This window comes from Eptesicus fuscus, chromosome 11 (genome assembly GCF_027574615.1).
Source record: "Eptesicus fuscus isolate TK198812 chromosome 11, DD_ASM_mEF_20220401, whole genome shotgun sequence".
Classification (NCBI taxonomy): Eukaryota; Metazoa; Chordata; class Mammalia; order Chiroptera; family Vespertilionidae; genus Eptesicus; species Eptesicus fuscus.
In genome coordinates this window covers 72,987,963-73,048,910 of record NC_072483.1, presented here as the reverse complement: position 1 = coordinate 73,048,910, position 60,948 = coordinate 72,987,963, and the positions used below count along the sequence as shown (strand labels likewise).

The 60,948-nt window shown below is 46.3% G+C and overlaps 2 protein-coding genes and 1 pseudogene across 5 annotated transcripts; all 3 read left to right on the top strand.

Annotated features, from left to right (window-relative positions):
* The first annotated feature begins 1,248 nt into the window (after nucleotides 1-1,248).
* RUFY4 (RUN and FYVE domain containing 4) lies at nucleotides 1,249-29,261 on the top strand. The gene is made up of 10 exons (XM_054722852.1): nucleotides 1,249-1,278; nucleotides 1,333-1,458; nucleotides 1,809-1,915; nucleotides 2,231-2,374; nucleotides 2,813-2,879; nucleotides 4,030-4,677; nucleotides 5,402-5,508; nucleotides 21,526-21,672; nucleotides 27,058-27,168; nucleotides 27,712-29,261. Exons 1-10 carry the CDS (start codon nucleotides 1,249-1,251, stop codon nucleotides 27,812-27,814), a joined length of 1,590 nt encoding a protein of 529 aa, XP_054578827.1. The 3' UTR covers nucleotides 27,815-29,261.
* Nucleotides 16,338-19,086, top strand: LOC114232823 (pleckstrin homology domain-containing family G member 1-like; annotated as a pseudogene).
* A 395-nt stretch (nucleotides 29,262-29,656) lies between the features above and the next one.
* LOC103289325 (C-X-C chemokine receptor type 2) lies at nucleotides 29,657-46,770 on the top strand. Of its 4 annotated transcripts, none has more exons than XM_054723448.1 (3): nucleotides 29,657-29,682; nucleotides 34,545-34,628; nucleotides 43,446-46,770. In XM_054723448.1, the coding sequence occupies exon 3, from the start codon at nucleotides 43,455-43,457 to the stop codon at nucleotides 44,526-44,528; it is 1,074 nt and encodes a 357-aa protein (XP_054579423.1). In that variant the 5' UTR covers nucleotides 29,657-29,682; nucleotides 34,545-34,628; nucleotides 43,446-43,454; the 3' UTR covers nucleotides 44,529-46,770. The 4 variants fall into 4 exon arrangements, with proteins under 4 accessions (XP_054579423.1, XP_054579425.1, XP_028006818.2 ...); XM_054723450.1 differs by lacking the exon at nucleotides 29,657-29,682 and adding an exon at nucleotides 34,321-34,347; XM_028151017.2 differs by lacking the exons at nucleotides 29,657-29,682; nucleotides 34,545-34,628 and adding an exon at nucleotides 37,214-37,285.
* Nucleotides 46,771-60,948: the final 14,178 nt, after the last annotated feature.

Below are 60,948 nucleotides of genomic sequence, written 5' to 3'. Positions count from 1 at the left end.
GACGCCAGCGCTGAGCTGCATGGACTCTGTGGCTGCCTGGAGCGGCTGCTGCAGGTGGGGCCCTGCCCTTTCCTCCCCTGTCCTCCCCTCGGGTCCCCTCCCTTCCTCTCTCTCCAGGCTCAGATAACCATGAGGGCTTTCCCAGATCCCGAGTGAAGAGCCACCCTTCCTTGCTGCCATGCACCACCTTGTGCCCCTCAGTCAGCAAGACCTTCCTAACATCTAACCTCACTCATGTAGCCTGGGAGGGGTGGGGAGGCAGGGCTGGGGCAGGGAGGGGCTGGGGGCAACCACCCTGCTGAGGACTACAGTTTCAGAGGCACAGATGTCCTAGAGCTGGCCCTTCTTGCTGCTGGTTAGAGCCCCAGTCATCACTATCACTAGCTTTTACTGAGCACGTACTATGTGCCAGGCTAAGCCTTTACATGCCCACCTTATGCAATTCTCACTCTAACCCCATGAAGTGATTCATGACCTGCCCATCCCCCACATTACAAGTACACCCTTCCTACTTACCTGATTGTGTGTGTGTGTGTGTGTGTGTGTGTGTGTGTGTGTGTGGTATGGGGGCGGGTGTGGGTGTGAGTGTATGAAGTTTGTGTATATGTGGTATGGATATGTGTGAGTCTCCTGCCAGTCTGCCCTCCATCTGCTGCCCTCTAGTCACACTGGCCTCCTGGATCTTCTAAAGCACACCAGGAATGCACCCACCACAGGGCCTTTGCACGTACTATTTCACCTGCCTGGAATGCTATTCCCCCACAAATTTAGATGGTACACTTTTTTATTTCCTTCTGATTTCAACTTGAATAGTATCTACTCAGTAAGGCTTTCTCTAACCACCTCATCTAAATTTTTAACACATACATATCACACACACAACACATACATACCATCACATACACACATGCGTGCACATACCACCCAATTCCTATTCCCTTTTTCTGCTTTATTTTTTCTCCTTAGCAGTCGGTACTAACAGTATATATCTTTACTTTTTCAGTTTGTTCATTTTCTGTCTCCCCTTCCAAGATATAAGCCCATGAGGTCAGTTTGTTCATTGCCGTCTCCCCTGGACTTAGAACAGGTCTGGCACATAGTGAGTGCTCAGTAAGTATTGATGGAATGAATGAATGGGAACACTGAAGTCTCAGAGAGGTCAAGCAGCTTGCTCCTGGCCACACAGCCAGTAAGGGCAGAGCCAGGACCTGAGCCAGGTCTGTCTGCACTAGCCCTTGCCCCTCTGCCATGTGTCTGCTCAGCATGCTGGGACACAGGGTGGGTTCTAGGAGGAAGCATTTCTATGATTCCTTTCCATCCTCTTGCTCCCAGTTTGACCAGAAACAGCAGAAGAGCTTCCTGAGACCTCAGAAGGATTACTGGGATTTTCTCTGCACTGCCCTCAGGCAGCAGCGGGGGAACACAGAGCCAGCCCTCTTTGTTCACTCACAGGACAAGGTACCCAGGGCCAAGTGGCAGGCAGCCTGGCCCCAGGATGATGGGGTCCTGCCACCAGGCCCTTGATGGGGATCACTTGGGGGCTAGGGGGCCCAGGCCTGCCCGAGGCCCTTTTCTTATCCATCCCAGCTCCATTGACCATAGATACCCCCCCTCCCTGGCCCCTGCCCCCTCCCACGCCGGTCCTCAACTCTCATTAGTGCTGCCCTCAGCACCACTCCAGCCACCCTTTCCTCCCATAGCCTCAAGTCCCATGACACCCTTTCTCGTGGACCACCCATGCCCTCTCTGTGCTGGCTGAGTTCCCCTGGCCTAATACCACCCCACTTTGTCCCCTGTGTGCTCTGCAGTTGAAGACCCCTCTGGGAAAAGGCCGTGCCTTCATCCGCTTCTGCCTCGCCCACGGACAGCTGGCCGAGTACCTGCAGCTCTGCCTCCTGAACCCAGAGCTCACCAGGTGGGGCATGCTCCTGCTCGTACCTGAGCCCACTGTCCCTCCTTCAAGAAACTTGCCCCTTCATCCCCACAAGGATGGTTTAGTATCAAATGAGAGAGATGAGGGGAAAGTCAAGGAAGAAAGAGCGGATGGGAGGTTAGAAGCCCAGTCATGAATGACACTTCATCATGATCTTAGGCCCTTCGCCCCCAAGGGCCACAGCCCTGCCTGGGGAATTGTCCCATTACGGTATGCAGCAGAGGTGGATTCTCTGAGGTTGGGGGTGGCAACAGCACCAGGGCCAAAGGCCACGGATGCTGATCACTATGAACATAGGGAATGGTATGGCCCCCGGAGCCCTCTGGTGTGCCCTGAACTCCAGGAGGACATCCTGGACTCGCTATATGCTCTCAACGGGGTGGCCTTCGACTTGGATCTGCAGCGGCCGGACCTGGATGGGGCCTGGCCCATGTTCTCAGAGTGAGTGGGTACACTTGGAGGGAAGCTTCTTTTCATGCCTGCTGCCACCGCTACCACCCATCCCAAGCAAGCCCCAAGCCCTCAGCCTCTAGCACCATCCATTTCTCCCTCCCTTCCTGCTTTCTGAGCCCCTGAATCTCGACCTCCCTAGCTTTCAGTATAATCTAATGATGCCCTGTGATGCTGCATAGAATATACTCTATAAAGAGTTGTTGGGTGGCTGGGATAGAGTGTTAGAAGGATGAATGGATGGTGGGATGGTGGATAAAAGGAGGGTGGGGATGCAGGGTGGATGAAGAGGGGGATGCGTGCACGAGGATGGGGGGGTGAAAGGGTGGGGGATGAATGGGTGGTTGGAAAGATAGGATATCCTGCATCCAAGAGCCAAGACCACTTCTGGAGAGAGGTCCAGGATTCCCCTGCCCCTTTTACTTTCAGGTCCCGCTGCTCTAATTCCAGCCGGACCCAGGGAAGACCCAGAAAAACCAAAGACTCCCCAAAGGAGGTGCTTCTGCCTGACCTTCCCTCTGAGTTGCCTCTTCTCCATCTCTGCTGGGACCCCCCGGGTTGAGCAATAACTAAGCCCTGCACCAACTGGACAGACAGACAGAAAGGCCAATGTGTGGACCTGGGGACCCATAGAAGTGAAGGCTCGTATTCCTAAGTGGTGGGGATATCAGGGAGAGAAAGGGTTGGCTGACATAATTGGCAGAAACCAGTGGGGCCCAGGGGAGGAGGAGGTGCTAGAGAGGGTGACCAGAAGCTTATAGGAAACAGTCCAGGGAAACAACCTCTTCTGGATAATTTGCAAATGTCTCAATTCAGTTCAGAGAGCGGTTGAAGAAGAACCAGATCAACTGGTTCAAATCCCAGCTCCAGCCCTTACCACAGCCCTCCAGCAAATTATTTGCCATGCTCGCAGGGCGATTGTGAGGATGCCTTGAGACAGACCATGTGTAGCACAGAGCAAGGCTCCTGCCACGTGCTCAGTAAGTGGTAGTTTGCAGTTATCATCATTCCACGTGCTTGCCTTGCACCCCCACCAGCTTCCAGGCACCAGGTCCAGAAACTCAGTCTCTGACCTGAAGGACTTCCAGGTCTGTTCAGGGAGGCAGACCCTAAAGGAACACGCTACAACATGACATGTGAAGCATAGGGATGCAGACGTGCACAGGGGAATGTGGGGTCTTGGCACAGCTGACTCTTAGCAGACTGTTGGTCAATCTAAGTTTTCATCACAACCCTACAAGGCAGGTATGATTATTTCCATTTTGCAGACAAGAAAATACAAAGAAGTCAAGTTCGGAGGGAAAGATCAGAGGAGATGGGTGGGAAGAACTTAGGGGAAACCAGATTCAGGCAGAAGGTAGAAATGAAGGAGGGAGAAGGGTGTGAGCTAGCGGTGAGGGAGGAAAGGAAATTGAGAAGAGAAGCACTGCTGCTCCCAGGTCAAAGCTATAATCAGGTCTGGGATCAGATCTCCTGGTGTTGACATTCAGATTCCTGACCCTCCCTCAGATCTGCTGATCAGTGGGAGGGCCTGGGAATCCATATATTTAGCAAGCTTGTTGCATTAGGGCTGTGGATTTTCCCATGCACCATCTTGGTGAATTGGCGCTGAGAAGGATGGTGATGGGTTTGGGGCTTCTCTGCAGATCTCAGCTGTAAATGGAGGCCTCAAAGGAGTCCAGCCAGAGGAGGCACACACCAGCCAAGCCAGCTGTCTGCGAGATGCACCAGGGGAAGACCAGTTGGCTGGACTCCCCATGTCCCAGCAACACAGACATCTTCCTCCCTTTTTGGAAAAGAAAAAAGAAGATCCCAGGAGCCTCGGGGGCCCCCACAGCATGTGGGAACCAGAGAGGGAGAAGCCACAGCAAGACCAGGAGATGGGAGCCCCACAGACAGGGATCTGCCTGGAACACTCAACACCCAGCATCCCGGGGCTAAGGGAGAGGGCCAACTGGGCTCTGAAGGAGGTGGTAGGGACAGAGGGTGAGGGCCAAGGGGTTATGCTGAGTACAGAGGGTCAAAGAACAACAGAGGGGAGTCATGAAAGGGAAGCAGAGTGGGGTCACGACCAGGGGCTGCTGGTCTCCAGCCCCAGAGGGACGAATGAGGGCTCCATGTCACGGAACAGGCAGGAGAACAAGGAGCCTAGCATTCTGGGGGAGCCCAGCGTCCTTCAGGGCCTGGGAACAAAGGAAGGTTCCGCCACAGAGAAGCCACAAGAGCAAACAGGAGTGACCAGTGTGACCAGGAAGGAAGAGCAAGCAGAGGTGGCCTTGCAGGATGTGGTCAAGGTGAGAACAGTTGAGCTCTGTACCTGTCTGTTCTCCCCAATATAAAGTGGCCCATAGTCAGAGGTCTTCAATGGTAGCCTGGGGATCATTCCAGCCCACAGATCAATATTTATTAGCCCATACAGGATTAGGATTATTATTTGAGGATGTCTTTTGAAAGATGCATTCTTTAATTCACCATAGTCCCCACCTCTGCCCATTGCCTCATACCAGGCTCGCATCAATACTGCTACTTTGCCCCTAAAGACATTTGCATTTGCGATACCTGGTCTCCAGCCCCAGAGGGACGAATTTTTCCAACAGTTCTCCAGGGCAGTTGTTTTACTCGGGTTTCATAGCTCTCATTCTCAGCAGGTTTCCTGCCAATATGTAAATCCTACTGTTGCAGACCACAACTAGTTGCTCTTGTTGTAGATGGTCTTCTGGAGGTCACCCAAAACTGTTTCTAAGCCTTCCTACAGCCTCCTCCTTAGCCAGAGTCTTCTGGGTCCTTGAGCTTTGTAACTTCCACCCCTCAATGAAGGAAGACATGGTGGCTCCACGTCACCCAGGGGCAGAGCCAGGCATCACAGGTCCGAGTGTTATCCCCAATCCTGCCTTCCACCAAGGGTGGTCTCACATGGTCTGAAGTCTCATGGGGTCCTTTGTCAAGTCATTTTTGGGCTGGGGTCTCTGACCCTCTTTTTCAGCTCCCTTTCCCTTTCTTCTTCCTCCCCTCCCCCAGACCCTCAGACATAGGCTGCAGAAGACCAAGGAGCAAGCCGGGCACCAGGAGCAGCTGCTGAAGGAGCAGGAGAGGGAGCTGAAGGCAATGCAGGAGCAGCTCAGCAGGTAACCTTGGCAACCACTAGCACACATGGGAGTGAGAGCCAGGAGGCTGGGGGGACAGGCAGTGCTTCATGGCTCCTACTGGCATTCACGGTCAGTAAGCATCTTCTGAGTTCCTCCTGTGCACCAAGCCCTGCGGGGGCACAACTTTAGATGCATTGTTCCTGCTCTTAAGTGTGGGGGCCTGATGCGGCGGGGGCCAAACATGGCGGGGATCTCCCTTTTCCGCATCCTGCGGGAAAGAGAGATGAACGAGCCTGTTCTAAGTGGAGGCGGCCAGGGATTGAGAAATATTAGAAATAAAGAGAGGAGAGATAGATTTGAAAGCTGGGGCTGGGTGGATCTTTCTGTGCCTGGCTGAGGCCACAGAACAGATCCAGACTGCAAAGCTGAGGCTTTATTTATAATCAGGGACAAACAAGGCAATTAACAATGTTCTTGTAAGTTTCACTTGTTTTGGCAGCACTTGCTGCCCCTCCCACAGCCCACTAGCTACCCAGGAAAAATCTAGGGATCAGTTACAGGATCGGGCTTAATTATGCTGGGAGAGGTCTGCCCTCTAAACGAACTTGTTTGTGATCCTGCCACAGGTCAGTCCGAGGCTTAACCCTATAACCGCTTCCTACACTTAAGGACTCCCACTTTCCCCTCCTATCCCTTCCCCTTGCCTGCCTCCTCCTTCACTGGCCTCCCAGTGTAGCCCCCAGGACAGATCTACACCTCCCTCCCTTCCCTTCCATCCTTCCATACTCATCGTGGCCTCTTTCTGCTGCCTCTTCGGGGCCACTCCTCTCTCTTTGCAATCGACTCTGCCTCCCTGCCCCCACACACTCCTTGTGTTCCTCTGTCTCTCATTTTCCTATTCCTCATTGCACAACCTCTCTTTCACACGTTGGGTAGTCAGAATCATAACTACCCGGCACTATGTCCTTGGCACTGTTCTAGCTGCTTCCTCATAACAGCCTTATGAGATAGGTTCTCTAAAAAACCCCATTTATACATGAGGAAACTAAGACCCAAAAATACTATACAATTCACCCTCCTGCTATGTTAGCAGCTGCTCCTGGTGCTAAAGATTCCCATGATTCAGGCCCAAAGTGAATGCAGGGCTTTGCCCACCCAAGGGTTTTCTCTGGGGATTAAGCTTGGAGGCTCCAGCCCCAGGCTGCTCCATGCAGATTGCTGTCCTGCCACCCGTCATCCCATCCATCATTGTCATTCCACAAACACTTGAAGTGCTTGGGTCAGGCCTGTTCTATGTGCCAGAAGTCCTCTTGGGGCAAAACAGACAAAATTTCCACCTTCACGGAGCTTACATTCTAGTGGGCAAGGCAGTCAGTAATACCATAAGCAAGTAAAATACATGGAATGTCAGATTACAATAAGTTCTAAAGGGGGAAGGAATAAGTCAGGGGAGGGGAATAGGAAGTATCAGGATGATATTAAATAAGGTAGCATGGTCAGAGAAGGCCTCCCTGGAAAGGTGAGGTTTGGGTAAAGGCCTGAAGGAAGTGAAGCATGAGCCATTTGGATGTGTGGTCAAAGAACATTCCAGGCAGAGGAAACAGCAAGAACAAAGGCCCTGAGGTAGGAATGAGCATAGCAGGTTCTAGGAACATCAGGGGACCATCGTGGCCCCAGTGGAATGAAGAAAGAAGGGGATGTAGTGAAAGGTCAGGCAGGTAATAAGGACCAACCAAGTTAGGGAGACCCTAGTAAGCATAAAAAAGGCCTTGGCTTTAATTCAGAGTGAAATGAGAGTCACTGAGAGTTCTGAGCAGGGAAGGGACAAGACATGACTGTTTTAATGTTAAAAAAAATATGTTTATTTGCTTTTTTAAACAACTCAATGGTTTTAATGTATTGAAAGTTCTGCATGGATCACTACAATCAATTTTAGAGCCTTTTATCCCCCAAGGAAAACCCTGTACCTGTTAGCAGTCACTCTCGCTTCCGCCTAACCACTCGGCTCTAGGCAACACTATTCTGCCTTCCATCTATAGATGTGCCTATTCTGGACTGACCTGTGTTTCAAGGGCTCTGTGAAGCTAGTCTGTGGGGAAGCAAGGGTGAAAGCAGGGAGACCAATGAGGAAGCTGCCCCGCCGTACAGGGGAGGGCAATGGTGCTGGGACTGCTCTGGTCCCAGTTCGGGTGTGGAAAATCTCCTGGATTCTGCGCCAAGTGCAAGGTCAGGCTTCCTGAGAGATTGCATGTGAGGTCTGAGAGGAAGACAGAAGTCAGGAATTACTCCAAGTTTTCTGGCCAGGAAAGCTAGAGTCACCATTGACCATCTGCTGTGCAGAATAAGTTTGTGGGGAACATTCAAAAGTTGAATCTGGAACATGTTAAGTTTGAGACACCTGTAAGACACCCAAGCGGAGCTTTTGGGGAGGCCATTAAGTGTGCCATTCAGGAGAGAGGCATAGGCTCGGCGTCTATTGGAAGTCATTGAAATGGGGTGGTGAGTAGCAGAAGCTCCTAAGGCATCAAACTGGTAACAGGTTATCTCAGCACCAAGGAACGCAAGTGATATGGAGTCCATTTGGTCAGCCAACAATATTTATTGTGCCTCTACTACGCCATGAGCGAGGGTGGGGAGATAGCAGTGAACAGAACAGGCAACGTCTGCTCTCACAGACCTGGGGAGACAGACAGTAGGTCAACAAGTAGAAATACAGTGACAGGTAGTCATAGGCACTGTGGAGAAAAATCAATCCGGGAAAGGGGAGAGAGAGGCAGGACAGCCTTCTAGATTTAGGATCAAAAGAACCTTTTCTGAGGAGATGAAACCTTAAACCTTTTCTTTAAGGAGAAACCCCAACCATGGGAAAACTGGACCAGGCAGATATCCGGGGAGGAATGCTCCAGGCTGGAGACCAGCAAAAGCAAACGCCCAGGAGAAGTGTGCTTGGGAACAAGCTGGCTGTGTGGCTGGAGCAGAGGGCGTGCCCAAGCTGTAGGACGCTAGAGGAGTCTTTAGCAGGGGCCCTCATGGGCTGACTTAGGTTTTTAAAGGATGGCTCTAGCTATACTGGGAAGAATAGATTGAGAGTAGGTGGGGGTACAGAGCCCAGGCTAGACGTATAGGGAGGACAGCAGACCATCCCAGCAGGAGGCCCCAGAGAAGACCATCCTGTAGTTCCTATGAAAACACACTTGGGCCCTGGATGATATGGCTCTGTGGTTAGAGTGTCAGCCTGAGCACCAAAGGGTCACAGGTTTGATTCCCAGTCAAGAGCAGGTTTAATTCCTGTTCCTGGTCCGGGCTCATGCAGAAAGCAACTAATCAATGTGTCTCTCTCACATCAATGTCTGTCTGTCTCTCTCACATCAATGTCTGTCTGTCTCTCTCTCATCCCCTCCCTCCGCTCTCCTTTCTGCCCTCCCTCCATTTCACTCTCTTTAGAAAACAATGGAAAAAAATATCCTTGGGTGAGGATTAACAAAAAAGAAAGAAAGAAAATATATTTGGAACTGAGATATGGGACTGCCCTGGGGTCACTGGGCAAGTAAACTATCTCAGAAAAATGAAATCAGCAGCTAAGAAAAGAGGAAGCTGAAGACTAGAATATTCATGAAAAGTAAAACATGGCCCTGATCCAATGCCCAAACACAAAAACACTCTTTCTTAAGGCTGCAGGGACAGGCTTTTTGGAGTTCCAGTGGCTCTCTGTTGTCGGCTTGATGTCATGGCCCACCCAGTTTTCTTCCCTGGAGCAGGCTACATGACAGCATTTTAAAAATTAACAATTCAATTCATTGTCAAGCCTCTCCCAAGCTGCTTCTTCCCCCAAACACACTCAGGCCCAGGGTTGTAGGCACATACATCAGTGGTAATGGGACATGCACCGCCAGAGTGATGGAGTGAGGGGTGGGACCTTTGTATTTCTAGTTCAGTAGATTTCTTGGAACCTTCCAGGAAGCCACTAAAGACAAAACAAAGAAGCAAGAATAAAGCTAAGGAGGTTCCAAGCCCAAAGCGGAAACATAAATTTAAGAAAGACATATGCTTAATATTACATTTTATAATTTAAAAGACAATGTAACATAATTTTTCAAAATATTTTAAATTCAAAAAAATCACCCCATATTCTATACCACTTTCCTGCCTTCTCCAAGGACCAAAATTATTTTCAGCTGGACACAACCTGCCCAGCCTGGGTTCCCAGATGTTCGCCTCCTCAAGAGAGCTACCATGATTGTGGATGTTTTAAAATAGAAATATTTCTATTAAAAATAGTGCTGGAGTAAGTGAAAGCTACACTGACACTCCAAGGATGAACTGGAAATACAACTCAAATACAGAAAAAACACCGTGAAAAATCAACTAAAGACTTGCTGGAGAGAACACTGATAACCAAGGACAGAAAGTAGAGACTGGTAGGAAGGGCAAAGATGTGAAAGGGGTGGCTGGGCTCCCACAGACAGCAGTAGAAGGTCCGGTAGGGATATCTCAGCTGTGGGGGGTTCCCACTGAGAACTCTGGGATCTATACCCAGAACTGGGCTCCACAGCCCAGAGCACCAGAACTGAGAAAGCTGTGAAAAGCAGCAGGGTTGCTCTCTGCCAGCCAGAGACAGCTGGAAATGCAGGCACACTCTTAAAAGAGCCAACACACAAAATTTTGTGTGTAGCCACTCACCTTGGGCTCTGTTAGAGGGAAGGCAGAGTGGACTGGAGCTGTGTGAGAAGAGTCCAGGGTTGGGGGCTTTGGGGTTGGTGCTTGGAGGGCAGCCACCCTAGTTTCCTGTGCTGAGTCATTCCCTCATGCTGCTGAGGACATATTTTTCCTACAGACCTTTGCTATCCAGGTGGTTTTGGCCTGGGGAGAAGACAGTTGCAACACCCTGTTGGGAAAACTCTGGCCCTACCCTGTGGTACATAGCCCAAGGCCAATCAAGGCTGAAAACAATCAGACTGCAGATCTCTGGAGGCTTTGAGTCTTTGCCTGACTCCTCCTAGGCCTGAGGCTAGGAAAAGCAGACCCTGGTGCACATCTTGGAAGGACCAAGCAGAGGGAGCTACAAGCTGTGGATTGCTGGGAACCCCAAATAGGGCAATCAGGGCCAATCAGAAATAGCATCTGACATTGTCCTGCGTTAGAGATTAGGAGTCCTAGCAGATCTACCTAATACATAGACACAAACCCAAACAGGTAGCCAAAATGAAGAGACAAAAAAACAACCCCTAATAGAAAAAAACAAGATAATTCTCCAGAAGAAGAGATAAATGAAATGGAGATAAGAAATTTATCTGATATAGAGTTCAGAATAATGATAGTAAAGATGTTCAACAGCATAATAACTATGAAAAAAGAACAGTCAGAAATAAAGAATGACATAGTACTAATAAAGAACACATTGGAGTGAATACATAGCAGATTAGGGAAAGCTGAGGATCAAATCAGTGAATTAGAAGTCAGGGTAGGAAAAAAAATTACTTAATCAAAAAATTAAAAAATAGGAAAATAGCTTAAGGGAGATGTGGGGCAACATGAAACATAATAATATTCACATACTAGGTGTGCCAGAAGGGGAAGAAAGGGAGCAAGGATCGAGAACATGTTTGAAGAAATAATGGCCAAAAAATTCCCTAACCTGGTGAAGGAAAAAGTCATACAAGTTCAGGAGGCACAGAGAGTCCCAAAGCAAGAACTCAAACAGGCCCATGCTCAGACACATCATATAAAATGCAAAAAATTAAAGACAAAGAGAGAATCTTAAAGGCAGCAAGAGAAAAGCAATTTGTTACCTACAAAGGAACTCATCTAAGGCTGTCAGCTGATTTCTCATCAGAAACTCTACAGACCAGAAGGGAATGGCATGAAGTACTCAAGGTAATGAAAAGCAAAGATCTGAAACCGAGATTACTATATGCAGCAAGGCTATCATTCAAAATAGACAGTGAAATAAAGAGCTTCCTAAACCAAAAAAAAAAGGCTAAAGGATTTTATCACCACTAAACCAGCACTGCAAATGTTAAAGAGACTGCTGTAATGAGAAGAAATAGAGAAACATAGGCATACAGAATTAAAATGGTAATAAATAAGTACCTATCAATAATAACCTTAAACATAAATAGATTAAATGCTCCAATCAAAAGATATAAGGTGGCTGAATCAATACAAAAACATGACCCAATTATATGCTGTCTATAAGAGACCCACCTCAGAACAAAAGACTCACACAGTATGAAAGTGAAGGAATGGGGGGAAATTTTTTCTGGACAAATGGAAATGAAAATATAGCTAGGGTAACAATACTCATATCTGACAAAATAGACTTCAAAATGAAGGCAACACATGCCCTGACTGGTTTGGCTCAGTGGATAGAGCGTCGGTCTACGGACTGAAGGGTCCCAGGTTCGATTCCAGTCAAGGGCATGTACCTTGGTTGCGGGCACATCCCCAGTAGGGGGTGTGCAGGAGGCAGCTGATTGATGTTTCTCTCTCATCGATGTTTCTAACTCTCTATCCCACTCCCTTCCTCTCTGTAAAAATCAATAAAATTATTTTTAAAAAAAATGAAGGCAACACAAGAGACAACAAAGGTCATTACATAATACTAAAGGGATTAATCCAACAAGATGATATAACCCTGATAAACACATATACACCCAAATATATTTATATATTTAGGAGCACCTAAATATATTTTAAAGACTTCTAGAGACGTTAAGGGAGAGATCAACAGCAATACAGTCATAGTGGGGGACTTTAACACCCTGCTGACTTCACTGGATAGATCTTCCAGATCAATGAAACCAAGAGCTGGTTCTTTGAAAAGGTAACTAAGACTGATGAACCATTAGCCAGATTCATCAATAAACAAAGAGAGGGGACCCAAGTAAACAAAATCAGAAATGAAAGAGGAGAAATAACAACTGAGACCTAGCCAGTTTGGCTCAGTGGGTAGAGTGTTGGCCTGTGGATGAAAGGGTCCCAGGTTTGATTCTGTCAAGGGCTCTTACCTTAGTTGAAGGCTCCTCCCCAGCCCAGGCCCTGGTAGGCGCTCATGCAGGAGGCAACCAATCAATTTGTTTCTCTCACATCGATGTTTCTCTGTTTTTCCCTCTCTCTTTCATTCTCCCTAAAAAAAAAAAAAAAAATCAAAGGAAAAATATCCTCGGGTGAGGATTAACAGAAAAACAAAAAAGAAATAACAACAGACACCACAGAAATACAAAGGACTGGCCGAAACCGGTTTGGCTCAGTGGATAGAGTGTCGGCCTGTGGACTCAAGGGTCCCAGGTTCGATTCCGGTCAAGGGCATGTACCTTGGTTGCGGGCACATCCCCAGTAGGGGGTGTGCAAGAGGCAGCTGATCGATGTTTCTAACTCTCTATCCCTCTCTCTTCCTCTCTGTAAAAAATCAATAAAATGTATTTAAAAAAAAAAAAACAAATAAAATCATAATTCTACTCCAAGTACCTGGCACAAGAGCTGTTGAAAGGATGAATAAATAAAACCTTTAAAAAAAAAAAGAAAGAAAGAAATACAAAGGATTGTAAGAAAATATTATGAACAACTATATGCCAACAAGCTGGACAATGTGGAAGAAATGAACATATTCCTAGAAAAATACAATCTCCCAAAACTGAATCAGGAAGAATCAGAAAACCTGAATAGGCCAATAACAACTGATGAAATAGAAGCAGTAATTAAAAACTCCCAGCAAACAAAAGCCCTGGTTCAAATTTCACAGGGGAGTTTTTACCAAACATTCAAAGAACTAACACCTATACTCCTCAAACTATTCCAAAAAAAATCCAAGAAGAAGGAACACTTCCAAGCTCTTTTTATGAGGCCAGCATTATCTTAATTCCAAAACCAGACAAAGACACTACAAAGAAAGAGAATTATAGGACAATATCCTGATAAACATAGATGCTAAAATCCTCAACAAAATATTAGCAAATCAGATCCAGTAATATGTTAAAAAGATCATACATGAAGTAGGATTTATTCCAGGGATGCAAGGCTGGTATTGATATTCACAAATCAATAAAAGTGATACATCACATAAACAAGTTGAAAGCCAAAATCACATGATCATATCAATAGACATAGAAAAAGCATCTGACAAAATCCAACACCCTTTTTAAAAAAAAAACACACATTTTTATTTATTTCAGAGAGGAAGGGAGAGGAAGAGATAGAAATATCAGTGATGAGAGAGAATCATTGATCGGCTGCCTCCCGCATATCCCTCACTAGGGATCAAGCCTGCAACCCGGGCACATTCCCTGACTAGGAATCGAACCTGGGACTCTATTCTGCAGGCCGACGCTCTATCCACTGAGCCAAATTGGCCAGGGAAACACGCATTTTTTATAAAACTCTCAACAAAGTGGGAATAAAGGGATAATATCTAAACATAATAAAGGCCATATATGACAAATTTACAGCAAACATCATAATAGGCAAAAACTAAAACTATTTCCTCTAAGAATAGGAACAAAACAGGGATGCTTTCTGCTTTCACCACTCTTATTCAACATAGTACTGGAAATCCTAGCCACAGAAATCAGTCAAGAAGAAGAAATAAAAGGCATTCAAATTGGAAAGGAGAAAGTAAAACTGTCATTATTTGCAGATGACATGATATTGTACATAGAAAACCCTAAAGACTACACCAAAAAATTACTAGATTTACTATATGAATTTGGCAATGTAGCAGGATACAAACTTAACACACAGAAATTGATGGCATTTTTATATACCAATAATGAATTCTCAGAAGGAGAAACTAAACAAATAATCCCATTTACCATTGCAATGAAAGAATTCAGATACTTAGGAATAAACTTAACCTAGGAGGTAACAGACTTGTACTCAGAAAACTATATGATGTTGAAGAAAGAGATAGAGCAAGATATAAACAAATGGAAGAATATACCGTGTTCATGGATTGGTAAAATCAACATTTTTTAAATGTCCATACTACCCAAAGCAATCTACAGATTCAATGCAATCACTATTAAAATACCAACAGCATATTTCACAGATCTAGAATAAATACTCCAAAAATTTATATGGAACCAAAAAAAGGACCCAAATAGCCACAAACTTACAGCAAACATCATACCAAAACTAAAACCTTTTGAGAAAGAAGAACAAATTTGAAGGGATCATAATACCAGATATCAAGTTATACTACAAAGCCACTGTAATCAAAACAACCTAGCACAAGAATAGGCATATAGATCAATGGAATAGAATAGGGACTTTAGAAATCTACCCAAGCCATTACTCTCAATTAATATTTGATAACGGAGGCAAGAATATACAATGGAATCAAGACACTCTCTTCAATAAATGTGTTGGGAAAATTGGACAGATACATGCAAAAAAGTGAAACTGGACCACCAACTTTTACCATACACAAGAATAAACTCAAAATGGGAAAAAGACTGAAATGTAAGTCAGAAACCATAAAAATCCTAGAAGAAACCATAGGCAGCAAAATTTCAGACATCTCTTATAGCAATATGTTTACAGATACATCTCATAGGGCAAAGGAAACAAGGAGAAAATAAACAAAAGAGACTACATCAAAATAGAAAGCTTCTGCCCAGTAAAAGAAACCATCAACAAAATGAAAAGGGAGCCCACCTTATAGGAGAACATATTTGGCAATGATACATTGGATAAAGGTTTAATATCCAAAATATATAAGGAACTCATACAACTTAACAAAAGGAAGACAAAGAATCCAATTTAAAAATGAGCAAAGGACATAAATAGGCACTTCTAAGCAGACATACAGATGGCCAAGAGACATGAAAAAATGCTCAAAGTCACTGATCATAAGAGAGATGCAAATTAAAATGACAATGAGATATCACCTCACACCTGTTAGAATGGCTGTCGTTAACAAACAACACGTGTTGGCGAGGACACTGCTGATAGGAATGCAGGTTGGTGCAATCATTAAGGAAAACAGTATGGAGCTTCCTCAAAAAATTAAATATGGAGGGAATCTAGGCGCCGAGGAGGCAGGTGGGGAGGGAATAGACATGCAGAGGCCCTGAGGCTGAGACAGCATATCTTAAAGGGGGCATTGGTTGTCAGTGGTTCACACAGGCGAAAACGTGGAATGGAGCTGGGGGTGGAGGTGGGTGTGGGAGTAGGGGTGGAGGTGGAGGTGGAGGTGGAAGTGGAGGTGGAGATGGAGGTGGAGGTGGAGGTGTGCAAGGTGAAACAGAGGGAGATGTGGCTGGAAGTCAGAGAGGGGCCTGATCATGAAAGGCGAGTAGGCCACGTATAGGGTTTGAACTCGATCCTGCAAGCTATGGAAGGATATCAAGCAATTAAATATTTGCCTTTAAGAACAGAATTCTGGCTCAATGTGGAAAATGAAGTAGGCAGGGAGACTAGGAAGGAAGCAGTCCCTCTGGTCCAGGTGAGAGATGCTGAAGGCTGGATTAAGACAGTAGTGACTGGGGTAGAGCCTTAATGGGATCCCACAAGATGATGGATGAAAACAGGAGAAATTAGAATGATGTCAATAACTTGGGAGGGTAAAGTCAATGACAGCTAAGATAAATACAGAGGAAGGGGCAGATATGGGGGAGATTGCTGTGCTAAGGTTGAGGCGTGTAATTTTGCTGGGTCTGTGGGAACTCTGGAGGAAGGTTAGACTGGCAGCTGGCATTTGAGGTCTGAGGCTCAGGACAGGTCCAGGATAAGAACGTTGAAACTGAACGTTATTAGCTTATAGGCGGTAGTTAATGCTAAGGAAATTTCTGTACCAGTTGGTAGGGCAAGTGTTCTGTTATGCGACTCCTGATTACACAGCTTAATGTTCACCTTAGTTTTGATGGGAACCTTCCTCAAGATCACATAGAGTTTTGAAGACCAGTGAAACAGCACAAGACATCCAAAAGATTTCCAGAAGGGAAGGCTCTCCCCAGCAGAGGTCTCCCGCCCAGGGGAACAGCCAGCCCAGCAGCTCTGCCATTCTCAGGGTGCTTCACGGGGGTGGAGCCGTCAGAAACATTTGGATGGACCACCAGATCAGGCAAGCCTTGTTTCCCAGGAGAACGAGGAGGACGATGATTACCAGATGTTCGTGCCAACCTTTTCCTCTTCAGATCTAAACTCCAGCCGACTGTGCAAAGATAGCACTTCCAGTTGCCCTTGCAGTTGGCACCTGGGACAGATTGAGTCCACAGAGACCACCAGCTCCGACCACAGAGTGGTCAGGCGGGCCAGCAGTGCTGGTGAGAGCAACACGTGCCCTCCGGAAATAAGAATCCAGGACAGTGATGGCTCTCAGTACAGTCCCCGAAGAGAACTGCAGAATGACCCTAAAACAGAAGGGCAGGACGGAATGACACCCTTCAGGTCATCTATAGAGTTGACTATGGCTGACATAGACCATGTCTATGATAACACAAGTTATGAGGACTTAAAACTCATGGTTGCTCAATGGGAAGCAGCTGAATCTACTGCCCCCAAATCAGCCAGGGACTCTGTTGGACCCAAGAGCAGCCCAGAGCTAGTCTTCTCCAAGGGGCATGCTGGCCACGAGAAGAGAACCTCTGCACACAAAGAGAGGGGAGGTGTCGAACCAGAGCATACATGAACTTGAGGTGGTGGAGGAGAACAGCTATGACACCATATGTCTCCCAGACCCACCCTCACTGGACTTCAAATGCAGCAGCCTCATGCGTTCCAAGAGGAGCACCTTCCTGGGCCTGGAGGCCAACTTCACATGCTGCGACAGCCTGAGGCCCCTCGTGTCCCAGGATAGCCTCCAGTTCAGCGAGGGAAAGAAGCCCTACCACCAGCAACCCTCGGACAACAACTACTTGAGTTTGCTGTATAACTCCTTCAGCTGAAACTTGTCCATAGCAGATAAGTCTATATCTGATAAACTGTCGGAAGAGGCAGACGAAATCTGGAATGACCTAGAGAATTACATCAAGAAAAACAAAGTCAAGGCTAGAGACCACTCCTTGCAGCGTTTTCTGTCAGCAAAGACAACGTGCCAGACAGGCTACACTTGGAGAGTATGCCAAAGCTGAGCCAGGATGCAGCCTGGGCCCTGTCACACTTCAGGACAGGCTGGGCAGGGCCAGCCAGGCCAGCTGCCCACTGGGAGAAGACCTCCTGTCTAAGGAAGGCTCCTTTCTGAGTCTGAACCGGCCCTCTCTGGCCAGCAAAGTGCCTCCCATTGTAAATCCCCATGACTTGGCCAACAGCAGTCTGTCCCAGACAGACCTGGACAGCCCTGACCCTGGGGTGGATACCACAGATAAGACCAAGAGCCGAGTTTTTATGATGGCGAGGCAGTACAGTCAGAAGATCAAGAAGGCAAATCAGCTTTTAAAAGTGAAAAGCCCAGAGATGGAGCAGCCACTATCCAGCCAACCACATAAATCTGTGCGCAAGGATCTGGCTGCCATCTTAGAAAACAAGAAACAAGGAGGGTCCACCATCAGTGCCAGGATTGCTGAGTATTCCCAACTGTATGACCAGATTGTATTCAGAGAGACTCCCTTTAAGACTCAGAAGGATGGCTGGGCCAGTCCTCAGGAATCCTCCAAACTCAGATCTACCTCTCCTTCCCAGGTAGTGAGGATTGGCTACTGTATTCAACCTATAGTAATGGAGAATTAGCAGATTTCTGTCATCGGCCAGGGAAAGACTTGAAGCCAAAATATCCTACTTTGGAGATCAACACAAAAAGTGTTCTAAGACAGTTGTCCACAGCTTACTCCGTGCCTTCTCTGCAAACCTCCAACCATCTGCTGGGCTCCGTGCAGAGACACAGTGTGTGGTCAGTCAGCCACAGGGTGGCCCAACAAGGAGAACTCGTGTCAAGGCCATCTTTATAACTCTTTGGGTCGGAAAGGAATCAGCACTAAATCTCAGCCTTATAATAGATCCTCATCTTCCTCCATCTTAATAAACAAGTCAGCGGACTCCATCGACTACCCTAATGAAATGGGAAGAAAACAGATGTTGTCTTTACACAGAAGTTCAAGGTGTGGGAGTCACCAGGATTTTCTGCCAGGGATAGGTGACTCGTGTCAACAGGGTACTGGAAAACGCTCAGATCTCACTCTCCAGGACTCACAGAAAGTTCTGGCAGTAAATAGAAATTTACCTTTAAATGCCCAAATAGCTACACAGAACTATTTTTTCCAATTTCAAAGAGACTGAAGGAGACGACGATGACTATGTGGAAATAAATTCAGAAGATGAGTCAGAGTTAGAGCTATCTCACAATCGTAGAAAGGAATCTGACCCAAAGATTGTGGATGCGGGCTTTTCTGATAATGTCAGCAGCAACAACACGTCTTACTCGTTGAATAGTCTGTGCAGTTCCAAGAAGCCAATGAGCAGCAAACTTAGGGTTTCACCCTATCTGATACCGTAGGATGATTCTGACAAACTGAATGACTATCTTTGGAGGGGCCCATCTCCCAATCAGCAAAACATTGTCCAGAGTCTAAGGGAAAAATTCCAGTGTCTTAGTTCTAGCAGCTTTGCCTAAGGTTCTTAATAGCAGCTGCCCAAATTAACTTCTTCATATGCTCATGAATTACAGATCCTGAGGTGTGTTTTATATGTACCAGATTAAAACAATTTTGTAATTTTAAAAAATTAAATATGGAAATGCCATTTGACCCGTGATTCCACGTCTAGTGGAATATATTCTAAGAAACCAGAAACACCAATCAGAAAAAAAAACATATGCACCTCTATGTTCATAGCAACACAATTTACAATAGCTAAGGTCTGGAAACAGCCCAAGGGCCCATCAGTAGATGGGTGAATAAAAAAGTTGTGGTACATTTACACCATGGAATACTATGTGGCAGTAAAAAAAAGAAGGATCTCTTACCCTTTGGGACAGCATGGAGGGGCCTGGAGAGTATTATGCTAAGTGAAATAAGCCAGTCAGAGGAAGACAAGTATCACATGATCTCACTCATACGTGGACTCCAGTGGACAAAATAAACTGATAAACAAAATAGATCCAGAGACATAGAAGCATAGAACCGTCTGTGGAACCTCAGAGAGAAGTCAGGGGAGGGTAAGTGGGTGGGAAGAGATCAAAGAACTTGTATGCATTTATGAATAAACCATGGACACAGACAATAGGATGGTGAAAGCCTGGGGCAGGTGGTGGGAGCACCTAGAAGGTGTCAATGGGGGAAAAAGGGAGACATATGTAATACTTTCAACAATAAAGATTTAATTTTTATTACACATAAGGAACTGTTTATTACACATAAGGAACTGTTGGACATTGAAATTGGGTCTCAAAAGAACTGTTGGCCCAGAAAGAAACTCACTACAGACTGATTCATTTACCTGTCACCATAACCATTATTGCTTGTCTCATTTTCAGTTCTGATAAGTGTATTTCTTTTTTTTTTTTTTAAATGTATTTTTATTGATTTCAGAGAGGAAGGGAGAGAGAGAGATAGAAACATCAATGATGAGAGAGAATCATTGATTGGCTGCCTCCTGCACACCCTCTACTGGGGATCGAGCCCCAAACCCAGGCATGTGCCCTTGACTGGAATCGAACCCGGGACCCTTCAGTCCCCAGGCCGACGCTCCATCCACTGAGCCAGACCAGCCAGGGCTGATAAGTGTATTTCTAATAGCACATGATCTCACTCATCTAGGGGAAATGATGAACAACATAGACTGATGAACAAGAACAGACCCAGAAACAAGGAGGCATGGATCAGACTGTCGGGCCTCAGAGGGAGGGTAGGGGAAGGTGGGGGTAAAGGGGAGAGATCAACCAAAGGACTTGTGTGCAAGCTTATGAGCCTAACCAGCGGTTAAGGACAACAGCGGGGTGGGGGCATGTGTGGGGAGGGGTGTGGGATGGGAATGGGGGGATGAGGACAAATATGTGATACCTTAATCAATAAAGAAATTTTTAAAAAATTAATAAAATGGAAATATTTTTTAAAAGAGAACAAATAGAGATGTTGGCTTGACTCCTCTAAAGGAAAACACAGACTAGACCCAGTTTTCATTTCTCTGAAGTTGGTGAGGAGTCAGCCTATGTATCAGTCCACACAGTACTCAGTTTGGTGTGTGGTGTGGTGTTTGTGGAGTGTGGCATGTGTTATATTGAGAATGTGCACGGTGTTTTGTAAGTGTATGTGGTACTAGTATGTGTGGTGAGTACATGTGATGTATGTGTTGTGTTGTGTGTGTGTGTGTGTGTGTGCGTGCCATGTGGTATGTGTGCTGTGCTATCAATGTATGTGTTGTTATGTGCTGTGTTGTAAGTGTATTTATAGTGGGGGCGGTTGGTAGGTGTGGTGTGTGTGTAGGGTGATATGTGTATATACAATGTGATTTGTGTATGTATAATGTAATATGTGTGTATAGTGTAATGTGTATGTATGTATAATGTGGGGTATGTGTATCTGTAGTGTGGTCTGTGTGTATATAGTGTAGAGGGGTTTATGTATAGGGTGGTATGTATATCTATAGTGCAGGCATCCTCAAACTATGGCCCGCGGGCCACATGCGGGTATTTTTGCCGTTTTGTTTTTTTACTTCAAAATAAGATATGTGCAGTGTGCATAGGAATTTGTTCATAGTTTTTTTAAAACTATAGTCCGGCCCTGCAACGGTCTGAGGGACAGTGAACTGGCCCCCTGTTTAAAAAGTTTGAGGACCCCTGCTATAGTGTGTGGAGTGTGGTATGTGTATGTATAGTGTGGTGTGCGTATGTATAGTGTGGGTGTGTGTGTTTTGTGGGGGGCTGTATGTGTAGTGTGATGTGTGTATGAAGAGTATGGGTGTATGTAAAGTGTGGTGTGTGTGTGTGTGTGTGTAGTGTGGGTGTATGTGTATCGTGTGATGTGTGTATGAATCGTGTGTAGTGTCTGTGGGGGTGGGGGAGAGATGGACTTCAACTGCAGGGGGCACCACCAGCTCCCCCAGGGCTCCCTGGCAGGCAGAGGCCCAGCCTAGCTCAGTCAAAGCTGAGCTTTTCTCCTCAGAACTCAGTCTTCCCTTTGTGCCCAGGTGTCAGGAAGAGCGGGCCAGTCTGCAGGCAGCGCTGGAACAGAGGCAACAGGAGGCTGAAAGGAGGAACGCCATGTATGAGGAAGAGCTTGCAGGGCAGCGGGACCTGATCCATGACATGAAGAGGCGGGTGCTGGAACTGATTCAGTAAATGGGGGACAGTGGGCAGGGGTGCAAATGGGGAAATGGTATGGGATATAGAGGCTGGGGAATGAAAATTCTGCTCCACTAACAACTACCAAGCAGGATTCTGGGCCTTTTGTATATACTAACACATTTCTCTTTTTTTAGCAACGCCCTGCTATTATTACCATTTTACAAACTGAGGGTCAGAGAGGCTGACTTGGCCACCAAGGACACACAGCAAATAAACTGCATAGAGTCCTCTGACTCTAAGGCATGTCCTCCACCCCAACCTAGCCCACATATACACATACCTACTAAAGTTAGGAGAAAAAAAGGAACCCATGGGCTGAGAAGGAATTGGGAGAAGGGGCAGATTAACCAAGAGGTAATCACATGTCCTACACCAGCCTGCCTACTGGACTTCCTCAGATCACTGGGCCTATGGGCCTGTCCTGGGTCAGCTGTCCTAGGTTCCAAAGGCTGAGCTCACCAGAATCAATTCCCAGCCGCTAAGCTCACTGAGGGATGGAGATGTGTAAAGCCTGGTCTCTGCTCTTCAGTCTAGTGGGGAGATAATTCACAGGTATGTCATCCTTTACCCAGTTCAGGAAGTAAGAGACCACTGCGCTCAGGTTCCATTAGAACTGGAACCCTGCGAAATCATCTACGACTAAATCCTTTTGCACAAGTGATATTAAAGGTGAGAAAAGGCGAGATCAACCTGAAAGAACAAACAAAAAATGTAAAGAGTGATCTCCTCCAAGGAACTGTCAACTGGGTGGAAGGGGTATATAAAAATTTAGCTATGTATCTCACAAAATAATTTAAGTTCTCTAACAATAAAGATAAATATAGAGTGAGATATAAGATTGTTAAAGAAAAATAGAAGATTTCATGGTAGAAGAAAAATATATACTCCCAAAGTGTTAGGAGTAGGATTAAAACTTAGCTCTGAGCATCTTGACTGAATAAAAAAGGGAAACAGAAAATTGCCTAAAATTCACTGTCTTTTCAAAGGAAATATACCAGTTCGTGAGAAGAGACAAATGTTTTTCCTAAGTGCTAAGGAAATTTGTCCCAAGATCCCAAACCATATAATACTAGAGGCCCGGTGTATGAATTCATGCACGGGTGGGATCCAGCTGGCCCTGCCCCCTGATCGAACTCTTGGTTGAACTCCCAGTCGAACGCCCAGGTCTAGGGAACAATTTGCATATTATCCTTTTATTATATAGGATAATGTCCCTTGCATAAGCATTTTGGGAGATATGGCCCTAAGTAAAAAGTGGGGGGAGCCAAGGAGGTTGACTTCTGCATCAAGATGCTAGACTGACCACACATCATCTATTCTCCATCCTTAGATCTCACTAAAATGATTGTGAAAGAATAAAACTAACAACAGAGAGAAAGGTGGAAAAGCCAACCAGAGATGAGAGATTCCAGCTAATTTCCAGAAGCCAAAAAAAAATGGATGGAGAAGCCCAGTTAGAACTTCAGGGTCCAGAGACACCAGGAACACATATGGCAGAAGTGAGATAAGATTCAGAAATCAGGGAAATTAACTGAAGAAGTAGATAGAAAGACCAATGTACACGCCCTGCTTTCTGCCTGCCTCCCCAACTGCACCACACCCAACAGTTGAGGGGCTTATCTACCAAGCAAATAATTCAAAGGTCCTTATCTGGAGAAAGTTAGATGCTCCAAATAAAAGAGCAGTGTGAAAAAAAAAAAAAAAAAAGAGCAGTGTGTTCTGGCTTTTGAGAGACTCATGTGGCAGGTACCTCCCAGCCCAGTGCCTCCTAAAGGGAAGCCTGAGTTAACTACCCCGGCGCTCTACTTGGAGCTCCAGCAGCTTTACTACCTCTTCTTAAATGTGAAATGGCAACCAAGCTTTCGTAAGCATTTGAGTCAGACTAGAAGATGAAAGGAGAGAGACAAAGATAAACAAAGAAAGCTCCATCTCCCATAAAACAAGTGTCTGTGAAAAGCGACCAACCAAAGATAAGAAACATTCTTGGAAATTAAAATATCACTGAAATTTTTCTAAATTCACTAGGATTGGAAGAGAAAGATGAGTCAGTCTCTCAGAAAATAGAATAAAAAGCATAGAGAGATGGGACACATGAGAGAAATATTTAGAGACATAAAGAATCAATCCAATATCTTCTCCAACTGAAAGGAATTCCAGAGAGAGAGAGAGAAAGTGTGTGTGAGAGACAGAGAGAGAGAGAGAGAGAGAGAGAGAGAGAGAGAGAGAGAGAGAATATAAAATAGAGAAGACTATCAGATAAAAATATGAGAGTTTCCCTGTTCTAATGGGCATAGATCTTAAAGATTTCATTGAGTGACCAGCACAATGAATGAAAAGGGGGGGTGGGCACATCTAGATACATCATTGTGAAATTTCAGTAAAACAAAGATAGGAAGACTATCCTAAAAGACAGGCCACTTATGAAAGAAGTAGAACATAACAAAATTTAAGAATCAATAGTGTAAGACTTTTAAGTTCTGAAAAAAGCTGAATTTTGCCCTAGAATTCTATGTCCAGCTCAACTATGGATTAAGTGGGGAAGGCGATAGAGGAAAAGACATTTTCAGACAGAGAGATCACAGAAAAGTCACCTCCCACACAGCCTTTCTTAAGAAGATAATTCAGGATGTGTCCCAGAAAAACAAGGAAGCAAGCCAAGAAAGGAGAAGATGTGGAATTCAGGAGACAGTAGCTCTAGGCCAGGAGAGAACAAAAGGGAATTCCCAACGTGACTAGTGGACAGCAAGGCCAGGAAGCAGTCAGTCCAGGCTGTAGCACAAGTATTGCAGGCCCAGGAGAAAGGTCTCAGGGAAGAAAGAGATTCAGCAAAATACCTGATATGAAGAATTGGGGTGGGCAAGAATAGTTAGGCTGGTCTGGCCAGCGTGGCTCAGTGGTTGAGCATCGACCTATGAAGCAGGAGAGCACAGTTCGATTCCCAGTCAGGGCACATGACCAGGTTGTGGGCTAGATCCCCAGTGTGGGTCATGCAGGAGGCAGACAGTCAATGATTCTCTATCATTGATGTTTCTATATCTCTCTCCCTCTCCCTTCCTCTCTGAAATCAATAAAAATATATTTAAAAATAATAATAATAATTAGGCTATGTTAAGGCAAGTTATGCAAGGAACAAAGAACAGCAATTAGACACAGTGCAATATACAGATGATGTCTCATAGAATTGTTCACTTGAAGCTTATGTAATTGTATTAACCAATAAATGTAATTTTGAAAATTAAAATAAAACTCTGTAAAAGAAAGGCAATTAGAAAGTACTAGATAAACAACAAATTCCCAAGAAGGGGAATTTTTTAAAATATATTTTATTGATTTTTTACAGAGAGGAAGGGAGAGGGATAGAGAGTTAGAAACTTCGGATGAGAGAGAAACATTGATCAGCTGCCTCTTGCACACCCCCTACTGGGGATGTGCCCACAACCAAGGTACATGCCCTTGACCAGAATCGAACCTGGGACCCTTCAGTCCGCAGGCCGATGCTCTATCCATTGAACCAAACTGGTTAGGGCAAGAAGGGAAATATTATAGAACATAGCTCTGCTTGAAGCAATATGCTTACATATTGTCTAATAATATAAATACTAGTCGCTGCTTTTTTCCACCTAAAGGCAAAGCACAAAGAATGATTATAATTATATAACAAACATAAATGTTACCACCTAAACAATATTAAATATAGAACGGAATCCAATAGAACTTTCTATGAAGATGGAAGTATTCTATATTTGTTCTGTCTAATATGGTAGCTACTAGTCGCATATAGTGATTGAGTACTTCAAATGTGACTGGTGTGACTGAGGAACTAAAGCTTTCATTTTATTCAATTTTAATTAACTTACATATAAATTTATAAAGCCACAGGCGGCTGGTGGCTATCCTACTGGACATTGCAGGAGTAGATGACAAGTTAGTAGGTGGGAGGAAAAAGGGATGCTGGCCTCATTGTATTACAGAATGGCAGTCCTAAGATGCTACCTATAGTTAATAGAATGAGTGATAAATAAATGCATGAGAATATTCTATAGAAGTCCAGTAGTAACCAATAGAGGAATCAAAAATAGGGATATAACTGCATGGGGAGGAAGGATAAGGAAAGACGAGGAAATGATCATAAGCTGTCCTCTGACATCAAGGTAAGGAGCTCTATAGAAGACGTTCTCTCTTGAAAGAACAAGAAGGAGGGATATGAGCAGGATACTTAAATATGAAAGTACTATCAGGAAAAAAGCTAAAAGATGTAAGTGATTTGCCACAGAGAATAGGAAGGTGTCTATTGTCTGTGTTGTTCAATTTTTACATCATGGGCATCTACCATTCTGATAAAAATTTAAAAAAAAACCCACCTTCTTTCTTTCTTTCTTTCTTTTTTTAGATTTTTATTGATTTCAAAGAAGAAGGGAGAGGGAGAGAGAGATAAAAATATAAATGATGAGAGAGAATCATTGATTGGCTGCCTCCTACACACAGACACACACACCCCAACCCTGGGGATCAAGTTGCAACTCCAGTATGTGCCCTGACTGGGAATCAAACCATGACCTCCTGGTTCATAGATCAACACTCAACCACTGAGCCACACCAACCAGGCAAAACAACCCATCTTCTTAACACATCCTTTTAAAAAAAGAACAATGAAGATAGAGTTGGTGTTTTGTTTTGTTTTTGTTGTTGTTTTTTGGGAGGAAGCATAAACATCTATAACTCCAAAGCAGTTTGTACCAAGTGCCAAATAAAAGATCATAGGTATTATATGCTACAGGAGTCTGGAGCAAGAAAACCCGGGGTCCTCTACCATCAGGGAGCACTCCTCAGAGGAGGCAGGCTGTGAACAGGTTCTTCAATAGTGGGTTAAGGTTATGATGGGTCACAGGGACCTGTCACCATGCATCTAATCTTCCCGGAAAGACTGGAGTCTCACTCTTATGTGTGTGAGTCTCTCACTGTCTTTTCATATCTCTCTCTCTCTCTCTCTCGCCATCACTATGTCTCTTTCTCTCCATCTTTCTCTATATTTGTCTCTCCCTCTCTATCTGGTCTCGGTCCCTGTCTGTCTCTGCATCTTTCTCCCTGTGTCTTTCTCCCACTGCATTTGTCTCTGTACTTCTCCATGTGTCTCTGTCTCCCTCTCCGACTCCCTGAGTGACTGTCTCCCTGTGTCCCTCTTTGTCTCCCTCCCCATTTCTATGTCTGTCTTTCCACCCCACTGTTTCTCCATCTCTTTTTGTCTCTGTCTCTCTATCTGTGCCATTTCCAACTCTATATCTTCCTTTGTGTGTCCTCTCCCCCCCCCTCTCTCTCTCTCTCTTTCTCTCTCTCTCTCTCTCTCTCTCTCTCTTCCCCCTCCATCTACCCGTCAGAGAGAAGGACAACCTGTGGCAGAAGGTACAGCAACTCTCTTCCGTGACCCCTGGATGCTGTGTCAGCTGTAGCAAGCTCTTTCGCCGGCTGTCTCGGCGGTACCCATGCAGGTAATGGGTGGGACAGCCCAGTTTCCACCAGCCCACAGTCCCCTGCCCACTCCGAGGAAGGGAGGGACACAGGAACTGGGCATCTATGAAAGGCTACTTAAAGCTGGCCACTCATATTACCCAGAACTTAGCAGAGACATGAACGAGAACAGCAGAGAAATGTCAGACAGAAAGGGTGTCTGGTAGATGGGATGGTGCAACCTTTCTGAAAATAGATTGATTAATGGGCTTCTCGTCTGGGAAAAGATTTCATGTACAGTGGAAGCTGCTCCCCTGGCCTCCCTCTGGGAACACAGTGATAGGACAAGCAGCAGGAGAGAGGGAAGTGGGCCATCGGGAGAACCTGCCATTTGGAATTAGAGGACCCTAGAGGAATGGGGCATCGGGTCACCCTTTGGGAAAGGGGAGGCTTCCTGGGACAGAGTCAGGGCTGTTCTGCTAAGAAATGAGAGACAGACAGTTGGACTTGAAGATACTCAACCCCCTGACCCCCTTCCCTATACACACCCATGTGCTCCCCACTCTTTCCACCTTTGCTCCCAGGCTGTGTGGAGGCCTGGTTTGCCATGCCTGCTCTCTGGATTATAAGAAGCAAGAGCGCCGCTGCCCACCTTGTGCCCAGAAAGGAGAAGCCCAGGTTGTCTAATCAAGACCCAGCCAGGACTGGCCATCCATTCCACCCTCCCCTCAGCACTTTCAGGACCTATGATCTGACCAGTACTACCTTCCAGAACTTGGTGACTTAGGCAGATGGCACTCAAGGAGCCAGACTGCGGTGTGGAGAGTGGAAAGGGCCAGGCTGACAGTCAGGAGACGGCTCAAGCCCTGCATCTCCCACTGATGAGCTGGGTGACTCAGCTCTCTGGGCTCTTCGGTAATGTGAGGAAGTCGGGCGTCATCCACTCTAAAGTCCCTTTGGCTTCAGAAAATCCTTGACTAAGAATAAGAACCAATGGCCTTGACTTTCTCCTCCACACTCTCTCCTCACCCAGACCACCCTTCACCATACTGCACTGTCTCAGGGTCCTCAGGAGCATTCTGTATGGAGTCTGCTTCGGGCTCTGTTTTTGTCCTGCTTTGTTTTTAACATCTTTCCTGGGGCACTACTAACATATAACACACTTCACATAAATTTTACAATTTGATGAGTTTTTACTTTAATTTATACCCATGAAGTCACCACCATATTGAAAATAATGAATGCATCCATTAGTGCCAAAGTTTTCTCCTGCCCTTTGGAATCTCTCCATCCCCCTCCCTTCCCCCCACTCCCAGATAACCACTTACCTGCCTTCACTAAAGACCAGTTTGCATTTCCTAGAATTTTATATAAATAGAATCATATGGTCTGCCTTCTTTCGCTCAGCATAATTATTTTGAGATTCATACACATTGTTATTCATCTCATAGTTCCTTTTTTTACTGTTGAGTAGTAGTCCACCACCTGGATATAGCACCATCTGTTCACACATTTACCTGTTGCCAAACATTTGGGTTGTTTCTAATTTGAAGCTATTACAGATCAGTTTCCTATAATCATCTGTGTACGAACCTTTGTGTAGACATAATGCCTGTATTTCTCATGGGTTAATACCTAAGAATGAAATGGTCAGTTCATAGGGCAGGTATATGTTTAAGAAACTGCTGAGTTATTTTCCATAAAGATTATATGTTGTGCCATCCCACCAGCAGGGTGTGGGCGTCCCAGCTGCTCCCCAGGGCATTTGGCTTGGGGGGCAGGAGAAGAGACACAGACATGGAACTTGGGCCTCTCTATCCTTCCCCTCCAACCACTGTGGTGAATTAAACAGTCCCAAGTTGTAAGGCTAGAGGGAGGGGCTTAGTCTAGGTGACTCTGTGCAGTGCTCACTCGCTAGACTTTAATAAAGACAGTTCAGCCGAAACCGGTTTGGCTCAGTGGATAGAGCGTCGGCCTGCGGACTCAAGGGTCCCAGGTTCGATTCCGGTCAAGGAATGTACCTTGGTTGCGGGCACATCCCCAGTAGTGGGTGTGCAAGAGGCAGCTGATCGATGTTTCTCTCTCATCGATGTTTCTAACTCTCTATCCCTCTCTCTTCCTCTCTGTAAAAAATAAATAAATAAATAAATAAATAAATAATAAAAAGACAGTTCAGGATTCGTGTAGCTCTGTGGCGCAAGTTATATCCTCTGACTGTCCAAGAAGTCTTACACAACTTGTATCATCACTGGACACCCAATTGTGGTATTTCCGAAAATACTGTTTCTGAAGAAGCATGGGCCCCACTCTGTAACAGGGCGGATTCTCTGGCCCCAAGCAGGTATGCAGGCTGTCCCCTGCCTCAGAGGACTGCCACAGCCTCTGCAGTGGTTGAGCAACTCTGTGGTTCTGACCAGAGCCTGTGGACCGCCTCTTGGGGTCAGGGCCACCTAGAGTTGCATTCCATTACCATCTTATGGAGCAAGAGTTTTGCAACAGCAGTTCCTGCCCTGGAGAGCTGATGAGAACTTCTCTTTTGCAGAGTCAGCAACAAGGTGGGCAGGGAGGGGCAGGGAATGGAGGGAGGGAAGGGTTGAGGGGGGCAGAGCTGGGACTCCCAGAGCAATTAGGTCAAAAGAATCAGCATGCCTTCCTGGAGGTCACACCTGCTCAGATACTTCTATTAGAACATGGAGTTCAGACCCGCCTGGTGAACTAATGGGATAGAGGGGACCTAGCAGAAAAGCCCAAGTTCAAAGCAGAAGCAAGATGCTCCTGGATGAGAACTCATCAGGAGGAAATCAGGGGCCAAGAATGGGAGAAAAGTCCCCCTGGTTGGGAGCAAAAGAGGGCAATGCTGGGAACCAGCCTCTAGCTTAACACTACTCCCCAGAGGGTTCCCTGTGCTCACAGGCTGGGGGTGCCCCGGGAACAATTATTTCTTTAACTAGAGGTGTGATGTAAGAAATTCGTGCACTCAGGGGAGGGGAGGGCACGTCCCTCAGCCCAGCCTGCACCCTCTTGCAGTCCAGGAGCCCTTGGGAGATGTCCAACTGATGGTTTAGGCCCACTCCCTGTGAGCCTGGCTTTTGGCTGAGTGGCGGGGAGCGTGCTGAGCACCAGGGGGCAGCTCCTGCATTGAGCGTCTGCCCCCTGGTGGTCAGTGCATGTCATAGCGACCGGTCATTCCACTCTTTTGTTGATTTGCATATTAGCCTTTTATTATATAGGATTGGATGTCACTCAGAAGTTCCAACATACATCAGTTTCCCCACTTTGTCAATCCATTCAGTGCTCAAGAAGATCGTATTTTATACCTAGTATATGCCCAAACACTGATTGGTTTGGGGATACAGAGAATATATATATATTAGGGGCCCACTGCACAAATTCGTGCACCTTATAAGGAACTGTGGGCCGCAAGGCTGCAGTGGGCACAGGGGTGGGTCTCGGCCCATCCTCCGCACCCCCGCCCAGCCCCTCCACTGCAGCCCCCAGTTCCCTGTCTGCCGGCAGCCCCACTCCCGCTGCCGCTGCTCCCACACGATGACAGCGCCTGCCCCACTCGCACCTGCTGACGGCACACAGCATTTGGGGCTGGCATCAGCAGTGGGTGCAGGCGGGGCCAGTGCCGTCAGCTGGTGCAAGCGGTGGCTGCTGCCCCAATCCCCCCTCAGGAGCAGGGGGAGGTAGAGAAGCCCTCAGGGGTGATTGGGACCAGCACCAGGTGCCAGCAGTGGGTGCAAGCAGTGGCTCCAGTGCCGGCAGCAGGTGTAAGCAGGACCGTCGCTGGCAGTGAGTGTGAGAGGCAGCTGCCAGCCCCGATCTGCCCCCAGGAGCAGGGGGAGGTGGAAAAGCCCTGAGGGGCAACTGGGGCCTGCAGCTGCTGCTCGCACCCACTGACAGTGCCAAGTGATCGGGGCCGGCGCCGGGCTCCGGCAGTAAGTAAGAGCAGCGGCTCTGGTGCCAGCAGCAGGTGCGAGCATCGGATGGGACCGCAGAGCGTGGGAGCAAAGAATTTTCAGTAACCACCAAAGGCTCGCCCCGATGACAGCAACCAGCACCCCACCTTGGTCTGGCGCCCCTGCTCACCTGCTCCATCATCCTGCTGTGACTGACGACCGCCATGTTCCACACTCTACCACCTGCTGCTCACGCCCACCATGTTCTGTGCGTACTCCCTAGTGGTCAGCGCACGTCATAGTGACCAGTTGTTCGGTTGTTCAGCCTGGTCTATTTGCATATTAGCCTTTTATTATAAAGGATGATACCTGCTTTCACAAACCTCACAGTGAGGAGTCAGAAGCAGCCAAATAGATGATTACAAAGCCCTGTAATTGAAGACATGATAGAGGAAGCCCAGGTGTGCTGTCCATGGAGGTGACCACTGGGCTGGATTTGAAAGGAAAGGGGAAGTTGGCCAGACTTAGAGGGTGGGAAAGAGCAGACCTAGAGGGTGAGAAATGCATGCCAGTCCCTGAGGAGGAACCAGAACAGTTCCTAGGGGAAGTGCAATTAGTTCCCTGTGTCTGAAGTTAAGGGTTCAAGGAGGTGTGGCCTGAAATGAGACTGGAGAAGCACACAGGGATCAGATGCAGGAGCACCAGGTACACAAGTCAGGAGTTTGACACTGAGGGTAATGGGGGGTCCTTACTTTAGAGAGATCATTCTGGTAGCAGAGTGGAGGATAAATTGAGGGGGGAAGACTTGAGGCAGAGAGTATTTAGGAGAATAGTGGTAGTAACAGTAGCAGCAACAGCAACAGCCAACACTACCAAGCACCATTTTAAGTGCTTCACACATGTAGACTCATTGAATTCAAGGAACAATAGGTGCCCTCATTATCCCCCTATTACAGTTGATCAAACTGAGACCAGGTGAGATTAAATATTTGCTCAAGGTCTACAACCAGTAAGTGACATGGCTGGTATCCTAAATCAGCCCGGCTGTGGAATCCACAGCTATTGCCCGACTTCATATATATTATTGATTTCAGAGAGAGGAAGAAAAAGGGAGAGAGAGATAGAAACATCAATGATGAGAGAATTATTGATCGGCTGCCTCCTGCACATCTCACACTGGGGATCGAGCCCACAACCCAGGCATATATGTGCCCTGACCAGGAGTTGAACCATGACCTCCTGGTCCATAGGTCAATGCTCAATTGCTGAGCCATGGGGCCTGGGCTATCACCTGACTATTGCAGTAGCTTCAGGGAGAATGAAGTGTTGCCTAACCCTGCCAGGGAAGATGGTGAGGAGAAGATAACTAAGAGAGATGTTAAGGAGAGAAAGAGGGAGGGGAGTGTGAGACATGGGGATAGGCATGGATGAGAGGAAGCTCTGGGAGAGAAGCACGTGTGAGTTTGCAGCATCTGTGGAACCTCAGGGGAGATTTTATGAGGTAAGTGCAAGTAAGAGTTTGAGCTGAGGAGAAAGCTTCAAAGAGAGGTTGGGAATTATAGGTATGAGAGACACAGACGAACTGGGTGGTCACCAAAGCCAAGGAAGGAGGTGGGCTGGCCTAGGAAGAGCAGGTAGAGAAGAGGAACATCTGATCTCAGGAATGAATTGAGAATAAAGTAACAAATGAAACCAAGAGAGGTTCAGGAGAAAGAAGAGAATGGGGTCAGTGGGATTAAGTGATGCAGAGATCAAATGAGATAGCACTTGAACAGTAACCATTTCACCATAAATAAATTTAAAAAGCACACAGCAGGCTGGGGAGAAAATAGTTTACCATAACTGAAAAATGTGAGATAGTGTGAGTAGAGAGATTAACAGGCCCTTTTATAAACTGATGGTGGGAGAGTAAACAGGCACAGTCTTCTCAAAGGGCGATGTGGTCTTGTTTATCAAAATTTAAATGTGCCCCATGAGCCCTGACCAGGTGGCTCAGTTTATTGGAGCATCTGCCCATACATCAAAAGGTTGCAGGTTCAATTCCCAGTCAGGGCACATACCTAGGTTTTGAGTTCGATCCCCAGGCATGTACAGGAGGCAACTTTTCTCATACCTTCATGTGAAAATTGAAAAAAAAAATAGTTTAAAGAATTTACACATCCCCAGATATAAACCAGCAAAATTATACTTAAGCTACAGAAACATACAGAAATATTCCCAAAGATGCTCATAGGAAGAAGCTAAGTATCCATCTATAAGACAATCATTATGTAAATCATTATACATACATACCATGAACCACTATGTCGTCATTACAAAGAGTGAGATGGATCTCTATGTAAATGATGAGGAATAGGTCCATGATACATTCTTTTTTTAAAAAAATATATTTTTATTGATTTCAGAGAGGAAGGGAGAGGGAGAGAGAGATAGAAACATCAATGATGAGAGAGAATCGTTGATTGGCTGCCTCTCGCACGTCCCACACTGAGGATCGAGCCCAGACTGGAATCAAACCAGGACCTCCTGAGTCATGACTCAACCACTGAGTCATGCCGGTCGGGTCATGATACATTCTTAAGCTGTAGAAAATATAAATAGTTAAATATGTTATATTTTTATTAAGGAAGGAAAGAAAACATGTTTGTATCTGCATGGGGAAGTCTTGGGAAGGCAAATATTAGTGAACAGAGGGATGGAAGGGTATCTTTCGAGTTTTACTTTATAGGCTTTTGTATTTCTATATTCTTGACAATATGCATGCTTCATTTTAATAACATTAAAGCAGTCTTCTTTAAGAAAGGGGCTGTTGGGTTCAGTAATCCAAAGGTCATTGGTAACCCTGGCAAAAGCTGTTTCAGCAAGCAATGGGAAGGAAGCTAGTTTCAGTGGGTTGAGCAGTGAACAAGAGGCAGCCAAGTGGACACAGCTGCTTTGTCAAGAAGTTTACTTGTGAAATGGAGGGCACAGGGGAGCAGTACCTAAAGGGATCCTAGTACAGAGGAAAGGAGAGAAAGACATAAAGAAGGTGGTTGAAGGACAAAGCGCCGGGAGGCAGGATCCTCCAGGATGTGAGAAGCAGTGGGTCCCACAGCCAGGTGCAGGAATTCACCAGAAAGAGAGGAGGGACACTGCTCACACTGACCCTAGAAGAAAGGAACAAAGTGCCTGGCGAGTTCAGGCAAGTCTGTCAGCTGGAATCTGGGCTTGCCTGCAGCTTCCTTTTATAGGAGGTGAAGATTTAAAAAGCACAGAGACAGAGATGGACTAGGGCAAACCTCCACCTTCAGACTGGCAGTCCCCTCCAGAAGCCATTAGGTAGGAAGGCCTGAACATCCCCAGCACTCACACGGCATCTCCTGGTGGAGCCTTGGCCTGGAGCCAGAGTCCTAGGACAGACCTATTGGTCCTCTGTGGGAACACCTCCCCTGGTGGGCCTCTCAGATTTCCCCCTTGGAAGCCCTGCCTCAGAAGTGTCTCCATAAAGTCTGATTCACTTTTTTCCTGCCCAACAGCCCTAACTGCTGCCGAGCCCTGAGTCACAGCGGAAGTACCAGAAGTAACTTCAGTAGCAACAGCAGCCACAGCAGCCACAGCAGGTAAGTGAGCTGTTCAGTCTTAGAACTACTGGGGACATATTTCTGATGGAAGGGACTTGGAAACCTCAGTCTGGGTCCCCTGAGAACTGAGGTGATGAACTGCAGACTCTTAGAGCTAAAGATAACTGTCTTTGCCAGACAGCACAGTACAAAAGAACTTTCTGCTTATAGAGAAAAACAGAAATATTCTCCATCTGCACTATCCAGTATGATAGCCACTAGTCACATGTGGCTCCTGGGCACTTAAATGAGGCTCATGTGACTGAGGAACTCATTTTTTTTAATTAAATTTAAGTAGCCACCTGTGGCTAGTAGTCATTATTTTGGGCAGTGCAGATCTAGAACAATCTCCTCATTTTCCAATGAACCACATCAAGGCTCAGAGACAAATGACTTGTCCAAGCTCACGCTGATCATTTACAGCAGAACCAGGATTGGAAACTGGCTCTTAATTCACCCCACCATCAACATGCATGTGGTGGGCTCAGTGGAAATGAAATCAACCGAATGAAAATCAAGAAGTGGGCCGGTTGGGAAATGTCCAATCTGGGCTCTTTTTTCTATGCCTTTCATACTCAGTTGTCTGGAACTGGGAGGTACCTAATGGAGTTCAGAAACCTCAGGCTGAGCTATAGCCCCTTGTGATAGTGGACAGAATATACAATTTGGGGTCAGGTAAAAAAAAAAGTCTTTAAAACTGCTTAACACCCAGTTCATCTGTGTCATTCTAGGTGAGTTGCCTAAGTCCTAGAGTCTTCGTTTCCTCATTCAGGAAGCACATGTTGTCATGAGGATTAAATGACATTGATTCTAAAAAGCACTTTTTTCAGAAAAAAAAAGTACTCAGAGGTACTCACCAGTACTGCTAGGGTGACTACTGTTATCCGGGTAAGATGCACCTTGAAGTCAGCCTGGACAGTGGACCGGCTGCTTTCCCTTGCTTGGGGATGTAGCGGGAGAGACAGCATGCTGTTAGTTGACAAACTATTTCAGTAATAATGATCATAACAAGAAATGCAAACATCATGCTTGATACTGTCTTAAGTGCTTTTTGGGTAATCTCTCATTTCATCTTCAGCCTCATTTTACAGATAAGTAAACTGAGACTCAGAAAGGAAAGGTCACTTGCCAGGAGTTGCTCAGCTCGCAGAGTTCTTAACCACCACTCCCACCCTCTTCTCTCTGTGTGTAAGGAGCTTCTGCCTGATGTTAGCATCGCCTGACCAGGAATCATTGCATTCTTCTTTAACAAGGGAAAGAAAGATGTGACAAAGAATGTTTGCTAAACAGTGGGACTCAAAGGTTCTTTCCTTGGGGTAGGCAGCTTGGGTGAGTTGGCCACAGGCTCTGAGCACTCACTGGGCGAGAGACAGGCGTAAGGAGTGGTGGAGAGATTGAGGTCGCTAGGTGTGAGTTTAGGAGGGAGTGGTGAATTTGTGTTCACTACTCTGCCTGTATTTATCCTTTCAATTGCAATCAAGAGCAACTATGACATAACATATTCTTAGTGTCACTCAACACTGCTTTCAAAAATGTGTTAGGACTTGAGTGGGATTTTAACTTTCACCAAAAAGCTTCCTTTTCCAAATTAGATAGTCTTGGCTCCAAAGCTGAAAGCTACTGCAGACTCAATCCCAAGTATACAAGCCAAGGACGAAGAGCAATGACCTAAGAGGGGCTCATGGTCAAAGCAGATGTTTGGGGGCTGAGGTGAAAGACAAGGAGAGGTGTAATGGGGCCCCCATTTGAGGCTAGGGGTTCTCAAATGGATGTGGCATAGAGAAGAAATCTGTGAGGCTCTAAAGATTCCTGGGGTAAGTGGGGTGGAGACAGGGGGCATTAGATCCAAGGGAAAAAGCTACCGACTCTCCAGAAACTTGTTCCATCTCCTTTGTCTTAATGAGCTGTTCTCCTTTCAGGTATGAAAGATGTTTAAGAGAGGTAGTGCTGCTGGATAGTAAGCCCAGGGAAGCCTGAGGCAGCTAGAATGTGGAGAGAGTCAGACAGAACAGAGGCTACTGAGATCAGGGCACAGATGAGAGAAATCTGCCCTAGCCGGTTCGGTCAGTGAATAAAGCATCAGCCTGCCTGTAGACTGAAGGGTCCCAGGTTCAATTCTGGTCAAGGGGACATAACTCGGTTGCAAGCTCCATCCCTGGCCCTGGTCAGAGTGCGTACAAGAGGCAACTAATGGATGTGTCTTTCTCACATTGATGTTTCTCTCTCTGCCACTCTGTCTCTCCCCCTCCCTTCCACTATTTCTAAAAATCAATGGGAAAATATCCTCAGGTGAGGAGTAACAAAAAGAAGGGGGAAAACAAAGATGAGAGAAATCTGTGCAGTCCTGGGCAAACCATTTCCTTTGTGTGGGTCTGTCTCTTCATCTGTGAAAAGGAAAGATTGTCTAGGAAATGCCACAGGTCCTTTCCCAGTATGAACCTTCCCAGTCCATAAAATGTCTAGTGATCAAAGATCTGACCTGGGATTTAAATATTCATGCTATCAAGAGTATCCTTCAGCCTCTAGGACTCCACCCCACAATTGAGCAATCACATCCACCACTCACTTCCTCCACTGGGTTCTCACCACCGCCACCCTTGCAGTCAGGCACATCTGCTCTTCGGAGGTGTCCTACAGGTGAAAAGCCCAGAATCATGGTAAGTCTTGGGACACTCACCCCTCCCGCCATTCAGAATGTCTCTGTTCTCTGTCTCCCTGGACACCAGCCTCCCACTTATTCCAGGCATCTTTCCCTACTCTTAGTGGGTCTCACTCACACCCCTGGGTCTCTTTATTCTCTCTGTTTAGGCTACCCTGTCTTCAAAAAGAGGGTTTCTGCACCTTTCCCCTACACCTCTCTCCAACAACCACTTAGGGCAACTCAATTCCCACCCCCTTCCCTTCCCAACTCAGCCAACTCTCTCTCTTTGCTTTGGACAAAAATGGTGTGAGAAAGGACCAGACACTGTAGAGTCCCTCCTCCCATATATTAAATGCAAATATATGTGGATGATATTTATAGAGATAAAAAAAATACTGGAATTGTATTAAAATGACAGACTTTTGTTGTTGTTGTTGTTGTTTAAAAGATTGCTATAAATTATTGGAATCTTATAAAGTCCTCATTCTATAGCATTCTCATGAAATAAGCTAGAATCATCCCATTCATGTTATTTCTGAACTACCGCAAAATTGAGCTGGCAATTTTGCTGAAAGAGAATCTCCTGCTGGGTCACCAAGAACATGACTGAGTGATCAGGAGGGCCCAGCCAGTTCCAGGGAGTTTGGTTTATCATTCCTAAAAGGGCTGTTTCTTTCATTCTGGGTTTAAGAATAGCAAAGAAAGCAATGTACAAACATCAAACAATGGGAGTGAACTACACACAGGTTGGCTAATGATATCTCAAGACTTTAACTTACAAATATATTTAATATATGACCTCTGATTGTGGTATTGTTGTTGTGTTATAATAATGTATGAAATAATTGTTGTGTGAAGTATTTGCTGTATGGAAACCCCCAATACTCTGTAACTTCCAAAATTAATGAATACCCCAATATCTTGATGTAAAAGCTCTGTGCCCTTAAAATGTAAATGCCCTGCTCCCAGTATAAGGCACACTGTCTGGCCCACACTGATAAGGACACAACTTGTTTACCACGTCTATATAACCCCGGGACCATCTTCAACTGTGGTCTCGGGGTTATATAGACCGTGGTAAACAAGTTATGTCCTTACACTTTAAAGGCGCAGAGCTTTTACATCAAGATATTAAGATAATCATTAATTTTGAAAGTTACAGAATATTAAGGGTTTCCATACAGCAAATACTTCACACAATAATTATTTCATACATTAGAAAAATTACATTATTATAACATGTTGCCAAATGATCCTGTGTAGTTCTTAACTAGCTGGGTATTCTATGATACATACTACAGTTGATGTCATCTATTATTTATAAGGGTAATGGCCATCGACATGGCAGCCCACAGACTGGGCAGTCCCTAGGATCTCTTTAATGGTTCCAGAAAGTTCTCTAGCTAAAGATTGGTGCCATATCTGTCAGGCAATATTGACAATCTCATCAAAAGTGGTATTTCCACTGTGTGGATGTTTTTCTGTTTCTGTCTCTTGGAGGTTCCTAGAGGGCTTTGGAGGTCAGGGCAGAGGCAGAGCTACCACTTCAAGCTGGGTCTGTCTGTTCTGAATGGTCAGTTACAATGTTATCCTCAAGCCCTTCCAATCACCTGTTGCCTTGGCAATGTCATCACCAATCTTTTTGGGAGACAGATCCAAGGAGCTGACCTTGGGGTGGAGGGCAGATATGGCACCCACTCTCAGATACAGAACTTTGATCTCATTGAGGTAGAACTTAGGGACATGATGGTGGGGGGTGCGGGGGCTGGTATTGGAAGAACCTGGATTTGGGATGAATGAAGAAAGTTGCATTTGGCCTCCTCTGATCCTAAAGCTCAGAGGTGTGATTTTTTTTTTTTTTTTTTTTTTTTTTTAAGAAGCAGGTCTGCAGACTGAAAATGTGGAGGGGCCATTTGCACTTAGTTGGAATTTTGGCTGCAGGACTTCTAGGCTCTGGGACCACAGGCTGGTCTCTGAGCCTCACTGTGTCTGTCTTCTCCTGGTTAAACAGGGGCTTAATCATATCTATTTGTAACAATCAAGAGAGATCATGTAGGCACAAAGTAGATCTCGTGTCATCTTCCTATCTTCCTTTCCTTAGTTTCTCCCTTTAACAGCCAAAACATCACCTCTAGGGATTGGTTACAAAACAAACAAACAACAAAACATTCTCTCCACCCCCCTCCACTCATCCCCACCCCCACACCTGGCCCGTGGCTGGAGGTCATGGCCCTGGCCGGGTGGCCTGGTTCTCCTTTCTGAATTCTCTACTTCTGTCCTGACTTGCATGGGAGTGGAGCTCACCCATATAACTGCAGCCTGGCCCCAGCACAGTCGAGCACCGGATTCTCTAGAATGAGGGTTCATCTTATAACAGGACAACCAAGGAGTCCAGGCTGCCTCCTTCAGCCAATTAAGCAGAGACAGGGTTGAATCATATATGAGTGTTTATTTCAATAATGCCAGCAGTATGGGAGAGCAGCAGGTCATCCACAAAAATCTGCTCTGCACTCCATCATAAGTCAGCTGCTTATATTGGAGAGAGGGACAAAGATTACGTGGCGAAGTAGGAATTACAGGCATGGAAAGCAGGCATAGAACAATCATTACAGGTTACAAGTCATGCGGGCTGGGGCAGGGATTGCAGGAGAGTGGGTGCCTCCGGGCATCCCAGGACCAGCTTACAGGTAATAGGGGTAGGGGTTGTAAAGAACAGGCACCTCCTGGATTAGATTGTTAGATTGTTTCAGCCAGGAGGCTGTAAACCTTTCCATAATGATAGGCAGTTCTTGGGAAAGGAGGATGGACTACATTCCGATGTTAGCTCCCATGTCCCAAGGTGTACAACTCTCAGCGAGGTTAGAACATGTTTTCTCTAATATTTCACTGCCTATGGATTCTTCTAAGATTTTTATGATCTTACATTTAAGTTTTTATCCATTTTGAGTTTATTTTTGTGTATGGTGTAAATTTGTGTTCTAGTTCCATTTTTTTGCATGTATCTGTCCAATTTTCCCAACACCATTTATTGAAGAGACTGTCTTAACTCCACTGTATGCTCTTGCCTCCTTTGTCAAATATTATTGATTTCTGGGTTCTCTGTTCTGTTCCATTGGTCTATATGTGTGTTCTAGTGCCAGTACCAGGCAGTTTTGAGACAGTGGCTTTGTAAGATAGCTTGATATCTGGTATTGTGATCCCTCCAACTTTGTTCTTTCTCAGGATTGCTGCGGCTATTCAGGGTCTTTTTTTATTCCATATAAATTTTTGGAGTTTGTTCTAGGTCTGTGAAATATGCCATTGGCATTTTAGAATGTGCTTTCTCTAATCAGAACAGAACCCTCATGGTTAACAGAGCATGATTAATATTTCTTACTAGAGGCCTGATGCACAAAATTCGTGCAAGGGGCTTGGCTCTCGCAGCCCTGGCTTCATCCGGAAGGTCTTCCGGCTGTCTGGTCTAATTAGCATATTACACTTTTATTATTATAGATCATTGTAGCTGGTCCCCAATATTCTATTTCTGCCCCTAACAATCAATGAAGCATGTTTTCCTGCTGCTGCCTCTTCTCATAGGGAAGTTTCTGCAGCTGCCCCAGCCCTGCCTTCTCACAGCTGATGTGCATAGATGTGGGGTTCTTCTCTCTGCAGGCACAAGCTCTCTGCACCCACCAATGATCATCCTCTTTCAAAGGTGGGTCTTCTTCTAGGTCATCTGTTCCCTTAAGCACATCTCTGATCATCTGCTCATAGAAATGAGTCACCCTTAACCTCATAAGTAAAGTGGACTTAACCCTGGGGCTCTGAGCAAACTTGCTTTTGATCAAGAGACTAACTACAGAGCCAGTGATTTCTCTCAAGTCTTGCTGACAACACTGGCCAAACCAGCTCTATTATCTGCCTCTTCCCCCTACCACCCCATTCGCCTTGACAGATAGGGCCACATCCTTATCATCACATCTTTCTGCATTCATGGACTGATTGAATCTGCTCTATCTGTGGTCTCCATGTGCTGAGAAGGCCATTTATCTGGCCCCCATCAGTTAGGGGAGAAAGTAATACCTTCTCAGAAAGGTAAAGACTGAGAATTCCATCACTTCAGGAGAAAGGGGCATTATTTTTCCAATTTCTTTCAACATCACTACGCTTTCTTCTTTGCTACAAATGATTGATAATAACAGGCTTTTTTCTGCTAAAGCAAAAAAACTTCCTAGGAGTTTTGTTGTTGATGACATTGTTTTAATATTTGTATTTGCTTTGTAAGGCTATACATCTTTGGTTAATCTTTTTTAAATTGAGATATAATTCACATACCATGAAAGTCACCCATTTAGAGTGTACTACACAGTAATTTTAATATATGCACAAAGTTCATACAACCATCACCACTATCTAATTCCAGAACACTTTCATTACCCTGAAAAGAAATCCTGTACTTATTAACATTCTGCCTGTCCTGACACCCCCGTCATCCCTGGCAACCACTAATGTACTTTCTGTCTCTACTGATTTGCCTAGTCTGAATGTTTCACATACATGGAATCATACAGTCTAAAGTGTTTTGTGTGTGGCTTTTTTCACTTACAATACTGTTTTCAAGGTTTATCCATATTGTAGCGTGTATCAGAATTTCCTTCCTTTTTATGGTTGAATAATATTCCATATTTATCTCTTTATCAGCTAATGGGCACTTAGATTGTTTCTACTTTTTGGCTTTTAAGCTGCCATGAACATTGATGTTCAGGTTTTTGTGTAGACAGAAGTTTTCATTTCTCTTGGGTATATATCTAGGAGTGGAATTGCTGGGTCATATGCTGACTCTATGTTTAACTTTTGAACAACTGACACCTGTTTTCCAAAGTAGCTGCACCATTTCACATTCCCACCAGCAATGTATGAGGAGCCCAATTTCTCCACATCTTCCTCAATATTATCATTTTTTTAATTATTATTATGAGCATCCTAGTGAGTGTGAAGTAATTCCTGAGACTTTTATTTTATGTTTTTCTCTTTAACACTGGGTTCCATTTGGAGGAGGGTTACAGACTTGCATATGGTCACAGGATGCTCATAGCTTATAATAAAGAAATGACACAATGGTGATGTATTTTGTGGTTCAAAAGAAAGTCAATTAAGTAGCTGGTTTACTTTAGTCCATTGCCTCTTTGTAAACTGGGATAATATTTTAAAGAGGCTGCAGCTTCCCCCAGAAGCAAGCTCTCCACAGATCCTGTAACAAGGGCAGAATCAACAGAGGTGGGTTTATCTGGGTGTGCTGGGGAGTTAGGAATGGATGAAGGTATGCACTGGCAGGACAAGAAGGGTCCCCACCAGGACTGGGGAGCCACCAAAACAAGGATAGTATGTCTCCACCTGCCTTCTCTGCCTCTTGCTTCCCCTTCTCCTTATTCTGGGAGCATCCTGGCTTCTCTGGCCCCTTGCATGGCAGAATTGGACTGTCCAGAGCTCCCATGATAATCTGTTACATTCCCACCTACTTGGAGAATCAGTCAGTCAACCACCTGCTTATCATTTTTAATATGTTTTTTCAAACTATACAAATACACTCAGAGAAGACCTCCTGCCTCCCAAAAGAACAATGCTGGAACATGCTAACTGAGTAAACTTTCTTCTAGCTCAAGGATCCCAAAACACTATGCTGCTACCACTCAGTTTTTCTAGAACACTCTTTTTAAAATAACTTACAGAAAGTTGGACAAAGGGATTATTCTCAAAGTTTATAGATAAACTCAAATGGATTGCCTGCTTAATCCCCCACATTGAGAACTGAATGGCACCACATTTTTCTGACATTAAACTCAGTCTCCACAGTCAGGGATGCTCACCACTGAGGTATCCAAGAAAATAGGCTTGGTAGATATTATGGAAAGGAAAGTTTCCACAGTGATTTGAGTGATGGCAATGTTGTGAAAAGTGTTAAGAACCTCTCTCTGACTTTGAAGGGAACTACGGTATACTCTTTTCATGAAACGTACCACTTATAACTAAATGTGCCTCAGAATGTTAGAGTTAGTGTCCCTACTATTTCCTGAAGTGAAATTTACTTTCATTTAATATACAAGTCAATGCAAAGAATCCTATCCAAGCTTCGTGAGCAGAAAGGCTAGAATCTGGGGAGACTTTATTGTGCAGTAACACTCATCTCTCTTCCCTAGGCCACAAATATGGACTTCTTAAATATAAAAGAACTTCTGGAGAATTACACCTGGGACGAGTTCGCCAATTATAGTGACATCACTGACATGACCTTTGCGCCAAACTCTGTCCTATGTGAGCCAGAATCTCTGGATATCAACAGGTTTGCTCTGATGGCCATCTATGTCCTGGTCTTCTTGCTGAGCCTGCTGGGAAACTCCCTGGTGATGCTGGTTGTCTTATACAGCCAGGTCAACCGCTCTGTCACTGACATCTACCTGCTGAACCTGGCTATCGCCGACCTGCTCTTTGCCCTGACCTTGCCTATCTGGGCTGCCGCCAAGACAACGGGCTGGATCTTTGGCACACCCCTGTGCAAGGTGGTCTCACTCCTGAAGGAAGTCAACTTCTACAGTGGAATTCTACTCCTGGCCTGCATTAGCGTGGACCGCTACCTGGCCATTGTTCATGCCACACGCACTCTGACTCTGAAGCGGCACTGGGTCAAGTTCATATGCTTAGGCATCTGGGCTCTATCTCTGATCCTGTCCCTGCCCGTCTTTGTCTTCCACAGGGCCGTCTACCCACCTAATTCCGGCCCAGTCTGCTACGTAGACATGGGTGCCAATACAACTAAATGGCGCATAGTGATGCGGGCCCTGCCCCAGACCATTGGCTTCCTCCTGCCACTGCTGGTCATGCTGATCTGCTATGGGCTCACCCTGCGCACACTGTTTCAGGCCCAAATGGGGCAGAAGCACCGGGCCATGCGGGTCATCTTTGCTGTCGTGCTCGTCTTCCTGCTCTGCTGGCTGCCCTACAACCTGGTCCTGTTGTCAGACACCCTTATGAGGATCGGGATGATCAAGGAGACCTGTGTTCGCCGAAACGACATTGGCCGGGCCCTGGATGCCACCGAGATTCTGGGCTTCCTCCACAGCTGCCTCAATCCCCTCATCTACGCCTTTATTGGTCAGAAGTTTCGCCATGGACTCCTCAAGATTATGGCCATCCATGGCCTGATCAGCAAGGAGTTCTTGACCAAGGAGAGCAGGCCTTCCTTTGTTGGCTCTTCTTCAGGGAACACTTCTACTACCCTCTAAGACCCCCATTGCTGTTGTAGCCCCATTGGGCTCTTCCCCTCACATCAGCACCCAAGCCTCATGACTATAGTCCACTGGCTATTCACAGTCTCTGTGTCAAGACAGCCTCACATTGTGGTCACAGAAAGTTTCTGAGGCTATGACTTTACCTGGCCCCCTGATCCGGTTCAGAAAGCCTGCCCTGGCTCTCCACCCCTTACTGTAATTACTATGTCAAATGCTAGAGCTCTGTCCATCCTACCACTGAGCCCATAGCACTCTATCCTCTGAGACATTTCAAAGACATCATTTTAAGTGAGTTCCAAAAGTTCCCACCCTTGGGAGCCATTAGTGACAAACACCGTAGTTGCTTTCCTAACTCCTACTTTCCTTGCTTGCAAGCAAAGTCTGTTTCTCTTAAAAGAGGCCAAAAATGACAGATACTCACTTATATGACTTTCCTAAGCTAGGAGTGGCCACATCATCTAGTTATGGGTAGAAAGACTTATAGGCAAGAGTGTGCTAGTAAACCAGTCTCCTGGGGAGGGAGGTAGGCGGGGGGAGTCCTGATCTGTAGTGTTTGCCAAGTCTCATATTATAAATGTTCCCACCATGGCAATTTCAAGGGTGGTGGTATTCAACAACGAGCTCACAGAATTCTAGAAAATGTAATAATCTGTATCCACAAGCAGGTACAAACTGGCTTCAGCAAAAACATGGTTAAGAGGAGTCTGCTGGAGCCAGGGACTCTCAGGAAATATTTCTGATTATAAAAGGAGAGATTCACACACTTACCCATCCTTGGATCTTGCCTTGGAATATGGTTATAGGATATGGTATGTGGCACTGAGGTGCCAATTGTGTGACAATGAGGCAAAAAGCCTAACACACATAGGCTGATGGAGCCAAAGGATAAAAGAACCTGAAAATCAAGAGCCCATAAATAAACCTAAGCAAGCATAATAATACAACTGGTCCCTTACCTTATACCAGATACAAAAAATAACTCAAACTAGATAGAAGACCTAAACATAAGAACTAAAACTCTACAAATCTCATAAGAAAACAAAGGGGTAAAAGCTTTACGACATTGGATTTGGGCAATGATTTCTTGGATATGACACCAAAAAAATAGACAACAAAGGAGAAAACAGTTAATTTGGTCTTTATCAAAGTTAAAAACTTTTGTGCATCCAAGGAAACTCTCAACAGAATAAAAAAGCAAACCACAGAATGGGAGAAAATATTTGCAAATCATATACCTTATGAGGGGTTAATATCCAGAATATATAAATAATTGCTACAACTCAACTCAAATAAAACAAAATAAAATGACATTTAAAAATGGGCAAAGGATTTAGAGAATATAAATTTCTCCAAAGAACACATACAAATAGCTATGGAAATGTATATACTAATAATTATGGAAATGGATATCAAAACCACAATGATGCACCACTTCACACCCATTAGGATGACCTTTGTTAAAACAAACAAAAGAAGTGTTGGCGAGGAAATGGAGACACACTGGAACCCTTGTGCATTGCTAGTGAGAATGTAAGATGTTTCAGCCACTGTGGAAAACAGTATGGTGGTTCCTCAAAAAATTAAACATAGAATTATTGTATGATCCAGCAATTCCATTTCTGAGTTATAGCCAAAAGAACTAAAAGCAAAGACTCAAGTAGGTACTTATACACTAATGTTTATAGCATCATTATTCCAACAATAGCCAAAAGGTGGAAAAAATCCAAATGTCCATCAATGGATGACTGGATAAACGAAATGTGGTGTATATATATCCAATGGAATATTTTTCAGTCTTAAAAAGGAATGAAATTCTGATCTATGCTATAACATGAATAAACCTTGAAAATATTATGCTAAGTGAAATAAGCCAGACACAAATACTGTATGATTCCATGTATAGGAGGTACCTAGACTAGTTAAACTGATAGAGACAGAAAGTCAAATAGTGGTTACCAGGGGGTTGGAGGATGGGGAAATGGGTAGTTATTATTTAAAGGATACAGAATTCAGTTGGGGATGATGAAAAGGTTCTGGAGATGAGTAGTAGTGATAGTTGTACAACAATGTGAATATACTCAATGCTATTAAACTGTACAGTTAAAATGCTAAACTTTGTTATGCATATTTAATCACAAATTTTTTTTAAAAAACCTACTTCAAAAAGACAAACCCTGGAACTACCTACCTATAACTTCCTGTTAAGTGAAATAAATGTTTTTTTTTGCACAAATCACTTTTATATTTTGTTGTTATTGTTGTTTTATTGATTTCAGAGAGAGGAAGGGAGAGGGAGAGAGGAAAAGAAATATCAATGATGAGAGAGAATCATTGATCGGCTGCCTCCTGCACACCCAACCTGTGACCTCCTAGTTCATGGGTCAACGCTCAACCACTGAGCCACACCAGCCAGGCATGTACAAATCACTTTTAATTGGGTATTTCATTACTTGCAACAAAAAGCATATAAACTGCTATATAGAAGCCGGGCCAGTGTGAGCAGAGGTCCCTATTGGGGGTCTTTATAATAAATAAATCCCTTTGCTGTGTATTAGGTGCATGGAGAGAAGGACTGAAATAGAGATGGAGACCAGCCTTTCTCAGCACAAGCCTCCTGCTGCTGAACACATATTATGGAAAGAAATGTGCCCCAGGATCATCTGGTGCTTTTCCTGTCCTTGGGTGAAACAGTAGTCAGGTGCGTCAATGCTGGGACTCAGAAGGGCACAACTATCACCACTCTCTATCTCCAGAACCTTTTCATCATCCCAAACTGAATTTTGTATCCTTTAAACGAGGCATGCGGCCCGCTGGCTGCCAGTAAGTCCACCCAATCAGCCCATTGGATAGCAGGAAGCCAGAGCGCTTTCTTGAGCTCAACCAGCAACTCCCACTTTGAGTTTCACTTCACTCTCCTGTCTCCCACCCTTCACACACACACACACACACACACACACACACACACACACACACACCATTCAGGGTTTGACAAAAGGGAACCCCAGATGGAGAAATGATTGCGAAGATGTCACCCAGACAAACAAAGAACTTGACTCATTCCTTACAGTGTGTAATGAGTGCCTGTTGCTCTATCTCAAAACCCAGGCAGAGCTCCCAGTCATAGGCCTTATCTCTGAAGGGCCTCCGGTTCTGAGCAGCCTGCTAAGGAAGTAAGAAAGCAGGAGGACCCAAACTTCATAGTCACCAAACTTTTACCAGGTTCCACTCTCTTCATGGTAACAACTACCAAGGGGATAGCAGCCATGGCTATGAAAAGAGGCCTATGGGGCAATATATATAGAGATTGATTTCAGAGAGGGAGAGAGAGAGATGGAAACATCAATGATGAGAGAATCATTGATTGGCTGCCTCCTGCACAACCCCCACTGGGGATGGAGCCACAATCCGGGCCCGTGCCCTTGACCGGAATCAAATCTGGAACCCTTTAGTCCAAAGGCCACTGAGTCAAACCAGCTAGGGCATCATCAAAGTGATCTGCCTTTTGCATTCAGCAAACAGGATTAATTCAGCAACAATAATCCCTTTTTCCAAGCTCACGCTACGCCAGGCACTGTGCTAAGCTCAGGATCAAGTATGGCTGTGCTGCTCTGGCCAAGCCTTCAGAACAACTTCTGACTCAGCGGGAGGGAAGGCAGGGTAATGAGTATTTACCAAACATCTCAGTTGCCGGAGGGACCAGTGGTGTTCTGACTGGGCAAGGTAGACCAACCAAACAGCTACCTGACATGACTGTCAGTGGGAGGAGGCCAAACCAAGTTTCACTCTGGTTCCGGGACTCTGCTCTTTCCTCCTCCAACAAGGGCTAGAGGAAACCTGGCTCCCCAAGACCAATAAGAGGATAAAAGAAGCCCAGAAACAATGAGGCAGAGACAGTGTTGCACTTATGTGAGCTCTGTTAATATTCTTCTTTCTCTGTCTGCCTCCCTGTTTCTCTCTCTTTCTTTCCATATTTTTCTCTTTTCATCTCTCTCTCTCTCTCTCTCTCTCTCTCTCTCTCTCACTCACTCTCACACACACACACACACACACACACACATATACACACAGAGTCTTGGCACAAATAACCTACCAACTAAGCCAGCTCTAGGACAGGGCAAACCTAGGACCTGCCTTTGAGTCATTGATTTCTCTCTTCCCCACCCCACCCCCATGTTTCCAGACCTGAGTCCCTGAGTCAGGGCCCAGAGCCTTCCTGCCTAAAGCTGCCTGCTCAGTCTTGCTTCCAGAAGCATGTTTCACTACTTACACTAAGATCGTCTGTCTTTCTTCTCTGTCCCCTGAGTTTATGACATCTTCCTCCACCAAAAATCCCTTCCCCAGTCTCTGCAGGATGCACTCCCTTTGTTCATGAAATAGGAACACCCTCCATACTCTCAGGTGACATGATGAAGTACTCCAGTTTGCATGTCACATCGAACTCATTTCATGTAGAGCCACGTGGAGAACCACATCCCATGCAATAGCAGAGAGACCTAGAGCTCCCCTGGGTCACCCCTTTCAATACATAAATGAGGACACTGGGGCCCGAGCAAAGAAACTTGACCAAAATCTCCTGGCTGGATAGTAGCAAAGCCGGAATAAAAATTCCTAGTTCAGTTCACTGTTTAGATATTTTGCTTTTCTAATGGTGACATTTCAGGCACCTGACAAACATATGGGAAATATATACTACATGAACTTCTTAGAGCATCCCCCTCACACAGGTAGGCACAGCCAATTTCTTCAGTGCCAAGACTCATCTGGCCTTGCTGGAGTGGTTCAATGGTTGAGCACTGAGCATCAACCTGTGAACCAGGTGGTCCTGGTTCAATTCCCAGTCAGGACACATGCCCAGGTTGTGGGCTCAATCCCCAGTAGGGCAGGAGGCAGCCGATCAATGATTCTCTCTCATCATTGATGTTTCTATCTTTCTCTCCCTCTCCTTACCTCTCTGAAATCAATAAAAATATATATTTTTAAAAAAGACTCCTCTGGGCCCAGTGCTGGGATTGCTGGGATCTCAATCATTTGACAAAAGGGCCAGCTGAGGTTAGGGGCACAGATGTGGAGCAGGCTCAGATGGGGTCAGCCTATTCCTGACTAGCAGGCCGGACAGTTAAAAGGACAACCAAGCCCAACCCAAAGTTCAAAGGCAGGCAAAACTAGCCCTGGTCAGGGTGGCTCAGGTGGTTGGAGCATCATCCCATACACCAAAAGCTGGCAGGTTGATTCCCGGTCAGAACACATACCCAGATTGTGGGTTTGATGATGTTTCTCTCTCACATCAATCTCTCTCTGTCTCTCTCTCTCTCTCTCTCTCTCTCTCTCTCTCATCTCCCCCCCCCCCTTCTCCCTTCCATTCTCTCTTTAAAAAAATAAAAATTTTCAAAAAGAAGAAGTGGGGGATGGGAAGGGGATGTGGGAAGGACCTGAGATCACTGCCTCAACTCAAGGCCCCTCCCCCAGCAGCACAGGCAAAGGCACCTTCCCGGAGAAGACAGACACACCACGGATTTCCCAACAGAGCCTTGCAAAGTCTGGGGTCAGACACCTTCCCCTAGCCATAAGCAGGCCCCGCTTCTTATCAAAGCTGGCTCTGTGCCAACCGACCCAGAGGCTGGGTCAAACTTTTGATTCCCATGAGGTAGTATACAGCGGTCACCAACCAGTGGTCTGTGGACCACTAGTGGTCCGTGAGGTCCGAAAGGTTGGCGACCGCTGGATAGCCCATGTTTTTTTCTCTATCCCACTACAGTAATAATACCAACTAGCATTTCTAGAGGACTTTCTAGGACGTTCAGCATTATGCTAAAGGGTTTAGTACACTAAGACTACACAGCCGACTATGGCACTTTGGATGCCTCTGCTGCCCACTGCCTACCACCACCTTGCCCAAGGGTCCAACTCAATCGCCAAAAATGCATGAGCCTGACTTCCAGGGAACTTCTGAAGGGCTCAGGGGTCTCCATGTCATAGCAGCTCCTAGGGATCAGGTTCAAGGTTGCACAGAAACACTGTTTAAGTAAAGATTCTGCTAATTCAGCTTAGGATATATACATATAATGTGTGTTAGTCACATCTTACTCTATGCAAATGGAATGCCCTTGAGCTATACAGTGTTCAACCTGCCCACCTTTGAGTGGTATCCCTGAACTACTTTTCCTAAGTCTAGACTATCTGGGTAGAAGAGAGCTTAAAAGATCTACTTCTAAACTGACAGGTGAGCAACTTGAGGCCCAGAGGAGGTGGACACTTGCCAAAAAGTCTTGAACTTCAAGTGACAGCAGCACTGGCCCCTGGTCTCCAGGTTCCCCATCCATTGTCCTCTTCACTATACCAGGAAACCTCCTCTCAAGTCTCTGGGGACTGACCCATAGGAATGATGGCAGGACCTGTAAGATTGTGCCTATGACCTTTTCCTTCCAGTACCTGTAGATAAAGATTCAGGGGGAAAGAAAGCACAAAAACAAAAACTCAGAGGACAATTCTAAAGTTACTCCTTCAGCCCTAGCTGGTTTGGCTCAGTGGATAGTGTTGGCCTGTGGACTGAAGAGTCCCGGGTTTGATTCCAGTCAAGGGCATATACCTTGGTTGCAGGTTCCCTGGCCCTGGTCAGGGTGCATGCAGGAGGCAACCAATCGATGTGTCTCTCTCACATCGATGTTTCTCTCTGTCTCTCCCTTCCACTCTCTCTAAAAATCAATGGGAAAAATATCCTCAGGTGAGGATTATCAAAATAAGTTTTACTTCTTCATTTATTCATGCATTCCCATCTACCACATGAAGCAGGTAAACATTTGGAGCTGGTTTAGTGGTGAACATTGGCATGAGGACAGCTTTGTGCAAGAGTTTTTAATGCCAAGAAGCCATACAATCATACAGAGGTTTGGTTTGTTTGCTTATTTTACATTTTTAACAGATTTATTGAGGTGTAACTGTAGGTGTTTAATGTATCAAATTTGATGAGTTTGGACATATGAATGCACCCATGATACCATCACAGTAACCAATATAATAACCATATCTATCACCTCCAAATGTTTCCTTGTGTCCCCTGTGGTTTGAGGGGAGTTTTGGATTTTGCTTTTTGTTATAAGAACACTTAACATGAGATCTACCCTCTTCACAAGTTTTTAAGTGCACAATGCCGGGTTCTTAATTACAGGCACTATATTGTTCAGCAGATCTCTAGAGCTTATTCATCTTTGAGATACCTCTCAGGAACTCCTCATGTTAGAGCCAGTCAGTAGCCATCTGGAAGGCATACTAAGAATTGGCCTCCTTTGGAGCACCTAATTACTAATAATCATGATCTGAGCAAAAATAGAATTTCATATTAAGTTCACACAGAGCCATAGCCCTCTCTGTACATCTCAGTAGATTCTTGGAGTTAGAGCATCTCTTCTTAGAACTGGAGCTTACCTAATGAAACCTCATTTTATGGAAGAGGAAACTGAGGTTCAAAAAGTTGAAGTGAATATTTAAGATCACATAGCTACTAAGTCTTTCTTTTCTTTTCTTTCGTTTACTTAATTAGAATCATTTTTCCAAATCTTCAGATTCAGCTTGTAGTGCACTAGGACCCCAAATAGATCTCTTTGTAGCAGTCACCCTGATGCTACAGGAAATTTCATAAACTCCTCACATAACCACCATTCACAAATTTCCTTTGTCTCCTAAATTTCATTTCTATAATACCTGCTCTTGTTTTAAGGGTCTAGCACAAGTTGGATACATAGCAGGCATTCGATACATAATCAGTTAACTAGTTATTTGATTCTTATTAACATATCCTATATAATAAAAGCCTAATATGCAAATTGGCCGAACAGCAAAGGACCGGGTGGAACGACTGGTCGCTATTACATGCACTCAACGCAGGAGCTGCCCCCAGCCTACAGGCCCCAGGCCAGCCAAGGCAGGTGCCAGAGGCCCCCCCAAATTGCCCCACCGGTTGCCCCACAGACGGAGGTAACCAGTGGCAGCAGGGCGATCAGGGGGCTTCACCCTGAGAGGGAGGCTACTGGCAGCAGCAGGGCAATCAGGGGTGGGGCCAGCGGGCAGTGCCAGGCTGGCCAAGGCAGGTGCCAGCGGGGGCCCCCCCGATTGCCCTGCCGGTCGCCCCACATATCGGCCCTGATCACCAGCCAGGCCTAGGGACCCTACCCGTGCATGAATTTCATGCACCAGGCCTCTAGTGTTTTCTATAATGCCTTGGGGAATGTGGACAGGAGACAGTACCCACTGAGTATCATCAGGATCCCAGCTAAGTGGAGTGCACAAGAATGCTGGCAAAGTGGGCAGCGGGGCACTGCATGCCCCTTAGGCCTTACTTGCTTAGTCCCCCTCCATCCTTAACACTTACTTTCAAAGTTGGAGCAAAGCCAGCTTTTTCAGGAAGACAGCGTTGTTGTTTACAATTTAGGAACCAAGAGAGGTACGGATGTGGCCTCATAGGTTTCTGTTGGGCAATACTATTTCTTCCCATGTCGGAAGTGACTGGATTTCTTCAGAAGCACCTTCCCACTCACCTTCTTTATCTTGCATCTCCCACCCCACTGATATGGACCTGGTTAAAACAAAGGTTTTCTAACAGTATGAAGATTACCGGAGGGAAAGGGGGTTGGGGGAAATGAAGAGAGTAAAGGGAGTCAAATAGATGGTGACAAAGGAAGACTAGACTTTGGGTGGTGAGCACACTGTGCAATATATAATGTATTATAGAATTGTATACTTGAAACATGTATGTTTTTGCCCCTGCAAATTTAATTTAAAAGAATAAGGGGGTGCTAATTCTGAGATAACGTGAGGTCACTCACTTCCAACACACACGTGTATGCACACATGTGTATGCAACATAGACATATACACTGTGAATTAACTAGAAATCTGGTCAATGTGTCCGCCAGGTTGACATTTAAAATTCACTGACAGCCCTAGCTGATTTGGCTCAGTGGATTGAGTGTTGGCCTGCAGACTGAAGGGTCCTGGGTTCAATTCCAGTCAAGCTCACGTGTCTGGGTTGCAGGCTTGATCCCCAGTAGAGGGCGTGCAGGAGGCAGTCAATCAATGATTCTCTCTCATCATTGATGTCTCTCTCTCTCTCTCCCTCACCCTTTCTCTTTGAAAATTAATAAAAATATATTTTAAAAAGTGAATAAATAAAATTCACTGGCACAAAGTTTTAATAGTGCTTATATTTAAGAAAAGGAAATAAAGAACAGGAAGGGAAATTGTTTTGATTTTATGTGCTATTTGAATTTTTACTGACATCATATCATGATAGTGGACTCAGGACACACACACACACACACACACACACACACACACACACACACACACACGCCCTACACAGAAATGCTAGATAACCTACATATTTTTTAACATATTTTATTGATTTTTTACAGAGAGGAAGGGAGAGGGATAGAGAGTTAGAAACATCAATGAGAGAGAAACATCAATCAGCTGCCTCCTGCACATACTGGGGCTGTGCCTGCAACCAAGGTACATTCCCTTGACCGGAATCGAACCCAGGACCCTTCAGTCCACAGGCCGACGCTCTATCCACTGAACCAAACCAGCCAGGGAGATAACCTATATTTTTAATATTTAAATAAATATCTGACAAAAAAGCAAAGAGAAAAAGAGGAGAGAGCGAGATTTCTAAGGGCCAGAAATGAAAAGTTAACTTAGAAATGTGTTAACTTACACTAATCATCCAAGAGATGCAAATCAAAACAACAATGAGATACCATCTAACACCTGTCAGAATGCCTATCATCAACAAATCAACAAACAACAAGTGCTGGCGAGGATGTGGAGAAAAAGGAACCGTTGTGCACTGCTGGTGGGAATGCAGACTGGTGCAACCATTGTGGAAACAGTATGGAGTTTCCTCAAAAAGTTAAAAATGGAACTCCCATTTCACCCAGTAATCCCACTTCTAGGACTATATCCTGTAGATAGCACCTGGGAAGGTACATTGAGTATTTCTTTAATTATTGTCAGCTGAGTCCAGTGGCGTTGGTAGAGCCACGTCCTGGAAACACACCATGTCAGAGGCAGGTACGTTGTCAACCTGACCCTTAGCTCAGGTGCCAGGGGGTGGGTTTCATTATCTAAGTTCAGCCAGGCGCAAGGAACGGACACAATTATCCAGGCTTAGCCAGGAGTGACAATTACAAAGAAGCCACAAGAATGAAAAATTACAGTTTGATCTTTAACCATGATTTCACATAATTTCCTTTGTTTTAAACTCTAGTAAAACTTCCTGGAATTATACTGTATAAAACAAACGCGCTGCACTGGCTCTGGGTCACTGTCTCTCCATCAGAGGGCCAGCTGTCCCACCTGGTCCCAGCTTTCTCTACTGTCTCTGTGTCTGTCTCTTTCATTTTCTCAATCCCCCGTCGCCCCTACTCAGGACTCCTGTCTGCTCTCTAGCCGTGCTGGATGTGGTAAAGAGAAAAATATTTATAATATCCCAAGAAACCAGAAACACTAATTAGAAAGAATATATTGACCCCTATGTTCATAGCAGCACAATTTACAATAGCTAAGATTTGGAAACAACCTAAGTGCCCATCAGCAGATAAGTGGATTAAAAAAACTGTGGTACATCTCTACAATGGCATACTACCCCGCGATAAAAAAGAAGGAACTTTTACCATTTGCAGCAGCATAGATGGAACTGGAGAGCATTATACTAAGCGAAATAAGCTATTCGGAGAAAGATAAATATCACATGATCTCACTCATATGTGGGATATACCTGGTACGTCTGGGTTCCAGACACCATTCTGAACCCAGACCTACATCCAGGACCCAAAAACCAATCCCAGGGCGCTGATGTCAATCCCAGGGCACGGACCTGTATCCTGGGGCCAAGACAACCATCCTGGGGCCCAGACCACCATCCCGGGGCCCAGACCTCCATCCCAAGATAAGACCTTAATTCTGGGCCCAGAATTTCATGGCAGGACCCCGACAGGACTCGGACCTCCATCAGGGCCATCACCTACATCCCAGGGCCTGGATCTCGACCACAGAGCCCATACCTCCATCCCGGGGCCCAGACCCCCATCCCAGGTCCCAGAAACCAATTCCAGGATCAGACCTTACTTTGTTGGGACCCAGCACATCATGGCAGAACCCCTATTTCCATGGCAGGACTCCGACCTCCATCCGGAGCCCTGACCTTCCTCCAGGGCGCTGACTTCAATCCCGGGGCCCGGACCTCCATCCTGGGAACCAGACCTCTATCCTGTGGACCAGACACAATCCCAGGACCCAGACCTCCATCCCGGGATCAGATCTTAATTATGGACCCAGACCTTCATTGCAGGACCCCTATTTCTATGGCGGGACTCAGACCTCTATCCAGAGTCTTCAGCTACATCCATGGCCCTGACCTCAATCATGGGGCTTGGACCTCTCTCCCAGGACCGAAACCTCCATGCTAGAGCCCAGACCCCCGTCCCAGGGCCCAAACCCCCATCCTGGGGCCCAGAAACCCATTCTAGGGCCCAGATCTCCATACCAGGATCCGACTTCAATTCAGGGCCAAGAACTTCATGGCAAGACCCCTCTTTCCATGGCGGGATTCAGACCTCCATCCAGGGCCCTGACCTCCCTACAGGGCCCTGAGTTCAATCCAGGGACCCGGATCTCCATCCTGAGACCCAGACCTCCAGCCCATGGTTGAGACCCCCACCCGTGTTCCAGACTTCCATCCTGGAATCAGATTTCAATTCAGGACCCAGACCTTCATAGCAGGACCCCTATATCCATGGCGGTACTAGGACCTCCATCCAGGGCCTTGACCTACATCCGGGGCCCTGACCTCAATCCTGGGCCCGGGACCTCTATCCTAGGGCCCAGACCTCCATGCTGGGGCATAGACCCCCATCCTGGAATCCAGACCCCAATCCCGAGATCCAGACCCCCATTCTGGGGCCCAGACCTCCATCCCAGGATCAGACCTTATTTCGGGGCCCAGGACTTCATGGCAGGACCCCTATTTCCATGGCGGGACTTGGACTTCTATCTGGGCCCTGATGTCCTTCCAGGGCCTTGACCTACATCTGGGGCCCTGAACTCAATTCTGGGGCCTGGAAATCTATAATGGGGTCCAGACCTCCATCCCGGGGCTCAGACCCCCATCTGGAGCACCAGAAACCAATCCCAGGATCAGACCTTAAATCAGGGCCCAGCACTTCATGGCAGGACCCCTATTTCCATGGCAGGACTCTGACATCCATCCGGGACCCTGACCTCCCTCGAGGGCACTGATGTCCATCGTGGGCCCAGGACCTCTATCCCAGGGCCCAGACCTCCACCCTATTGCCCAGACCCCCATCCAGGGGCCCAGACCTCCATCCGGGATCAGACCTCAATTCCGGGCCCAGAACTTTAAGGCAGGACCCCTATTTCCATGGCGTGGCTCTGACCTCTATCCGGGCCCTGACGTCCATCCGGGACTTTGACATATATCCAGCCCCCTTACATCAATCCTGGGTTCCTGGATCTCAATCACGGGGCCTACATCCGGGGCGCTGACCTCAATCCTGGGGCCTGGATCTCTATCACGGGGCCCAGACCTACATCCGAGGGCCCAGACACCAATCCCAAGATCAGACCTTCATTCGGGGCCCAGACCTTCATGGCAAGACCCCTATTTCCATGGGGGACTCGGACCTCCATCTGGGGCTTTCATCTACATCCAAGGCCCTGACCTCAATCTGGGACCTCTGTCCCAGGGCCCAGACCTCCATGCCGGGGCATAGACCCCCATCCCGGGATCCAGACCTCCATCCGAGATCCAGGCCCCCCCATCCTGGGGCCCAGACTCCCATCCCAGGATCAGACCTTAATTCGGGGCCCAGAACATCATGGCAGGACCCGTATTGCCATGGCAGGACTCGGATCTCCATCGGGTACCTGATGTCCATCTGGGGCCTAGACCTACATCCAGGTCCCAGACCTCAATCCTGGGGCCAGGACCCTGATCTCCATCATATGGCACAGACTCCTATTCAGGGGCCCAGACCTCCATTCTGGGATCAGACCTCAATAACGGGCCCATACCTTCATGGCAGGAGCCCTATTTCCATGGCACGACTCAGACGTCCATCTGGGGCCCTGACATCTATCCAGCGCCTTAACCTCAATCCTGGGTCCTGGATCTCTATCACAGGGCCCAGACCTCCATCCTGGGTCCCAGACACCCATCCCCATCCCAGGATCAGACCTTAATTTGGGGCCCAGAACTTCATGGCAGGACCCTTATTTCCATGGCGGGGCTCGGACCTCCATCCAGGGTCTTCACCTACATCTGGGGCCCTGACCTCATCCCAAGGCCCAGACACCCATCCTGGGACCCTGACCTCCATCGCATGTCAGACTTCAATTCAGGACCCCGACCTCATGGTAGGACCCCTATTTCCATGGCGGGACTTGGACCTCCATCGGGGCTCTGATGTCCATCCGAGGCCCTGAACTCAATTCTGGAGCCTGGAAATCTATCACGGAGCCCAGACCTCCATCCCGGTATCAGACTTCAATTCTGAGCCCAAAACTTCATAGCAGGACCCCTATTTCTATGACAGGACTCTGACATCCAACTGGGGCCCTGACCTCCCTCGAGGGCGCTGACTTCCATCCTGGGGTCCAGATCTCCATACCATTGCCCAGACCCCCATCCCGGAGCCCAGACCTACATCCCAGGATCAGTCTTCAATTCTGTGCCCAGAACTTCATGGCAGGACCCCTATTTCCATGGCGAGTCTTAGACTTCCATCCCAGGCCTTCAACTATGTCCAGGGCCCTGACCTCAATCCTGGGGCCTAGATCTCTATCACGGGGCCCAGACCTCCATCCTGGGGCCCACACCCTCATTCCAGGGCCCAGACACCAATTCCAGGATCAGACCTTAATTCGGGGCCCAGAACTTCATGTAGGAACCCTATTTCCATGGTGGGACTCAGACCTCCATCAGGGGCCTACACCTATATCCAGGGCCTGGACCTCAATCCTGGGGCCTGGACCTCTATCCCAGGGCCCAGACCTCCAAACCATGGCCCAGACCCCCATCCGTGGGACCAGATCTTCATCCCAGGCTCAGACCTTAATTCTTAGCCCAGACCTTCATGGCAGGACCCCTATTTACAAGGGGAACTCGGACTTCCATCCAGGGCCCTGACCACAATCCTGGGGCCTGGACCTCTATCACAGAGCCCAACGTCCATCCTGTGGCCCAGACCCCCATCCCGAGACTCTGACCTCCATCCCCGGGCACATTTCAGTTTGGGACCCCGCCCTCATGGGAGAACCCGTAATTCCTTGACTGGACTCAGAACTCCCTCCAGGGCCTGACTTCCTTGGCAGGGTCCAAAAGGTGATGGCAGAACTCACACCTACATCCGGGTTCCAGACACCATTCTGAATGCAGACCTAAATCTGGGACTCAGACACCCATCCCAGGGCCCTGATGTCAATGCCAGGGCACAGACCTGTATCCCAGGGCCCAGACCACAATCCTGGGGCCCAGACCCCCATCACAGAGCCCAGATCTCCATCCCAGGATCAGACCTTAATTCAGGGCCCAGAACTTTATAGCAGGACCACTATTTCCATGGCGAGACTCAGACCTCCATCCAGGGCCCTGACGGTCTATTCGGGGCCTTGACCTACATCAGGGGCCTGACCTCAATCCTGGGCCCAGGAGCTCTAACCCGGGACCCAGACATCCATGCCGGGGCCTAGACCCCCATTCCGGGATCCAGACCCCCATCCTGGGGCCCAGACCTCCATCGCAGGATCACACCTTAATTCAGGGCCCAGAGCTTCATGGCAGGACCCCTATTTGCATGGCGGGACTCAGACCTCCAACCGGGGCCTTCACCTACATACAGGGCCCTGACCTCAATTCTGAGGCTGGGACCTCTATCCTGGGGTCCAGACTTCCATGCCGGGGCCCAGACCCCCATCCCAGGACTGAGACCTCCATCCCAGGTCAGACTTCAGTTCGGGACCCCGATCTCATGGCAGGACCCATAATTCCTTGGTGGGACTCGGAACTTCTCCAGGACCTGACTTCTATGGCAGGATCCAAAAGGCCATGGCAGGACTCACACCTACTAGTATATCCATGTTCCAGACACCATTCTGAACCCAGACCTACATATGGGACCCAACACTCATCCCAGGGCCCTGATGTCAATCCCGGGGTACCGACCTATCCCGGGGCCCAGACCACCATGCCCAGGCCCAGACTCCCATCCCAGGGTCCAGACTCCCTCCCGGGAACCAGACCTCCATCTCGGGTCAGACTTCAGTTCGGTCCCCGACCTCATGGCAGGATGCATAATTCCTTGGCGGGACTCAGAGCTTCCTCCAGAGCCTGACTTCTACGGCAGGACCCAAAAGGTCATGGCAGGACTCACACCTTCATCCAGGTTCCAGACACCATTCTGAACCCAGACCTACATCCCGGACCCAAACTCCAATCCCCAGAGCAACCAAAGGACTTGTATTCATGCATATTAGCATATCCAGGTTCCAGACACCATTCTGAACCCAGACCTACATCCCGGACCCAAACTCCAATCCCCAGAGCAACCAAAGGACTTGTATTCATGCATATTAGCATAACCAATGGACACAGACACTGGGGCAATGGGGGCTTGCTCGGGGTTGGAATCTGGGCAGAATGGGTGGGGGTCAAGTGGGGGGGGGGAAGGAGACACATGTAAAATTTTAGACAGGAAAGAAAGAGAGAGAGAGGAAGGAAGGGAGGGAGGGAGGGAGGGAGAGAGGGAGGGGAAAGAAAGAAAATAATAAAATAAAAACAAGTTGACCAATTAAATAAATAAATAAATAAATATTTTATAAAGAGCCCTAACTGGTTTGGCTCAGTGGATAGAGCATCGGCCTGCGGACTCAAGGGTCCCAGGTTCGATTCCGGTCAAGGGCATGTACCTTGGTTGCAGGCACAATCCCCAGTAGGGGGTGTGCAGGAGGCAGCTGATTGATGTTTCTCTCTCATCAATGTTTCTAACTCTGTCTCCCTCTCCTTTCCTCTCTGTAAAAAATCAATAAAATATATTTTTTTAATTTTTTAAAGAAAAAAAATGTATTGACTTATCAGGGAGTAGTTGTTGAAGCCCCAGGAACTCAGAAAGACACTAGAACTGGTCTAGGATGGAGATGGGTTCACAGATCCCTTGCATAGCAGAGAACTGGAATTCGATTTCCTGCAAAAAGTCAGGAACCAGGAAAGAGCTGGCCCACCCTTGATTGGGAGGGGTAGAAAAACACTTTTCAGCTTTGAGACATGACCCCAAAGTGAGCTGCTTGTCCTAGACCATAGAGGAAAGGGAGAAAGAAGGCTGCTTTAGTAACTATTCAAAATCCC

Excerpts from the sequence above, each read along its gene's own strand:
- RUFY4 (XM_054722852.1), top strand. The coding sequence starts at position 1,249 with ATGTGTCTGCTCAGCATGCTGGGACACAGG. Across the intron at positions 1,279-1,332 it reads TCAGCATGCTGGGACACAGG|TTTGACCAGAAACAGCAGAA; the intron begins GTGGGTTCTAGG and ends TCTTGCTCCCAG. Across the intron at positions 2,375-2,812 it reads GCCTGGCCCATGTTCTCAGA|GTCCCGCTGCTCTAATTCCA; the intron begins GTGAGTGGGTAC and ends TTTTACTTTCAG.